The sequence below is a fragment of the Sorex araneus genome, chromosome 2 (assembly GCF_027595985.1).
Source record: "Sorex araneus isolate mSorAra2 chromosome 2, mSorAra2.pri, whole genome shotgun sequence".
NCBI lineage: Eukaryota > Metazoa > Chordata > Mammalia > Eulipotyphla > Soricidae > Sorex > Sorex araneus.
In genome coordinates this window covers 282,875,315-282,936,262 of record NC_073303.1, presented here as the reverse complement: position 1 = coordinate 282,936,262, position 60,948 = coordinate 282,875,315, and the positions used below count along the sequence as shown (strand labels likewise).

Genomic DNA, 60,948 nt, shown 5'->3' with positions numbered 1-60,948 from the left:
TGTAACACACCAAATTTAAGCCTGAATATGCACCATAGTTTTTGTTATTTTTTTTTTTGTTTTGTATTTGTCTCCACGAGACAAAAAGTACCTTCATCACTGGAAATGTTTTGTTATTTTATATGTGGGGTTCGATTCCTCCATCCCTCTCAGAGAACCTGTCAAACTACCCGTGGTGTATTCGATATGCCAAAAACAATAACAACAAGTCTCACAATGGAGACATTACTGGTGCCTAATGAACAACGGAATGACAGTGCTACAGTGCTACAGTAATTTTATATGTGGGTGGAAAATAACCAAAGTTAAAAAACTCAGACAAGCAATCAAACTATCTTTCTCTACTTATTTTTGTTCAAGTGACTTCATTCTCTCTGGACTTGCCTTTCTCCATTCTCAAAGCGAACATGCACAAGGAGGGGACATACTCCAAGGTCAAGTTGCGGGAACAGGGTGGAAACGACACACCGAAGCTCTTCACTGCCTACAGTGAGGGGGTATGATGGTTGGACACGCACAGGTTCCACTTTCAGTTCCAGGAATGATTCTGGGACAGAGACAGATACTCAGCCTCTGAGTTCATTCATTCCTTCATTCCTTCCTTCACACATTTGTTTGATAAAAATATATTGTGTGTCCATGTCTTTGCTGAATTTGGGGAGAAAATGAGTGTCTATTGTCTGTCTGGCACTATTCAAAACTCTGAAGAAACAAGCATAAAAAATGGGGGGAAAGGTTCCTAGTCAGAGCGAGGAGGACAAATACCAATGTTCTCACTCATCTGTGGTATGGAGAGAAACAAGACAGGGGAATGGAGGGAATCAAATGATGGCAGACTATTTTTTATTTCTTTTTTTTCCTTTTTTGGGTCACACCCGGTGATGCACAGGGGTTACTCCTGGCTCTACACTCAGGAATTATTCCTGGTGGTGCTCACGAGACCATATGGGATGCTGGGAATTGAACCCGGGTCAGCCATGTGCAAGACAAGTGCCCTACCCGATGTGCTATAGCTCTAGCCCCATGATAGCAAGCTCTTGGTCATTGATTAAAGAACTGAGAATGCCAAGAAACGGAGGGGTGGTAGTGAGGGGGACTGGAGGTAACCTAAGGACACTGGACAAGGGCTTTGGACACCTTGGTGTAGAGGTGGAGCAAGTGTGTACATCAACATCGGAAGAAGGGTCAGAGTGATAGCAACATGCTAAGGCACTGGCCTTGCACACGGCCTGCCTATGTTCTATCTCCAGCCCTGAATAAGATCCTTCAAGCACTGCCGGGAGTGATTCCCTAAGCACAGAGTCAGGAGTAAACCCGAGGACCACCAGGTGTGCCCTTCCTCTCCCCAAAAAAGCCAACAAAAACAAGCCAAACCCCTTAATTGTCAATGGTATTGTAAGCAAATGACCTAAACTATAATTAACTATAATAAAAAAATTTTTAAGGAGTTTGCCAAGGAGGTGGGTGAAGGCTGTGAGGGAAGCTTGAGGCCTCAGCAGAGGGATGCTGACACTGGCAGAGGGTGGGGAGTCGGAACATTGTCAGCCTGAAACTCTAATATTAATAGTATTATGAATCATGGTACCTAAATAAAAATGGGATGGGAGGGAGGGAGGTCCTATGGCAAAGAGATACTTTGGTAGTTTTGTGAGAGAAAACTTTGCTGAGATCTACTGTATGTATACATATATATATATTGCTTTTTGGGTTACACCTGGCGATGCACAAGGGTTACTCCTGGCTCATGTACTTAGGAATTATTTCTGGTAGTGCTTGGGCGATCATATGGGATGCTGGGAATTAAACCCGGGTCGGCCACATGCAAGGCAAATGCCTTACCTGCTATGCTATCACTCCAGCCCCTGCTGTATATTTTCCATTGAAGGTAACAGAAAAATAACCCAAAGGATGGTTGAGGAGAAATAAAACAGTCAACAAGATTTGCATCTTCAGAATGCCGACATTCTAGTGCCATGTTTCCTAGAGTGGGGATATTGTCACTTTCCCCTACCCCAGCATGGAAAGGATGCAGGGGGTCAGTAGGAGATTTGGGTGCAATAGGGGCTGGGAGTTTGATTTCTTCTTGTTTGTCTAAAGAAGGTATATTTTCATGAGGCCACTGAGTGACTCTTTTTTTTTTTCTGAAGATGGGGTGAAGTTAGTTTGGGAACAATTAGTCTAGAAGGAAAGATGAGCAAATTATACAGAAGCCAACAAGTAACCAAGATAATTGCAGACTGTGAACGTTGTACAAAGAGAGTAAGGGGAATGGGGATGATCTTTTGTAGGTAAATGTTTGTCAAGATGTCCTCCGAAGTGGCAATTTTGGCAAATGGAATGCCAGAGACTTACTTCTTCACCTGTCAATGTTCCCAGGAATGAGCCATAGGTGGGAAATGACTATTTCAGAGTTCTCCCTGCGCCGTGATTCACTTGCTTGACCAAAGGCCGGGATGCCACAGATGTCAGCTTCACTTTGTAGGTTTCCATAGCATCCTCCGGTAGGACCAGTTCTGGCCATTCCCAACCTCTCCCTTAATTGGGAAGGGAGGTGCCAGGAGCCCTTTGATGCTGCTGTGTATGTCCAGGACTCATCAGTCCTGCTCAGAGCAGGCTGCAGGCCATGGAGGAGCCCTTGAGTCACTGCTGAGCTGTGCTGACAAAGGAGAGGCCACCCCACCCCCATTTTCCTCCTGCCCTGCCCAGGCATTCAGGGAGATCCTGAGCCCGTTTGTCATCTCCCGGGGACAGCGCTGACTCACAGGGTACACGGAACACATGAGTTGAAGAAAAGACTTGAATGAAAAGTAGGCAGAGCTGGTGGCTGCTTATGTCATGGGACTGGAATTTTTCTCTGACCTGCCTCAGTCCTTCAAATTCTTCTGCTAGAATTTAGTGCCCAGGACACTCAAAGATAAGTTTTGAAAGATCTTTCTTTGTGTTTGGGACTTCCTGTCAATCATTTTGGAGGAGAAGCCACTCTAAAATAGTGCAATTTAAAATCTTAAAAAGAATTCACAAAAATTACAGCAATGATGAGTCAGGCTAATGGTATCATGCCCTAATTCTTATCTTATCAAAAATTTCTCCATCTCTAAAATAATAAATCCATGTAATTTTAAAGGATGACTTCTTCTCTGGCAGAGCCTGGAAAGCTGCCCGTGGCGTTTTCGGTATAACAAAAACAGTAACGCTAGGTCTCATTCTCCTGACCCTGAAAGAGCCTCTAATCATTGGGAAAGACAAGTAAGGAGAGGCTGCTAAAATCTCAGGGCTGAGAGGAATAGAGATGTTACTGGTGCCTGCTCGAGTAATTCAATGAACAACGGGATGACAGTGATACAGTGACAGTGACTTCTGCTCTACTCTGCCCACCGAGTCATTCCTATTGCACTGTTTTCTAGCTTTCTGGTTTCCTTTTGGCCAGGAGAGCTCCTGAGACTGGTTCTGATGTAAGACACATGCACAGACAGAGCTGTAACTCAAGGCGGAGAGTCATAAGTTTGTGTGCCTTCTCATTCATTCGAATTAAGAAATAAAGAACGAGAGAGATGTAGTACAGGGATTAAGGCATTTTCCTTGCATGCAGTTGACTTAGGTTCAATCTTTGGTATCACACATGATCCCCTGAACACCATGCCAGGAGTGATCCCTGAGCACAGAGCTAGGAGTAAGTCCTGAGCACTGCCAGGGATAGCCCAACACTTTAAAATTTTAAATGAGAAAGAAATACAGTATTGCTATAATAGATGTTGGTCCTTATTCTCAAAGAAATCTAGTTCTGAAGTCTGTGAATTTGAAGGAAAGATCTGTGGAGATCTAATAACTGTGAGATGGAGAGATTATTCTGTATTATTTAGAAGGGTCTAAAATGCCATTGGCAGCACTCATAATAGAGAGGACAAGGGAAGCTACACACACACACACACACACACACACACACTGTAAGGGTACAACAGAACGATATTTGAATACCGGAGTAGTGTAACCACAAGCCAGCATCCATTAGCTCTGGGAGAGCAACGAGCATATTCTCTCCTACAGCCTTCACTTCATTCTGCCCCGTTGGTATACCTGACAATGCAAAAGAATAAATTTCTGTTGTTAAAAAACCACAAACTTTATGGTACTTAAAAAAATTATTTTTGGTTGTTGTTGTTGGTCTGGAGCGATAGCACAGCAGGTAGGGCATTTGCCTTGCACGCGGCCGACCCGGGTTCGATTCCTCCACCCCTCTCGGAGAGCCCGGCAAGCTACTGAGAGTATCTCACCCGCAAGCTCCCCATGGCATGTTCGATATGCCAAAAACAATAACAAACAAGTCTCACAATGGAGATATTACTGGTGCCCGCTAGAGCAAATTGATGAGCAATGGGATGACAGTGACAGTGACAATGACAGTTGTTTGGGGGGCTATGCACAATGGAACTCAGGTATTACTCCTGGATCAGTGCTTGGGGGTTCTCCTAATGGCTAGGGGACAATGCAAAGGATGTGTTCTAGCCCACTGAGCACTCTCTAGCACTTTGTTCCAGGAGCCATGGGTAGCAAATACAATTATCAGTGCAATGTGAGCCCCTTGTGCTCCCTCTACCTCTGGAGGAAACCAGGACCTTGAAACAGGAGTTTGGGATCTCTGAATTTCATCAAGCTTTCATTGTCCATGTGTGTATTCTGAAATATTGTCATTTTTAGACTACATATGAAATGCATAGGAAATAGTATATTGGATATAGCCTGCTGTATCATGCACCCACATTTCATTTGTGCATATTTTATTTTCATAGGTATAAATCTGTAATACGTATTATATAGCTGTGGTTCATTTTCACTTTTAGGTTCCCTTTCTCTAAGTGTATGTGTGTACCATAAAATTAGGAACTGATTCTCTTGTTGAAGTTGCCTGGTCTTTCAATGATGCAATGAACTTTTCCTCCAAGGCTGTTGAGTTCTGAGTTCAGAAATTGTGTCCTTCTCAACTTTTCTAGATATTGCCAAGTGCTCTGCAAAATAATCTCAATGTACACTTCGTGGGTTGGATTTTTTTTTTTGATGGCCGCTCACTTTATTATCAAATACACAAATTTTTTTTGGTGAGAAGCAAAATTGGTTTTATTTATTTTCATTAATGTACTGGTGGGCAATATGTTAGTACATAATTTATCATCATCATCATCATCATTCCATTGATCATTGATTTTCTTTTTTAAAATTTATTAATTTTTAAAAATTTATTAATTTTTTTAATTGAGTCACCATGAGAACAGTTACAGGGCTTTTAGGATTGAGTCTCAGTCATACTATGCTCAAACACCCATCCCTTGACCAGTGCACATATTCCACCACCAATCACCCCAGCATACCCCCACTCTCACTCCCCCTCTGCCTGTGTGGCAGATGATTTTCACTTTACTCTTTCCTTACTTTGATTACATTCAATTTTTGACAGGAAAGTCACTATCATTATTTGGAGTTTTTCCCCCAACAGTCAGACCTGTCGGAGTGGCATTATTAGATTGTATGTTTTCTATTGTTGGTAACAAAGAGCATATGCTGTTGCACGGTCATGAAAGCAGCTGCCCAGGTTTGGAATTCTGGTATTAAGTCCAGAGGTGTTTCTGCCAGCAGCCACTACATTCCGAGATTGGTTTCTGTGGCGCTGGGTTCATGGCTGTTCAGGAGCGGAGGACTGGGCGACTGCTCGGGGTCTCATTTGGGCAGGAGGCAGGGCCGGTTCTGCCTCCCCCATCGCAACATTCCCCATGCATCCCGTCCCACACTGCAAACACCTACCTCTCTGTCCAGTTGGTTCTGAACAGTGGCGGTCGCCATGCTGTCCAGGGGGGAAAAGGCCAAGGGACAGAAACCCTTCCCCTCCCGGGGCTGCACGGGGCCATAGCTTAGTTCAGAGTCCAGGAGTATATCTGCCAGCAGCCGCTGCGTTTCTGAGACTGGTTTCTGTGCCTCTGGGATGGACGCTCAGGGGTGGCGGAGCCATTCCTGAGCATATAGTTTGTATATCAAGAAAGGTTTGGAGATGTCCCAGTCCTGCATACCGGAATGATGTTAGTAGAAGCTCAGTGTCGCCGGGGCTCCATCTGGAGAAGGCGTGCTGACTGTACTTTCTCCGTCTGGCACCCCGGTGTTGTTGGCCCGGTCTGGGGTCCGGAGCAATCTCCGGCTTGCAGTGCTGCCAAAACAGCCTGGATGCTTCTCTGCTGGTTGTGGCAAGATGGCGCCGAGTGTGGGGTGGGTTGGATTTTGAGAGCAGGAGAATTTTGGTAAGGGGATTAATTTGCACCACAGGCATAGAGATGGGAGGCGTGGGGCATGGTAAGGAGATCTCTGTCACAAGACCAGGATTTGGGGGTGGGGGTGGGGGTGGTGTGCTTTGTGTTGTTTGCAATCTTGCCCTCTTTTGCCCACTCTGTTTCCCCTCTGGATGTATCTTCCAGGAACGGTGAAATCTTTCAGCCAACTGTGAGCGTGAGGAGACTGAATGCCCAAAGGAGCAAAGGGAGAAAGGCAGGAAGGCTGAGCTGGCAAGAGCAGCGGGGAGGGGCGGGGTTCTAAGGCGCAAGGCAGTGGTCTGCGTATCCGTTAAGTCCCTAGACACCCTGAGCAGAAGCCTGGGGCCGTCACCAGCCTCCAGAACTCATGTTAAGAGATTCATCCACGTCTTTCAAGTTTTGGCCTCTGATAGCACTCCTCCCAGGCCCGCCGAGACCCTTCCTCACAGAGTCATTCATAATTCAAGAGCAGTTATGCTCTCTGAGTCTCCGGGTGCACTGATAATGCAGAAGGGTTGGTAGAAGCTTGACTTGTTTGTACTTTATTCATGTTTAATTTTGTGAGGCCCATTCGTGGCCATATCCAGGGCTATTCCTGGCCCTGCACTCAGGAGTGATCCCTGGCAGTGCTCAGGTGATGCCAGGGATTCAAACCGAACCAGTGTTGGCAGGATGTAATGCAAACACCTTAATTCCTGTCCTAAAATGCAATCTTTTGCATTTTAATCACAATTAGCAGCCTAAGAATATTCAAAAGAATTAAATGTAATACTTGGACGCATGGAACAGTGTAACATGTTCTGAGTACATTGTATATATCCTATGGGGAAAAAAAGTACACCTCCAGATGGTGCACAGAATAAAAAAGCCATATATGTTGAAATGAGTGGTGTGTGTTTGCGTGTACATTTGCCTGTGTCTTCACTGATAAGGAGACAGAAATCAATGTAAATAGATGGCCTTTGAAGTTTATGACTTCTTTTCCCTAGAAGGGTACAGACACTCCTTGGCAAACACAGTGCTTTGCACATGTGCAGAATGGAAAAGACATGGATGTTTGACCCGGAAGGGTCACCAGGTTGTGCCCAAGGACCTGCAGGAAAGGAGGCAGGCCTGCAGAGAAGTTGGCTGCTGGGGGACAGCTAAATGTCCGGGGCGAGGGCTGGCACGGGGCTCCCATTCCTGTGTACTTTCCACCCCAGCACCCAGCTTCATCCACTGGTTCACATCACTTCCTTCTGCTGAAAAATGTTTCTAACTCTTCAAAAGCCTGTTTCAGTTTTATGTTTGGTATTTAGTCAAAATGCCTATTTCATATTAAACTGACCCTCATCAACAAATATGAAAAATGCTTAGGGAGCCAGGTAGATAGCTTGAGGAGCGAGAGCACATGTCTTTCATGCAAGAACCCCTGGTGAATCCCTGGTCCCACATGGTTCTCCCAAGTACTGCCAGGTTTGGCCTCAAACCTAAATAAATAAATAAATACATTTTTAAAAAGTCATTTCTATTTGCAAAGTCACTGCGATTTCTATCTTGGGAAATCTTTTTATAAAATAACACAACTGAATCTGGAACAATAGTATAGCAGGTAAGGCATTACAAGCATGCTGCTAACAGGGATTTGAAGTTCTGGTACCCTATATGGTGACTGAGCACACCAGGAGTGATCTCTGAACACAGAGCCAAGAGTAAGCCTTAAGCATTACTAGGTGTGGCCCAAAAATCAATAAAATAAAATAAGATAAACGCCACAACTGTGATAGCAAAAACTTCATAATTACTTGATGTCTTCCTTCATGTCTCCTAGAAGTGTGCAGAGGAGCCCGTAGGCAGTTGATGGTTTCAGTAACACATTCTTTATTCACAAATCAAACTGTCATTTCACATGGAGTGGGAGTGTGGTGGGAGGGAAAGATGCTCCAGAAATGCTTCAAAGTTTGAGGTAATTTTTGGAAATAGAAGTGTGTGTGTGTGTGTGTGTGTGTGTGTGTGTGTGTGTGTGTGTGTGCGCGAGAGCGCTCAGGATGGGGTTGGGGTGGGGTTTCAGGAGTTCAGGGACCCCTGGGAAAACTCCTGGACATTCCTGGCCATTGGAAGTAGAATTTGTTTTTGCTTGGCACTAGATTTGCTGAGAACTAGAGGTAAATTTTAAGGTGTAGAGTCTAATTTTAAATATTAGACAAGAGTAGCAGAATCATTTTGTAATTCGGCATTCCTTGACTTTGCTATTATTTTCATTCTTAGTCCTTAGTTTTGTGGACTAACATACAACACCATTAAAACGTTGCCTTTCTTGTTCTTTCTTTCCTTCTCTCTTTCTATCTCTCCTTCCTTTCCTTCCTTCTTTCTTTCTTTCTTTCTTTCTTTCTTTCTTTCTTTCTTTCTTTCTTTCTTTCTTTCTTTCTTTCTTTCTTTCTTTCTTTCCTTTCTTTCTTTCTTTCTTTCTTTCTTTCTTTCTTTCTTTCTTTCTTTCTTTCTTTCTTTCTTTCTTTCTCTCTCTCTCTCTCTCTCTTTCTTTCTTTCTTTCTTTCTTTCTTTCTTTCTTTCTTTCTTTCTTTCTTTCTTTCTTTCTTTCTTTCTTTCTTTCTTTCTTTCTTTCTTTCTTTCTTTCTTTCTTTCTTTCTTTCTTTCTTTCTTCCTTTCTCTCCCCTCCTTCCCTCCCATCTTCCTTCCTCCCATCTTCCTTCCTTCCTTCCTTCCTTCCTTCCTTCCTTCCTTCCTTCCTTCCTTCCTTCCTTCCTTCCTTCCTTCCTTCCTTCCTTCCTCCTTTCCCCCTCCCTCCCTCCCTGTCCTCCCTCCCTCCTTCCTTCCCTTCATTTCTTCCTTCCTTTCTTTCTCAGGGATTGGGCCCAGGTTTGCATACACGTAAAGCATGTGCCCTACCATATTTCTTGTCCCTACAATATTTTTGCCTTTTTGGGGAGAGGCACACCCAGATTGTTCAGGAATTACTCCTAGCTCTGTACTCCAGGATCACTCAGGATGAAACCTGGGCCAACTGTGTTCATGGCAAGCAAGCACCTAACCCATTCCAGCATCCCTGCATTTCATTATTTTCACCCAGTGTCATATTCTGAACACTTTTGTGTTAGGATTCATTGGGTGCAGGAGTACTCACTTGGTCAAATTAAACTGCTTCAGAAAAACAAAAACAAAAATGTGTGTGTGTGTGTGTGTGTGTACGTGTGCATGTGTGTGTGTGTAATCTTAAGAAACAAAAGGACAGGAACCTCAGGCAGTGGTGCTAGACTGGAACTGGCCCTGGGTCTGCACAGCTGCCAGCTGCTGCGGCTGCCTGTGGGTGGTCTTGGTGGGGCTTCAGGATCTGAGTCTGCTCCGCTCCCCCGGACATCAGCTATGCATTGCTGCTTCTGGCCAGCCCACACCACAAGACCTTACAGGTTCTGGAATTGCATCTCTGTGCTTGTCAAGCAGAATCTTGATGCGGTTAGCCTAAGTTATCTTTTCCACCCAGATAAGCCAGACTCACAAAAAATTCAGAGGTTCCTATTAAGCCTGTGGATGGGCTGTCCCTAGCTCAAGCGGGCACATCTTGGTCCTGTTGGGTGTGGCTAGAAAAGCAAAGCTCCTGCTCCAGACTCAGCAAAGCCACACATGGGCTCCAAGTGGTGTGGGGATAGGCATGGCTGCCCCTCTGTGTGGCTACCTCGCCTTCAGAACTGCATTTTTAATGACCACACAGCCTTACATCAATGGCTTTTCCATAATTTATGACCTCCTTCATCTGCTGTTAGTTTTACTTTAGTTCCTTTCAGCGTGGGGGCTGCTACAAGTGAATCAATTTGTATATACAGATGCTCATGCCATTGCACCAAATGATCTTTCCATGGCACATGTATTATTGGTGGCACCTTCAGGATCTGAAACATAATCCTGAGGGGCCGGAGATAACACAGTGGGTCTTGCACATACGTGGCTGACCTGGGATTGATCCCGAACACCTCTCAGGGAGACCCAAACCAGTCAGGAGTGGTGACTGAGTGCAGGGCCAGGAGTAAGCCCTGAACACAGGTGGGAGTGGCTCCCCCAACACACACACACACACACACACACACACACACACACACCATAACATTGATTTAAAAGAATTCCTTTCATTGTTGCTGACGTGGCTGTGATGACCGGGGCAGGAGGGGAGGTCCGCACAGATGCAGGGTGAAGCTCACACGGTTTCAGCTGTGCCCACCCAGGGTCACACACCAGGTGGGCCAGAGGTCACTGCGGTGCTTACCAAGGCTTGTGCTCCTTAGCTAAGGCACACAGGTGATGGCGTGTTCACCAGGAGCCACTGCACCCCTTTTGATGGTGCTTACACACACCTGGTTGTGATGTGACAGGAAGTCACCTGTGGCATAGGGGATGGCATCAGCAGAAGTGACAAGCTCGAACAGAGCTGCCAGGTTGGTGCCCGGTGCATTGTGCGACACCAGAATGAATCATGACCAGATGCTTGTAAGGCAGGTGCTCTAACCCCCTGCACGCCTCCCCTGAGACAACCTTTTTTGGTGTGTGTATGTTTGGAGAGCGTATTTGCTAGAGGCTTAAGGGGGCAAGAATTGGGGTGATAGCTGGCATTTGCTTCATATACTAGAGAAAAAGAATTGGGGTAGTTGATAGTAAGGCAATTTCAATTGTTAGAAATGAAGAAAGAAAGGCGAGGTCTGTCATATACTACTGCCTCTGTTTTTGTTTGTTTTGTTGTTGTGGGGCATGTCTGACTGTGCCCAGGGCTTACTCCTGGCTCTGTGCTCGGGACCACATGTAGTATTGAGTACCAAAAGCAAGTCCGCTGTGTCTTCCCTGCTGCGCCACCCCTCTGGCTCCTGCTGTCTGTGTAATAGTTCATTCCACTTTTCCTCTCCTTTTCTCCCCTCTGGATTTCCTGTTATTTCCTCTCATTATTTCCGGCCCCTGCTTGGAAACCCCGAGTTGCCCTCTGGATGCTCCCCAGTTTTTCTCAGTTTCCCTCCTTGCTGATACCTTTGTCAAAGTTTCCTTTTCCTGTACAGGAAAACTCAAGTCATGCATGGAGCCACACATTCATTAATTCATTCACATACAACATTTGAGCCTTCGAAAGGGCAGGCTCTTGTGAAAGGTGCAAAATGTATCCACTCTCGCCTTCTGGGAGGTTCAGAGGGGCACAAGAACAATTCTCTATTCTCTCTCTCCCAGAAGGTCGAAAGCTTCTGCATGGCTCTGGGGCGGGGGGGGGGGGGGGGGGGGGGGGCTGCATTTCCCAGAGTGCATGGGTAGTGCCAGAGATGGGGGGCAGAGGGGAGCTTAGGAGAGAGGCTCTGCTGTCCTCTCTGCTCCCTCCCTCCCTCCCTCCCTCCCTCCCTCCCTCCCCTTCCTTCCTTCCTTCCTTCCTTCCTTCCTTCCTCCCTCCCTCCCTCCCTCCCTCCCTCCCTCCCTCCCTCCTTCCTTCCTTCCTTCCTTCCTTCCTTCCTTCCTTCCTTCCTTCCTTCCTTCCTTCCTTCCTTCCTTCCTTCCTTCCATTACAAAGCTGTCTTGATGGTCTTTTTTGCTTACCTGTTTTCAACCTTTCAAATTGCCAAATGAGGTTTCCAAATTTCAAAATTGAGGTCATATTTATTTAATAAAATGGAAACTGCCCCTATGATATCCTTGGACCTTTTATAACCTTTCAAGATAAAGCATTAAAGAACTTCAGTAGTCAAGGAAATAAATATTTGATTTAGCTATTTTGTTTGTTTGGCTACACCCAGCGGTGCCTAGGGCTTACTCCTGGCTCTGTGCTCAGGAATCACTCCCAGTGGTGCTTGGGGGACCATAGAGGGTGCCAGAATGCAACTCAGGTCAGCCTCGTGCAAGGCAAACACCTTAATCCTTGTACTCTCTCCCGCTCCAGATCAATATATATTTTTTTATTTTTAAAAATTTATTATTTTTTATTTATTAATCAGTGTGAGGGTACAGTTACAGATTTATGTATTTTCATGCTTGTGTTTCAGTCATACAATGCTCGAGTACCCATTCCTCCACCAGTGTCCATTCTCCACCCAGATCAATATTTTTTGTTCAAGCTCAAAAAGTGAAAATCAGATCAAATGGCTTAATTTTTCATTCATTTTTTAAAAAAATGTTACAAATACTAAACAGAAATCACAGGGGAAAGAATTCTGAGGTCTTTCTGATATAAAATGTTCATAATGTAAAACAAAAAATCAAAGTCAAGGCATTTCTTGACTGAGTCTGGGAAAGGGAGGTGCCTGCCCGCCCCGGCGGATCCAGTGTATGTGGGGGCTAGGTGGGTGTGGGGGTGCCCCGAGGTCCTGGGACCTCCATAGCATCTTGCACAGGCTTCGATTCTGCCCCTTTACCTGTCACTCTCCTGTCCTGTGTGGGAGATTCTTTTTTTTTTTTTTTTTTGCTTTTTGGGTCACACCCGGTGATACTCAGGGGTTACTTCTGGCTCTGCACTCTCAGGAATTACTCCTGGCGGTGCTCAGGGGACCATATGAGATGCTGGGAATCGAACCCGGGTCGGCCACGTGCAAGGCAAACAAGACACAATTGGGCCTCAGTTAATGTCAGTTGAATGAAAGACCAAAAAAAGATGATTTTCTTTTTTTACACGTCCTGTCCCTGCCCCCCCACTCCTACTCTCTTTTTTTTTTTTGCTTTTTGGGTCACACCCAGCAGCGCACAGGGGTTACTCCTGGCTCTGCACTCAGGAATTACTCCTGGCAGAGCTGGGGGACCATATGGGATGCTGGGAATCGAACCCGAGTCGGCCGCATGCAAGGCAAACGCCCTACCCGCTGTGTTATCGCTCCCGCCCCCCCACTCCTACTCTTTTGATCACTTCTCTTCTTTCCGTACCAGCCCAAGATGGCCCCACCTTCAGCCTCATTCTGAAGATGTCCTGAAGAACAGTGTATTATTTCCAGGAAACGGAGTCAGAGACTCCAAATCCTGAAAGGTATTGCCCTACAGGAGGGTCAATGCAGGGTGAGGACCCTGGTTTCCAGGTTGCTCAGCATAGACCTGGCCCACTGCCTTCACTTGTCAGAAGCTGGAGGGTTGCCAGTATACTTCAACTGTTGGGCGCTAGGCTTTCTCCAACACGATGCTTAAGGACCCCCAAACATAAGCTTGGACATGAATACCCATGATGAGGCCAGAGCCTTAGTACAGAGGGTAGGGCTCTTGCCTTGCATGTGGTGGTCCTGGATTTGATCCCCAGTATCCTATATGGTCCCCTGAGCACTGCTAGGAGTGATCCCTGAGGACAGAGCCAGGTGGAGCCCTTGAGCATCACCAGGTATGGCCCAAGACCAAATAAAAACCCACAATAATTAATCCAATTCAGAATCTGCTCTGAGCACTGCAGGTTAGCAACACATTTATTATTAGGCTTGGAAGGAATGGCAGGGTTGTGTGCCTAAGGGTCTGAGAGAACCTTTCTTGACTTCCTTTCCACTGTGTCCTGTTTTCATAATTTCCGTCTGATATATACTATGCTCTACCAAAAAGATCCAGGTTATCTTCGGCATAAGAGCTTAAGTGTATGGGGTGCAGTGGCATGAATGAAGTTAGGAATAAATGGTGCGGCCTTTGTGAGCCCGGCTACCGGAAGTACGGGCACTTTACCTGATCTGTTTTGGTCATTTTCTGGATGTTAATGTCATAATCAGTCAGAATAGCTTTGAGTTGATTGATTGTTTTTGGAGAGAGGTAAGGGTTTCTTCCCAAGATCCAGGCATAATCCGTATGGAACAGCCACATGTTGGTACAGGAATACACGAGGGAGTAGCTCTCATAGTCGGTGGCCAGGACCCAGTACGGAGACCACGGCATCACTGATGAACCAGAAGAGGCAGAATTAGGAGGACTCAGGAGCCATCTCACTCATAGACGCCAGATCCTGGGGTACAGGGAAGGCCATGGAGGTACCCATGGTGTTGGATTCCATGTGGGAATCATATGGAAACATTGGATAAGTCTTGCCTCCCTCCAACTCACCCCTCCCTAGATTCTAAGCAAGTAGTAGAGACTTTTGTCAAAGCTCCCCAGTAATTTTAAGTTTCTGCCAAGTTCAGAGGCGACATCAATCTCAGTCCTCCTTTCCTGGCAGCAAGGAGTTCTTCCGAAGCCTTGAACTGACAATCTGTACTTAGCACTTAGTAAGTATGGAGGCCCACTTGGCTCGGTGGAGCTAGGAGCTAGGTGCTTCACTCCTGGTGTTGCATCCCCTGGCCCCACTCAGCACCTGGAGCCATGGGATGTACCCTTTTGGCAGCCCTCCTCACCCCCAAACCTAAACAAAGTTAGGTAAGAGGCATTCAGGGTTTCTACACTCATCTTTCTCTCAGACCTGTCTAGAGGGAGGAGGTGGCGGGTGTCACGTTTCTATCTCATCGGGGTGTCCTCAAAAATCGCTCCATGCTTTACAACTATGGTAAAACGACTATATTTTACAGCCACAAGGTGATGGATTCTAGACGCCCTGGTAAATGGCCTATCGAGATTCATCGACTGACATCTGCATAGTTTAAAAGCTGATCCTTCAAGGGGTCTTTGAGAAGAGACAGAATTTTCTGTGAACTTGACCTCCATGGCCAAGGTCCGAGCCAAGGTAAACTCATTGCCCAGCGTGCTGAAATGAAGTAAGTGGGCGCTCAATGCCAAAGAGAGAAGTTGGTGCGCTGATCCCATAGCAAAAAAGAGATTCTGGACATAGGCAGCCCTGGCGAGCTGCTTTCCTGGTTTGAGCTTCCCCTCTCCCTCACGCAAGAATAATCCCTCCAGGGGCTGGAAAGTTGGCTAAATGGTAGAGTGTGCTCTTGTCATGGCTGAGGCCCTGGGTTCAATCTCCAGCACCCACACTCCCACCCCCAGTATATGCTCTGTTTGCCATGTCAAACTCGGGCCCAGCCCTTGTGAACAACCCCAAGAAAGGGCACAGACAGTGCGGGGTAGAGAGAGTGTGTCTGCGTGGGCAGGATCTTGCTGGCGCTGCATGTAGAGGGCTACCCAGATGACCACCCCCAGCTCCCTACCTCCCTATTCTTGCTCTTTATACCCCGAAGACACAAGGACTGGTGGAGGACAGGGGGGCAGAAGCCTGCAGGCCTGGGGGGAGCACTGCTTCTGTGGGTTTCTAGTCCGATGGTTCTCTTGCGAGAGTAGATATTTATTCCATTTGCTCTCTCTGCATTTCAATTGCTTCGTGCACTCCAGCTAGGCTGCAGGCTCTTGGGAGCACTGTCGGCAGACTGCAGGGGCCAGCTCTTCAAGAGCACTGTCAGCAGACTGCAGGGGCCACCTCTTCTAGGGGATGCCCTGACTGCTCACGCACACACCCTCTGTCTCCTCCTCCCAGGGCCTTGCTCTCGGGTGTGCATGGATCCAGGTGCTTCCTTGCAATGAAAATCACTTCTGCATCTCTTTATCAGACACCGCAGCCTCTCCCACTGCTCCTGGAGGCCCTTCAGCCTCCCTCACGGCACTGGAGACCCTCACGTGGCTCCGTCCTGCTCTTCTCCCCCTGCTCCTGCACATGGGGCAGCCCTTCCTCTGACCTCAAGCACACATCTCACCCCTCCAACCAGACCCAGTCTCCTCCTCTTCGACTTGCTCAGCGTCCAGCTCCTGCCTCTCTTCAAACCCCATGGGGGTGGAGGGGGGGGAGCACCTCACCATGGACCTTCCCTTCCGCCCCCCTCAACTTTGCCTCTGCTGGGCCCCAGGACCTCTCCCCCCTCACCTTGCTTTTCTGCACCTGGAACTTCTTATTTGTATAAAGACTGGGAGAAGCGGACCGTGTGAAGCCCTGTACCAGCCACAGCACGCGTGCTTCCTGGTTTCCTGTCCCGGCACTGGGCCCAAGGGAAGTCAGTTACCCCTGGGACTGGATCTCTGGGGCAGGAGGCACTGTGTGCCCCTCTGGCTGTCATCCTCTCTCTGTCAAAGAAGACCTTCTGCTCTGTCACTCTCTCTCGGCGGGGTGTGGGCAGGGAAACGGGGTTCCTCTCACAGATGGTGACTCTAACATCTACCCACCCCCCAAATGGGGAAAAGACGCCCCAAGCATCTTCTTGAGCTGAGCGTTCACAATCTCTCCCAGCACTGACAGGAGTGTTCGCTGCTTTCTCCACTGCCAGCTTTCACTCCCCAGGGAACCCAGAACCCAGGGAGCAAGTTCCTGGGGTGACTGACACCTCTCTCAGGGAGTCCGCAGGTGACTAGTCAGGAGCAGATAAAAACAGGATATGAACTGACCTTCATCCCTGTCTCCTCTGTCTCCCAAGTGTTTGTACATCTGAATAGCTGTGCTAATAATGCCTCAGGTTTTGTCCGACCTAAGTTTCTTATGGCTCACGAGGCTGAATTGGGATTTACTGCTCACAACCTGCGCGTTCTAAGCTGAGCTTCCTCGGTTGCAGCACACCCTGTAGTTGATGGTATGTCCTTTGGTCTGTTGCTGTCTCTACGGAGACACTTACCCCTCAGAGACAAGGACCCCTGTGGCTCTGGCATCCCTAACGCTACTGCATGTCATGGTGCAGACGCCCAATGAACAAGCATGTGCTGAATCACTCCAGGTGATTCTTGGGTGTGGAAGGGCTATTCCAGGTCTCTTGTCTTCCGTTGACACTTTCCTGTCCCTGAGGATTCTGGCAAGAAACAGATACTTACACCAGAAAAACCTCACTCCCAGCTTAGCAGGCTCCACGACGTTGCTCTGCGCAGCTTCTCCTTCGATGTAATTCAGGGTTCCATCGGACCTATAATTGTTTGCTTGGTTTTAGTTCAGTTTTTAAATCTCAGAACTCACCAAATTCCAAAAAACAGGGAAAGCTGAAACTTGTGACATGAAGACCACAGTGAACAACGTCATGAGTTCCATTAGAGCTCCACTCCTTACAATTCATGCCACTTTCCTCTGCCACTGGTTCTGATACCAAGCTTTGGGGTCATCAGAGAATAATGATCCACTGCAATGCACTGGATTCTCTATCAGGAACCAGCATGCCAGTGGAGTTTCAGGGATTGTTTACAGTGGACCCATGAGGGCGTTTCTTTACTCCCAGGCTTCAAAGAGATGAAGGGAAACAGAAGCAAACAAGACAACCCCACAGTCTTGTTAAAAAATGGGAATGGGGTGAAAGAAAAAAGAAAAAACAAGCCCTACCTTGATGGTGCAAGATAATGTAAGTTATGGGCTCTAGAGATTTATGAACTTCCTCCCCGCTTTGGGTCTCAGTGATGTTACGTGACATCATCTGTCCCATAAAAGGGCCAAGCTGTGATCCCTGCCAGTCCAGCCAGCTTCTGATCAAGTGTGGACATAGGCCAGGTCAGTGCAGTCAGGGAGGAAATGTGACATAATTTCTGTGATTCTTTGGGGCATCAGATTTCAATAATGTTACCAGGGGAAAGATTTATGTGTTATAATTAGTACTGCCTGACACTAGAATGGGCAATGTCGTTTTATTCTTCGGGACATATAACAGGGTGCTGAGACATACAGCACCCTGTCATAAACTCCTGTCATATACCACTTTCTTCGTCTTACCACTAAGAAAGCAGTGTTCTTAGATTGGTGGGATACTTGCACGCTTTTGACTCGAGCTGGCCCCGTTTCCCATTCTCTATGGCCCCATGAGCCCTGGAGGAGGAGAGGAGAATGGCCTGGGGTGCAGGCAGAGGAGGGAGGGAACTCATGAGGATGCTCTTCTGTTTGGGCAATGGGTGGGGTTGGGCCACGCCTGGCTGTGTTCAGGATTTACTCCTGGCTCTGTGCCCAGGGATCACTCGAGGTGGAGTTCAGGAGACCATTTGGGGTCCTGGGGATGGAACCAGGGTCAATCGCAAGTAAGGCAACTGCCTTAACCCTGTACACTCTCTCTGGCTCTAACAACTGGGTTCCATCTGTGACCTCCACCCCATATGGTCCCCTGAGCCCTGTCAAAAGCGAGCCCTGAGCACAGAGCCCTGAGCACCTCTGGGTGTGGCCCCCAAACAAACAAAACCAACAAACAAGGAAGTGGACACAAGGTCAATCCTGAAGAGGCCAACAAATTGAAACAAGAGCAAAGGGAATGCGTTAGGATGTCAGCAGGCCACAGTGAGTATTTATGGGTATCCTTGAAAGCAGACCAGACACCAAGCAAAGATACAGGGGTCCGGGATCCAGCACACGCTGATGCTCCCAAAGGCACTGTCTGCTTAGTAGAAGGACAGGGGACCCTGCTCTAATCTTTCCCTTCAAACTCAGTCAGGAAGCAGGTCAGGCCAGCTTCTATCTGTACACAGTTTCTTGACAGGAAACCAATCCCTTCCCCAAAGACTCTTCTTCCTCATATACTCTATGTTTTCTTCCAGACTGGTGCTTTCAAAACACCACTAGTCTCTGATCATAAACTCTAAAACTATTTATGGGAAAAATGCATTTGTGTTTTCAAGACTGCAGCAGACTAATGAATAGGTGCTATTAAATGATGCCTGCCTACAAACACTGTCCTTAGAACTTTATGGGGGTTTGCTCATTGAATGCTCACACTGCCCTAAGGGAAGAAGCCTAGAGAATTATTATAACCAATTTAAGATCATGTGGTTAGGAAGTGGCAAAACCAGGATTTGAAACCTAGCAACCCAATTCCAAAGCTGGAGTCCTTCAGGTTCCAGTCCTGAGTCAACTGCTCTTCCCTGATCATTCTCTGGCTAAGAGCACTCTGTTCAGATTCCTGGCCATGCCTTCTCCTCCTTCTTTCATTATTTTGTTTTGCTTGTTTGTTTGTTTTTTGGGGGGCTACCCCCAGCAGTGCTTAGGGCTTACTCCTGACTCTATGCTCAGGGATCACTTCTGACAGTGTCAAGATCAAACCTGGGTTGGATGCATGCTGTGCAATCTCTCTAGTCCCTTCTTCCCTTCTTTCATGCTTTTATTTCATAGTTTTCTTTTTTTCTTTCTCTCTCTCCCTCCCTCCCTCCCTCCCTCCCTCCCTCCCTCCCTCCCTCCCTCCCTCCCTCCCTCCCTTCCTTCCTTCCTTCCTTCCTTCCTTCCTTCCTTCCTTCCTCTTCCTTCTCTTCCTCCTCCTCCTTCTCCTTCTTCTGCCACACCTGGTGATGCTCAGGGGTTACTCCTAACAGTGCTTGGAGGACATATGGGATGCTGGGGATCAAATTTGGGTCAGTTGCGTGCAAGGCAAATGCCCTACCCACTGTGCTACCACACAGGCCCTTTATTATTGCTGTTGTTGTTATTGTCATGCCAGGGATAAAGCCAGGTTCCATCCCTGGCATTGATGGGAATAGCCCTTGAGCATTCTACTGGGAGTGGCTCTAAAACAATTAAGCAAAATAAAACATTTTTAAAGATCATATTTGAGACCCTCCGGAATATAAAAGTACACTCATTAGACTATTCGATTGACAAAGCTTAGCATGGGGCAGTATTTGTATTTAATTCTTGCTTGGCAAAGTCATCTAGAAGAGTTAAAGATTCGGAGATGGGACAGACAGAGAAGACAATGTCATGAACCCTCTGGGGTCCTGAAAGGAGTCAAGAAAAACCGATGACTTCTGCCTGGATATAAGATGAAGAGGGGGTTGGGGGGCCAGACCATGAGGGCCCCTGCTGTCCTCTCTTCTAAGAGACCCCCCTCACAATGAGAGAAGGAGCCTACACTGTTTCTCTTGGGCATCTCCCAATAAAGTACTCAGCAGGTATCGTGAAAATGAATGAGTGACTTCAAGTCCCCACCATTCCGCTGACCTAAAGCTTTCCTCTTGGGATGGGTTTGTGCGGGCCACCCAGAGTGGCTGTGTCCTCCCTGAACTCGACGACAAGGACACGCAGTCACCCGGGGACAGCTCTCCGCAGGGACTGGCTCCAGGACCTGCACTCTGAAACCGCACCACTCACCTCAGCTCCTGGTTTATCACTTTGATGTTTCCGTTTCTCTTTAGGGAGTAGCTGGCTTGGATGCAACTTCCCCTCTCGAAGTTCGTGGGAATCTTCTCAATTTCATACCATGTTCCAAGATACTGCAGAGACAACAACAAACAGAGCAAAACCCGTGGCTCTCGGGAGACCTGCAAACTCTTCCCCATTGTCGCCTCGGAGCTGAGCCTTTGCAGGGGGAAACCAAGGCAGAATGGGCTGCATTGTTCCCCGCACTCTCAAGCAAGAGATTGATTCAAAGGGGATCGAGGGAATCGGATGTGCAGGCACTGGTTGAATGCCACGTTCTCGTCGGAAAGTGTCCTTTATTTAGCTGTGTTGGCACTGTCCCCTTCAGCTAAAATCTGTGTGAAACTCTAAACGCTGTTAAAAAAAGAAAAGGTTTTGGGCTCAGGGATGTAAGGTGACTTTCCTCTCGGGTGTTTTGTGACTCTACAAGGCATCTTTGAATTGTGTAGGAAATCAGATAGGCTCACTGGAGTGGGGACTCCAGAGCAGTTCCAGTCCCCTCATGTGACCCCGCGCTGATCACAATCTTTGGATTTCAAAGACCTGTATCAACCTGCCTGGGTGAGGTTGACTCTCACTTCCTAACTTCAGCATACAATGTCAACTTGATTTTTTGAGGGGTTCGCACCTCGCAGTGCTCAGGGCTTACACATAGATCTTTCCTAGCAGTGCTGAGGAGAACATATGTGATGCCAAAGATTGAACCGGGATGGACGAGTTGCAAGGCAAGTGAGTGACTAAACTCCTGTACTCTCTCTCCAGTTTTCCAATTTCATTTTTAAAGGGCAGCCACACGCGAGGCTGAGGGAAAGTGGAATCAGGTGTTCTCATGCTCTGTACGTTGCTCTGTGCAGAAGCTGCTCCAGTTGGCAACCTTCATGGAGGGCAATTTGGCAATGTCTAACAAAGCTAAAAATACGTCGACTCTAGCCCAGCAAACTCACTTCATTTCTGGGAACTGTATCCTCCTGATAATAAGTGATGAGGTATGTATAAGGTTATTCATTGCAGCACTGTTTGTAATAATAAAAGGCAGGAAGCAGCCCACGTAAGCATTTGGAGGGGAGTGGATAAATCAATGACGTTATGCCCATACACGTTATATACTTGCTCTTAAGAGCGATGTGCAATTATCTCCAAGATACTGGCGATGGGAAAAGAGCCAGGTGCCAGGCATATGTAGTTAGTTATCTTTTATGTTCGAAGGGGGAAAATTTTTTTATGCAGGTTTTTTATTGCTGCACTGACATATCACCTCAGCTTAAAACAACACAAATTTTCTTATACTCTTATAGTTCAGAAGACGAAATAGGGCTTGTTGTGCTCAACTCAAGGTAGGGTAGTTCCTTACTACTCGGGTTTTTTCCAGAGCCTCTACAGGAATCTGTCTTCTTGCCTTTGCCAGGTTTTCAAAGTCACCTACATTTATTTTTCTGTTTTTGTTTTGGGGCTTCACCATACAATGCTCAATGGTTACTCCTGGCGGTGCTCAGGGGGCCATATGGGATGTCATGTGCAAGACAAGCACCCTACCTGTTGTACTATTTCTCCGGCCTGCATTTCTTAAGCAGTGGTTTTCAACGGCCAGTCAAAAATCTGTGCTGGTCCACAGTTGTAAGTGTTGAAAAGTACATTTCTTAGATGGTGAATTCAAAGCACCAGTTCCCAGTGCATGGGTGAGTACTGGTCCAGAGATATAAAATACTTGAAAATCTCTGCCTTAGTGTTTGACTCTTTTCTTCATCTTCAAAATCAGCCAAAAACCAAATCCTTTTTCCACTGCATTTCTGACCCCTGTTCTAACATTAATCCTCTCTAACCATTGCTAAGAAAGGTTCTCTGCTCTTAATGGACCCATGTGGATAAGCCAGGATTTGCTTGCCGTCTCAAGTTTCATAACCTTAATCACATCTGCAAATGGTACTTTTTCCATGTCAAGTAACATATTCACATTTTCTGGAGATTAGGCTGTGAATATAATTCTGCTTGCTGTAGACACAAACATGTTCATTTGCATACACTATCTCTCAAGATACACATAAAAATGAAGAAGGTGATTAGATGGGCGGCGGCGGGGGGTGTGTGTTGTCCCATGGCAATGAATCTCAGGAAGATGTAGCCAAATTCAAAGCAAGAAATTCTTGGAGAGAGAGAAAATGATCTCAAAGGAGTTATCTCCTGAGCAGGAGGCTTGAGATGCTAGAGACTTAGACTCAAGACTCCAGCTTAATCCCAAAGCCAAGGGCAGACAACTCAGCAGAAACAAAGGCTTTGATATGATTGCCAATGAAGAGACCACCAGAGTTCAAAGTCCCTTTCCTTGATGAATCCAGCGACAACTATAATGAGCATAGAGTCTCAAGCTAAGGCAGTTTGGAAATAGATGATAAATAATCAACTCCCAGGGGCTGAAGCAATAGTATAGCAGGTAGGGCATTTGCCTTGCATATGACTGTCTGGGGTTGGATCTCAGCATCCCGTATGGGTCCCAGAGCACTGCCAAGAGTAATTCCTGAGTGCGGAGCCAGGAGTAAACCCTGAGCACTGCTGGGTGTGAGTGAAAAATAAAATAAAATAAAATAAAATAAAATAACCAACTTCCCAAAACAACTTGGAGCACTCCATTTCGTCCACATTTTATTTTTTTTGGTGGGTGTTAAATCCTCCTTTACTTTATAGGGTTATTTCTTCTCTCATGTCCCCCTTAATAAGGTTTTTTTTTTCTCCAGTGTCTTCTAATATTCTGTTTTACATGTATGACATAAAAAAAAACAACAACCTGGCACTCAGCTAGAGGTTGGGACTGATTTCTCCTTTCCGAGGATAATCTTGTCTCAGCCTGAGCATCACAGCTCTGTGAGGCCGGGGTGGTCGGGACCAGCTCGCATGCTCTATATGCCAAGTGAGTCTCAGAGGCTGCTTGACAGCTGCGTTTGTGGCACTAGCAGGACCTAACATCCCAATTGTGTAGGAGCGCGTGCAGTGTTTACCGCTCCTGACTTCCTGGGCTGCTCATCCCACTGATCCCAACATTGTGAGCCAGCCATGAGTGAAGTAACTATTCTTTTCTTAGTATCCTCTTGCCCCTTTCACCCGTGCCTTCCCTGATGAAGCTGAGGCGGGGCACATAGGTGGGAAGACAACTTTTCATTGTGTCTTTTGGACACTTTGCATCATTAGCATATTACACCATGCAAATATATTTACCTGGGAAATAGGTTAGTTGAAAAGATTTTTTTTTGGTAAATTTCAAACTATTACTCAACAAAACCATATCAGAGATGCACTCACGTTTGAACTGTCAGAATTTAAACAGAGGTATACTGCAAGCAGGTGCTTCAGTTATGGGGTTCGACTTAAATATCTGTCCACCGTAATGACATACAATTTCGACTTGTTTATTAAAATATCACTGTCACTGTCATCCCGTTGCTCATCAATTTGTTCGAGTGGGTACCAGTAACGTCTCTCACTAACAGACTTATTGTTACTGTTTTTGGCATATCCAATACGCATGGGTAGCTTGCCCTGCAGGCTCTGCCGTGCGGGCTCGATACTCTCGGTAGCTTTGCCGGGCTCTCCTACATTTTGAAGAAAAACACTGAGCTTAATATTAACTTATCAAAGAGTTAGGTGAGAGATCAACTGGCTTTGGGGCCGGAATGATAGTGCAGTGGCTGGAGTACTTGTTCTATCATGCTCGACCGGATTTGATCCCTGAAACCCTACATGGTCTCCTGAGCTCTCCAGAGGTAAGCCCTGAGCGATGTTCCTCACCCCCACCCCACAGATCAGCTGACTTCCTAGGCATCTTCAGAAAAAGGTCCAGTTTGTTAACTCTCTTTGTGTGCTCCTGATGGAATTCACCATAGCCTTACAGCTTTCCTCAGAAGGTGACTTGTTAGAAGAGAAGTGGCATCTGCGTGTCCCAGAATCTGAACCTGGACAGTATATAAAGCATAAAAACCTGGAACTTGATTTTAGTTCACCACGTTCAAGGATCCAGGATGCCAAAAATATGTGTGAACATTTGAAACATTTTTCATTTGCTGCTTTTCTCCCTTTGATCTAGTTAAAAGAATGTATTGTCAATTGGCATACAGTACTGCCTTTAATAGAAAATATAAATACTGGGACACATTTCACATATTGACTACCTGAGAAATTGTTTTGTGTCCCACTGTTATTAAAGCAAAAAGTATAATGTTCTTCACTTGAACTAATCAAATACAATAGATTATAAATTGTGCATTGTAAATAAAAGTTCACTCTGTGAGTACAAAAAAAAAGAAAAAGGTCCAGTTTGTTTAGTGCAATTAATGAGTTGTTTTAAAGATTGTTTAGTGATGACAATTACAATCAAGGGAAAGAGAAAACTCAGAAATGCCTTTGTGTCATGCTTCCTCATCATTTCACGTGATTTTTGTGAAGATTTTCCATTTAGGGAGTGGGGTGTTCAGGAAATACTCGGGCTCTGAGCTCAGGGTTGCTCCTAGCAGTGCTCAGGGAACTATGTGATGTCGGGTATTGAACCTGGGCCTCCTATATGCAAAGTATATACTCTAACCTATGCTCTTTTCATCTTTTGGGATCTTGATTTCCTTATATACATGAAGAGAACATATTATCAAAAAAATTGGAAAGAAAAGTAAAACTGTATTTGCAGATGACATGATTTTTGTATGCAGAAAAGATCCTAAAGAATCCAGAATTCAGCATAGATCAACCTGTGGAAATCAAATGCATTTTTATACTTAAAATGAATAATCTGCCAATGAAATAGAGAAAATTCTATCAATAATTAAATACAATAATAAAATATAAATAAATTTAATACATTTATTAAATGCGTAACTTGTACTTGAAGGTTATAAAACTTTGAAATAAATGCAAGAAGACCAAAGTAGATGGAAAAACATCCTGTGCTCATAGATTGAAAATCAAAGTTAAGATGACCATACTCACCAAATTTATTTACAGACACAATGCAGTATCTATCAAAACCTCAACTGACTTTACAGACATTGACAAATTGATCCTCAAGCTCACATGGAAATGTCAGAAGAGTCAAGAGAAAAACCTGGAGAACTCAAATATTTTTATTTTACAACTACAAGACTGTAGTAATCAAGACTGTATGGTCCTGGCAAAAGGATAGATAGAAAGATTAGCAGAATAAAATTGAGAGTTCAAAAATAAACTAACAGTATGGTAAATTGGTTATTGATAAAGAATGGAGAGAGAACCATCTTCTCAACAAATGGGTCTGGGACAATTGAATAGCTACAAGTGAAAGAATTACATTAGTCTTCTATAGCACACAATATACAAAATTTCACTACAATGGTTTAGAGTTTTTTGTTTTTTGTTCACTTTTTTTGGGCCACACCCCGCGATGCATAGGGGTTACTTCTGGCTCATGCACTCAGGAATTACTCCTGGCGGTGCTCAGGGGACCATATGGGATGCTGGGGATTGAATCCAGGTCGGCCATGTGCAAGGCAAACGCCCTACCTGCTGAGCTATAGCTCCAGCCCATGGTTTAGAGTTTAATGTAAAACTGAAAGTACAAAAATGTATTGGAGAAAATATGGGAGTAAATCTTCATAATCTTGGGGAAATGAAGTTTTTATTTTACATGCATCACTGAGACCACAAACAGCAACAGAAAAATAAATAAATTTTATTTCATCTATATAAAATACCTTCAGACTTCAAAAGACACATCAAGGGCCAGAGAAATATCTCAAAATCTTGAGCTCCTGCTTTTAATGGAGGAAGCCTAGATTCTGTCCCTGGCTCTGCTTGGCTTCTCTGAGAACTGACGGGAGGAACACCTGAGCACAGAACCAGGAGTAGAGCCTGAGTACCGCCAGGTGTGACCCACAAAGCAAGACAAAAAACAAAGGACACATCAATAGAGTGAAAAGACAATCCACAAAATTAGAGGAAATAGATGCAAATTGATATCTAATAAAGAAATTTTATCCAAACATCAAAATAATTATATATTTTGATAATAAAAAGGAAAATAACCTAATTAAGAAGTCATCAAAGAACTTGGGTTAACGGTTTCTACAAATCTACAGCAAATATTTCTACATCTCTTCAGATGACCAGCAGGCACATGAAAATAAGCTCAGCATAATTCACCATTAGGACAATGCAGATCAATACCTCACTGAGATGCCATGTGAGGTCTTCGAAAAATGGCTACGACAGAACAAATGAATGACAAGTGTGGGCAAAGAAAAGAAGAAATTGGAATTATTTGATGATGGAAAAAATATAAAACAGTGCATGACTTGTAGAAGATAGTCTAACAATTCTTCAAAAGTTGAAAAAGGGAGTTATGCTATAATAATTCTATGTTTTGGTATAAACCCAATCGAATTCAAAATTAATACTCGTGTGTACATGTGCACCCCTCCTCCAACATACACACACATACACAGCACAGGGGTTGGAGAAATAGCTTAATATGCTGGCATTCATACTTTGAATACTGGACGCCTGGGTTCAATCTTTGGCACCTCACGGGCCCCTGAGCACAGAGCATGAAGTGGCCACCAAAGCAAAATTTTAACCAAGTAAAACAAAAGCTCATGAAACACACCTAAACCTGGTACAGGAGTAGTCCGCATAGCACTATTCTTAATAGTCATAAAGCATAAACAGCCAACATAATAAACAAATATAACACTGCATAATCTATAGTGTGAACGATTCTTTGACAATGAAAAAGAATAAACAATCGATGCTACAACATAAATGATTCTTCCCTGAAACTGTCACCGAAGGTCACATAGTCTATGATTTCATTCCTATGGAATGTCCAGCACATGCAAATTGAGATAGTGTTCCCTGCAGAAGCAAGGGTAGGGGAAGTGTGAGAGGGGGTGTCGTCCCAGGCCATGCTCAGGGGCTGGAGGCCACTCCCAGGGAGCCCTGCCCAGCTGTGTGGCCCTGACGATGTAGAACTACCCTGGGCATGCAGCTGTGCTCAGCCAAAGTGCTGGCGGCCACCATGACTTCACCCCTGGGCTGGGGGTCATGAGACTTCTTTGCAGGGAGGGGGAGGAGTGATGAAATATTCTCAATTTTATTGTGATGATTGACTTCACAACTCTATGACTATACTAAAAACCAATGGAAATGAAAACCATTGAACCTAAGTATTGATTTGGGTCCCACGATTCTCTACCCTGTGGTGTGAACCTGGGTTAGCAGCACAGTCCCCAAAGCTGGAAGCTTAGGGCCCACCAGGGCCACAGCTGGTGGTGCTCAGGGGACTGCGTGGTGGCCAGGATTGAACTCAGGGTCTCACATACGCTAGACATGCACTCTGCTGCTTCAGCCATCTTCCCGGCCCCAGAAGCCTCATTCAACATGTGAATCATCTACACAATGAAATACCTCTCAGTAAACTATTATTGTACACATCTTACTTTACTCTTGAAACAATTTCTATAAAATTCAGATCAATGATAATCTCCAAAGCACCTTGGAGTTTTCCCCCCAAACTGAAATATAACAAGTTCCCTGGATCGCTCTGTCCGTGGACGAAGGGATGGTCCTGCCAGGTGGCGTGAGTGAGAGTGGACGGCTCACCCTTCCCTGCCCACCTGCCCAGTGTGAGGCCATTGGCGAGGCTCCTCCCGGCTCCCCTAGCCTGGGTTAAACCTCTGACCTCATGCCTCGCAGGAAAATCTCCATTGTGACTCATAACTCACATTGTTACCTAGAGAGAATCGGGCCTCTGGTAAGCAGGAAAGATCTTAAAAGTGGGGTGGGGTGGGGGTACTCATCAGGAGTTAGCAGCTAGGGACCCCACAAAGCCATGGTTTCAATGCTGCTTCCTTCTGCTCTTGCCTCTCTCCCTGGCCGGGTCAGGAGGGGGAACTGGAGACAATGAAACCTTTTTGAGCAAAAATGTCTCTGAAGTGTCCCCTGCTGGCCCCGGGAGATCCCGGAAATCCCCTACACTCCCACTTTGAACCTCACTTTGCAGGCACAAACTCTGACAGATTCTTCTCAGCCATGTCCTTTGAGTACCTCGGGGCTCACCTTAGCCCCTGCCAGCTCCCCACCCTCATGCCCGAGTGCAGTCTCCGCTGGGCAACCATGTCCGCGCAGGGGAGGGCCCATAGTCCCCTGGCATCTGCCCGCAGGACAACCTGAGGTGAATCCCTCATGCTTCCTCACAGGTCCCCCAGGAGCACTGCATGCCTGGTAAGCTGTCACAGAACGCCCTCCTCTATGGCCTGGTCTGCCTTCTCTGCCTCAGTTTCCCCACAGACCCATGTGTGCTCCCTGACCCCCAAATTCTCAGCTCCCTAATTCTTGTCTCAGAGACTGAAGGAACCCCAAATCAGATTAAGCACCACCCCCAGGGCTGCCAGGGGCCATCAGAGCAATGTCTTAAAACAAGCTGACGCTTATGCAGCCGGGAGACTGCAAAACCCAGGGCAGGTTACCTTGGTCACGTTAAAATGATTCTGCACGGGCGGAGCCGGGCACTGCCCCAAGCGGAAATCCTGCGCTTCGGAGGCTCGGAAGAGGCCGGCCAGCGTGGGGAGCAGGAGCAGCAGCACCGTTGCCATCTTGGTCAGTGAACCTGGAGTTGAGAAGCAAAGTGACCCCTGGGAACGGGCGGTCCCCAGAGGCACACTTCCGGGCTAGCTGGTTCGGTTGTAGTTCAGGCCTAAGGCACTGCCTGAATGAGCAGCTGCGGGCACCGCTGAGGCTACCCCCTGTTTACCTCCAGGTTCTGCCTCCCTGAGGGCGCCCCTACCTGGGTCAGGGCTAGGCAGGGTGTGTGTTGAGGCTTTCGCCCCTCCCCCCCCACCCCTGCCCCCGCATCATGCATGTTTCAAGGACAGGGACACAGTGGCTAAGAATATGCAATGTTGCTCAGTGTAGAATGTTCTGGAACAAGGTGAGAACAAAAGGAAGGTGAGGGAGGGATGTAAGCACCCAATGAAGTGAGAAAGAGGACAGAGAGAGAGAGGAAAAAGCACTGTAGCCCTGTAGCACTGGTGTCCCATTGTTCATTGATTTGCTCGAGCAGGCACCAGTCACCAATCTCCATTGTGAGATTTGTTGCTACTGTTTTTGGCATATCAAATACGCCAGGGGTAGCTTGCCAGGCTCTGCCTTGTGGGCAGGATACTTTCAGTAGCTTGCCAGGCTCTCCGAGAGGGACAGAGGAATCGAACCCAGGTCGGCCACGTGCGAGGCAAACACCCTACCCGCTGTGCTATTGCTCTAGTGAGAGAAAAAGAGAGAACAAAAATCAATTAGCACTATATTTGGGTTATTTTGATTAGTTTTTATTTATTTATTTATTTATTTTGGTTTTGAGGTAAACCTGGTGATGCTTGGGGACCCTTTGCAATGTCTGCAATCAAACTGGGGTCAGGTCAGCTATATACAGGTAAGTACCTCGCTTAGCCCCTGTCCTATCTCTCAGCCCAACATTTAGAGTCTTATAAGATGCCTAAGAGAACACAGACAGCAAAGACACCCGGGAAGAAAACAGACTGAAAGTGGGTCTAGGGAAGAAGAGGGAGTCCCAGGGTGCTTAGAACAGCCAACAGCTCTGCAGCCTCACCCCTGCCCTCCTTTGCAGCCTCACCCCTGCGGGCCCATGAGTGCAGGCCACCTACCACCCAGGGGTAGCTGACGAAGCTCAGGCGGGGCCTTGCTCTGAGCCAGTTTGAATTCGGGCTCTGCGGTGTCCTGCACGCAGCCCGTCCCATTGATGCGTCTGTGTCTTTGTAAGTGGGGACAAGAATCAAACCTACCTTGGGATGCTGACGCGGAGTCAGTGGGATGCTGTGGAGCCAAAGTGCTTCTCAGACTTTGACCTTGCTTCTTCCCTGTGCCCCCCTCCCCGTCTTACGGGTTGGTCCTCAGTCCCACGCCATGGCCCCTTCATTGAGGTGGTTTTCACAGGCGGCCCCCCTGGAATGTATTGAGGACCCTCAGAGCGGGCAGCATTTAACCCTGAGAAATGCTCGATAAATGCTAGCTCTTCTTGTTATCGTAAGCAGCAGAGACAAAGAGTTGTTTCCTGGACTCACGATTGTATTTTCAGACACAGTGTTGGGGCTATTTTTGAACAGATGATTATGCCCTTAACCTCAAGCAGGACCAGTCATTGGCATGTAACTATGCGAAGGGCAGCTTAGCCACGCTCATGGGCACGCAGGGGCGAGGCTGCAGAGCAGGGCAGGGGTGAGGCTGCAGAGCTGTTGGCTGCTCTCAGCATCCCCTGGAGCTCCCTCGTCTTTCACGGCCTCCCTCTCAGGCTGCTCTCCTCCTGTGCGTCCTTGCCTGTGTCTGCACGAGAGCTATTTCCAGCCCTTGCCTTTCCCCTGTGATGAAGAGGATGGGAGCGAGGCAAGCACAATGTTCTCAGCCCGAGCGTTTAAGAGGATGTGTCATGACAAGAATAATTATAACCACTTTCTTATGAGTCGCTAAACCTCCAAATAACCTTTAGTAATCAATAGCTTTTCTTCTGAAGGTTTCGTTGCCTGGTTTTCAGAAGAACAATTATGTAACGAGCAAAGGCTGCTGTCAGGGGCACAGAGGGGAAGGCTTGGAGGGGCTGGGGAGGGCGCAGGCGCCCCCCTGGCTTATGTCTGTGCTGGGACCACCTGCCTTAGACTCGGAGGCTCCCTTGCTGCTCAGCGCCTGAGGCCAGGGCAGCAACAGCTGCAATTTAACCTTTTGTGGGATGGACCAAACGCTACACATCCTCCCATCTGTTTTCAAGAGGTTTCCAGAATCAGAATCCAGAGGCTTCCCGCGGGCCCAGAGAGACCGTACAGGGCTTAAAGCACTTGCTTTGCTGTGCTCCGGTTTGATCCCAACACCACATAGCGTGAGCATTGTATGACTGAAACACGAGCATGAAGGTATATAAATCTGTAACTGTACCTCACGGTGATTCACTAATAATAATAAAAAAATACTGCATAATGTCCCCTGAGTCCCACCAGGAGGGCTCTCTGAGCACTGCCCCTTATCCCCTCAGCCCCCCAAACAGAGGTTCCCAGAATGAGGGACACCCCCCCCCCACTTCCTTCCAAGGCTCAAACCTTGCTCTGAAAGAAAGCCCGAAGGATGGCTACTCACTGTGCGAATTCTTCAGGATGCCCAGCCTGGAGGCCGCTTTGCCGCCTTCTCTCCCAGCAGTAAAGAAGGGGAAGTTGAGGCACTCAGAGGTAGAGGTCTAGAGCCCGGCTAGGGGCCTCAGGCTTGGGCCCATCTCCTGAGTTCCGTCCTGCCCCTGAGGCGAACTTTCTCCAGGCCACCTTTGGCGGCTTTTGTGGAGGGGATCTAACTCTGATTTCCTGTCTAATAAGAATGCTTATTCAGATGGGTCGGGAGGCCAGAGACTGCATGTGACAGAGTGCAGTGTGTGTGTGTGTGTGTGTGTGTGTGTGTGTGTGTGTGTTTCCAGTGCCGGGGTCCCTGGGCCCCACATCCCATTTTCTTAGCAGGCCTACGAGCTCAGGCCTGACAATGGGGGGAGCGAGATGGGCATGTGTGCCGGGATCCAAGTCCAAGTCTGGCACATCCTAGGCACGTGCTCTGCCACTTTGCTTTTGTGTTGTTTGTGAATACCCTCTCTCCTTGGCGACCCTCTGACTGCTTCCTGGGGTTGCGGCAGCACTTCCAAAGAACGGTTTACTCTGACCTGACGAGTCCTGTTTCACCACGTGGCAGCAGGGTCCAAAGCCAACTCCCCCTCCTCGCCTGACAAATGTCTTATTACACAATGTTCTATTGTGGGCTGGAACCGTTCTTTAGCTCCGTAGGAGGATTGCAGAGTGAGGCTGGTTCGCTTTGATTGCATCTCTCCCTGAGATGCCTCTTTGTTGTAGTCGTTTTAATCCTGGAACTAAAACTTTTTCTGAGAGTGAAGTGTTGAAAGCATCCATCGTTTCCCTGCCAGGAACCTTCCAGTCTCATTGTGTTGGCACTCAGCAGCACCAGGGGTGAGGCACATTCTAATATCCCACTGTCATCATCATCACTGCCATCCCGTTGTTCATTGATTTACTCAAGCGGGCACAAGTAACGTCTCTATTCCTCCCAGCCCTGAGATTTTAGCAGCCTCTCCTTACTTGTCTTTCCCAAAGATTGGAGGCTCTTTCAGGGTCAGGGGAATAAGACCTATGGTTGCTGATTTTGGCATATCGAATACGCCACAGGGAGCTTGCCAGGCTCTGCCCGTGTAATATCCCACTGAGTTGAGCAAATGTATCATATTTTTGCATCCTCTAAAACTAATGAGAAGACTGTCTTGGCAAGGAGAGTTTGCATACTTTTGAGGGTGGGGGAGGCTTCCCCAGCATGCTTAACGTCTTCTCCAGGTAATTATTGGCCAACCAGGCCAGAGGTTCAGTGCAAGGGCCTGAGGATGTGTTTCTCCTTGGACCCTGAGTGCTGGGGATTACCCGGGCCACGTTGGCAGTGCTCCGGGGCCTCTACACCTGTACCTGGTGATGTTCTAGGGAATGCATGATGGTAGGGACCAAACTGGGTTGGCCGCATGCAAGATATGACCATAACACTGTACTATTTCTCTGGAACCAAATTTATATATTCAAAAAATGCAATTTAGGGGCTGGAGAGATAGTACAGAGTGAGTAGGGTGGTGGCTGTGCATGTAGCTGAACCCTGTTTGATCCCTGGCACCCTATATGATCCCCCATGGCCCCCCCAAGAGTGATCCCTGAATAGAGAGAGTCAGGAGTAAGCCACCGGGTGTGACTCCCAAACACACAAGTGACTTAAATATTATTTTACTGAGATACTAATTTAAACATATTATACTAGAGGGCTGATGAGATAGTCCAGTGGGTAGGATACTTCCCTTGCATGCAGCCAACCGGGATTTGATCCCTGGCACCCTATATATGGTCCCTCAGGCCTTACCAGGAGTGATATCTGGACATAGAGCCAGGAATAAGCCCTGAGAAACATAACATATGGCCTCCAAACACAAAACAGATTAAATTAAAAAAAAAGTATGATAATAAGGGGCTATAGATAGCCAAGTGGCTAAGTAATGTGCTTTGCATGTGGGAGGCTTGGGTTTGATCCCCAGAACCCTGCTCTTCCCATATGCCTGGGAATAATCCATGAGCTCCAAGCTTGGAGTAGCCCCCAATACTACCTATTGGTGTGGCCCCCAAAATAACAACAGCAAAATAATTCTACCAAGATGATGGAGCCTCCACTCCGCACCAGTCATGTGAGCCTATCTGCCCGAAGAGAAGAGCTGGCGTCACTGGTTTGCTTGAACCCCACACTGAGACCCCCACTGCACACTCTGGAAGGGGCCTACACAGACACCTTGTTTGTTCTCCTCCAGGTTAGCTTTCTCCGGGCTCTTTCCGGTATGGTGTAAACCAGATGTGCAGCCTGGTCTCCTCCAAGGTCAGAACCGCCCCTCACACCTGCCTATTAGTGTGACCCCGTCCCCATCACAGGGACAAGATTCAGGATTTGATTTTTAAGATTTCACCTGAGAAAAATAAGACATGTTTTTCCACAAGGAAATGGGTCTTTAAACAAAAACCTCATTGAGTTATTATTCATCCTATTTTACAATAGGATGAATTTTACTGGCAAGCTCCCTGTGGCATATTCGATATGCCAAAAAGAGTAACAACAAGTCTCACAATGGAGACGTTATTGGTGTCCGCTCGAGCAAATCGATGAACAACGGGATGACAGTGATACAGTGATTTTACAAAATCAGGTTTTCTGAAGAAAATATTTGGGTGTCCTATTGCAAAAAGCATGCTCTGTCCATTTTGCTTTGGGGTTAGTTTTACCAGGATGTGCCATTGGGTGACTGTCTTCTGAGAGTTCACTGAACCGTCGATGTTGGTGTGAGCAGAACTTCTCAGCATCTTTTGGAGTCTAGAGGCAGGCGCACAGTGCAAGACAAAGGTCACCACTGCACTGTCACCCCACCTCTAGCATTTGTTGGTGATCTTAGCGTAGACCCCGTGACTTAGGATATTTGACCCTCGGGCTCCTCATCTGAAAAGTGGCATGAATACTATCTCCTTGCAGGGTTGAGGAACCCTGAGGCCGAATCTACGACGCTATTGACACAAGCCTTCAGTCGTGTTATTATTGTTAGCAGAAAAAGGGATCATCAAAAGCCAAGCCTGCCTCTATTTAAAAGCATCATTTATCATAAATGAAAATTACAGCACTTACCTTTAATTTTTAAACTTTTGGTCAAGATGAAGTTAGTGTTCACATGCAAAATCATCAACATGAGATGCCTCGTCTAGATGACTAGCTTCTCCCAAGCTGTTTTATAGGCTTCTCCAGGCTGTTGGTGTTTAATTTTAATGCTCGCCACACCCCCCGGAGCTCCGGAGCTCAGGAAGGCTGGTCCAAAAGCTGAGCTCTGGATGATGCACAAAGATGGGATATCATGTCCGTCTCCCTTTCCCAATTTCCTCCACAGCTGCTCCCTGAAGAAGAAACGATGAGATACTCTTTGTGTGTGTGTGTGAGAGACAGAGTGCGTTTCATTCAAACCATCTTTTATCTATTTTTTTTTTGCTACTTGCACGTTCTAATTTAATTTTTTTCTTTTCAGTCAGAACGCACTTCAAAGTTCCAGTCAGATGAATTGCTCCCTGTTTTTTCAGGCATCTGGTGTTTATTTTTCGTTTTTGTGTAAATGAAAAATCAACAATCCTGTTTCCTGCCATGGAGCATGACTTCTACCCCTTCGTGGCCGCTGGCCTGGAATGCCGCTGGAGCCAAGGTGTGGGTCAGCTTTCCACGTGAGCCTCGGCCAGTCACCCTCTTCTCTGTGCTCCAGCCTCCCTGCTGGCAAGCAGACTCTCATTTCTGTGTGCACCAGGGTTGGGCATCCAGCAGAGATGCCAGTTCTCAGCAGCTGGAAGTAAGAAGGGAGCCTGCCAACGGTGCTGGCTCATCTGCGCCCTTGATGGTCCCTCTTGCAGTGCTCTCTAGTAGCCCGTTTTGCTGGAGGATGGAGTGAGGGGTGAGAATTTTAGCCCAGGTGCACTTTGGGTTGCGCCTCATCTCTCTCCGGAACGAATAGCAGACTCTTAAGAAACGGAGTCTGGGGGCCGAAGAGAGTATGGCGAGTAGGCTGCTGGCCTTGCATGCGGCCAACCCGGGTTCTGCCTCCGGCACCCCATACATTCCCCTGATCCCTGAGCACAGAGCCAGGAGTAAGCCCTGAGCACTGCTGGGTGTGACCCAAAAGAAATAAAAGAATTCAATTTTGCCTTTGTGATGGAAAGGGGGGATATTTTTAGCGTCATATAGACAGTCCCTTCATAGATGACTTTGATTCCTAGATGAACTGAAATACCGAACTTCGTAAGCATCTAAGAGAAACGGATAATTAAAAAAACAGGAAGGGGGAAATCACATGTGGAGAGCTCTTTCTTTGGGATGCCCTTTACCTTCTCAGGAAAAGAAGGATTTTTTATTCCTGCTCCGGGCACTGGCTCTTATTCTCCTCCTGTAGGGCTTTGTCCTTAGAACTCTGCACAACCCTTTCCCTTCCTGTCTGGGCTCCTGTGTCACTTTCTCCCACAGGGCTTCTTGATCTTTTAAATATAGTTCTCGGGGACAGGGGTGTGGTTCAGTGCTTGAGCCCCTGCTTTGCATCTGTGAGGCTGAGAGTTCGCTCCCTAGCACTGTCCAGGTCTGTGGGTCTCCAGGGAGGATCCTCAGTCCCACAATAAAGGGGGACCATGGCACATCACAACCAATTTAACTCCTGGACAGAGCAACAGGTGTGACCTCAGTCACCATCCACAAAACAGATGCATATCAAAAAAACTTCAAAAACTGTACTTACCACTGTGGCTTGACTTGCTCATTAGATCTTCTTTTTTTTTTTTTCTTTATGGGTCACACCCGGCAATGCACAGGGGTTACTCCTGGCTCTACACTCAGGAATTATTCCTAGTGGTGCTTGGGGAACCAAATGGGATGCTGAGAATCAAACCTGGGTTGGCTATATGCAAGGCAGATGCCCTACCAGCTGTGCTATCACTCCAGCCTCTCATTTTATCTTGACTATACCTTTACCCAAAATGGTATATTTTATGTACATATTTTCTTGCTGATGTGTTTCCCCACTAGGATATACCATCACGGAGTGTAGAGAATATATCCTATTGACTTACTGCTAAATACCCAGTGGCTAGGACATAAATTAAGCACTAAATAGACTTGTAAATTGGGAGAAGGAAGATGGCATAATGGCTAAAACACCTACCTTGCCAGCATGAGCTTGCAAGCAAAGGTCAGATACGTGTAGAGCCTGATTATGGTGGCGAAGAGGCACACCTTGCAGTGCTCAAGGCTTTCTCCTGGTTCTGTGCTCAGGGATCGCTCTGACGATGTTCAGGGACCATATGCAGTAAAGGGACAAACTGGGGTTGGCTGTGCAGAAATCAAGAGCCTTAACCCTTCTACTATATCTTTGCCTACCAGAGGTAATGCTAGAAAGGTTTCTATTTGAATCGTCTGCGTGGAAAAGTAGTAACCTGTAGTCTGCATCTACACTTAGAGTTTGTCTTTGTATAAATACACAATTAGCCTCTTATAAACCTCCTAAGAAAGCAGCATTTTCCTCGAATTTAAACACGGTAACATTGCTGAAGTTCCTGGTGTCCATACTAGAGAGCCATTTTGCATTTTATTCTTGATCAATATTGAACCAAGACCCGTAGTGCTTAACTTAAGAATTGCAGCAGGAGAAAAATCACATTGCCTTCCTGGGTCTTGGTTAATTTTTTTCCCATAAATGTTGACAACTGAGATCATTTAGGGGAATCCTATCTCACCTGTTTCTGGAATTTAGTGCCAAAGCCAAGTTCTTAAGAACAGGGACCAGAAACATCACTATCAGGGGTGAGACACTTGCCTTGCATGTGGCAGAGCCAAAGTTAATCCCCGGCACTGCACATGGTCCCCCTGGCCCTGGGGGAAGAATTCCCCAGCACAGAGATCAGGAGTAGGTACGGCTCCCAAATGAAACAAAATAAAAAACACACACAAAAAAGAATCATTAAAAACAAAATCAGGCCCATGTTCGAGGAATATCTTTAATTTTTTTATTCTAAAATTGTATACACGTTTGTTGTAAATAATGAAAATCATCATCATCTCGTTGATCATTGAATTTCTTGAGCAGTCTCAGTAACAGCTCCATTCGTCCTAGCCCTGAGATTTTAGAAGCCTCTCTCTACTCGTCCTTCCCAACGATGCCCCATTGGAGGCTCTTTCAGGGTCAGGGGAATGAGACCCAGCATTGCTACTGTTTTTGGCATATGAACACACCATGGGGAGTTTGCGAGGCTCTCCCATGTGGGCAGGAAACTCTCGGTAGCTTGCCAGTTCTCCCAGAGAAGGAAGATGTTTGGGAGCTTGGTTTTAAGTCTCTGAATATTGGCCGTTGGCCGTCCTTGGGTGTGACTGCCTAGCTACTGGAAAATGGGGAATCTGTGTGGAAGAGGCCCAGTCCTGATCTGAGCAGGTTTGGAGGTCTCAGCCCTGGGTGAAAATAGAGCCAAAACATAGGCCTTATCAAGCATAAGTGCCTCACTGAAGAGGTAAGTATAGACTGCGTTTACTCTTTTGTTATTCCGAGGTGGGTCCTAAGAGAGTAGCAGGAACAACAGACAATAGACAGTGCTCCTCCCCCCCCACTCCCCACTTGTTTTCCTGCGTGGGAGAGATCTGGTGCTTTGCCTTGCAGGTAGCCAGCCCAGGTTCAATCACCAGCACCAAATATTGTTTCCCTGAGCCAGGAGGAAATCCTGGGCACCAGCAGGTGTAGCTCATAAACCAACCAAACAAATGACAAAAAAAAAAAAAAAAAAACACCCAAAGCCCAACGACCTACTCCAACGTGCTTGTTTTCCTGTGATGAGGCATCTCTGTCAACACACGTGGAGGCGCCTCATTCCTTCACCTGCAGCCTGTTCACCCAGCCTGCTTATCGATCAGAGGGCTTGCCGACCAGCACAGCCATCCCCAGCCCCTTCTGAAGGGATTTTTGTTTAATCGGCGAAAATAAAGGGAAGGCCCTGGGCAAGAGCTCAGGCTTAGAGCACGTGCCTTGCAGGTGCCCGGCCCTGGTTCCATTCCCTGGCTCCTCGTGGCCCCTGAGCACCAGCGGGTATGGTCCCTATTAAGAACAAAATCAATACAACGGAAACAGTTTTACGTATTTTGCTCTTATTTTGTTCTTAGCTCTCTGGCCCACACCAGTGGTGCTCTTGAGATCAGTGCCACTCCCTGGGAGGGCTGAAGGGCCACTTCCGGCGGTGCTCACAGTCCCCACGGTGCCCGGGGGCCACCAGGCCCACCAGGGCTGACCTTGGTGGATGCTGAGGGGCAGAGGGGTGCCAGGGATCAAACCCAGGAACTGGGAGGTGAGGACTCTGCCTCTCGAGCCACATCCTTCACACTGGACTCTTCATATGGGAAGCCATCTAGATGCTTTCCTGGGCCTGTCTTCCTTCTTTGGACTCAACTCAAACGTGGCTCCCTCTGACATTTCCTGAACTCTCCCGTCGCTTCTAGCAGCTTTCTCTCTGCTTTGTGTTTCTGCACCACGTGTTCCTTTATCCTCAGACCGTTCCCGCTGTGTTAGACAGCACCCTGAGACACCCCACCCCCACCCCTGTGACCTTTGAGACACAGTCAAATCCATAATCAGATTGATCTTTTTAACAGCCCCCCAAGCCCCCTCCCCACACACAAAGTGCATAACACTGCAGATGTCTGAAGAAATAGCAGATGTTCTAAGTTATCAAATGTTTGAAAAAAATAGCAGAATGTTTCATTTTCGTTACTGCTGGGGGTTGTTCGGTGGGTTCGTGATTGATTCTGGTGCCTCTTTTTTTACTTCCTTTGCAACCCCTTGGGGCTATTTCTTTTGCCTCTAGTGGCTCGAACCTGCCGGGAACCTGTAGCATCCGGAACAGCAACCGGGCCATCACATCTGTGAAAAAGTGCAGCTCAGCTCATGGTGGCACTGGGGTGGGAGCAATACAGAGGAAATCAGGAAGCCTGGGGTCAGGTCCACGCTCATCTGTCCGCTTGTCCCTTGGCTCTGAATATGAAGCACTACCATGTTCAAACACGGGATTCTGCAGATAGAGTAGACAGTGCTGCAGGCTCGCTCTCTCGGAAAGTCAGACAGAGCCAGGAAAGCCGATACAAAAATATACCCGAGAGGGAGTATACTGGGGAGTGGCTCCTAATGTTTGGCGGACCAGAAGGCTTTTTCTCTGAGTCCTGGCATTTCAGTTGAGGCAGGAATAAGAAGCCAGTCTTGGAAGGACCAAGCAGAAAAGCACCAGCAAGAAGAGACGGGCAAGGGGATGGAGGGCTGCTTCTAGCTCGCTGCGTAGGGGTCAGGCTCATAAGCTGGAGGCTGAAGGCAGGTCTCCTGCATGCAACGCCTGTGCTCAATCCCTTGGGCCGTCTCTTCCACCCCAGAAAATCTCTTTCCAAGTTGAAGGAAAGGAGAGCAATGCATTGGGTGGAAAGAGATCCCGGAGTGAAGGGAATGCATATGGGGATGATTCAGTAAAAGAGAAATCATTGATGATGTGGGAGAGGGCTGCAGACCATCTGAGCCACCTTGGGTAGGAGGGCGGGGACAGAATCCAGAGATGTGGAGGAGGCGTTGGCTTCTGAGAGGAGCAGGGGCCTGGGAAGGAAGAAGGGAGACACCCAGATATCAGCTGCCTGTAGATTTGGTGGTGAGAGATAGTACAGTGGGGAGGCTGTTTGCCTTGCATGTGACTGACCCAGGTTTGATCCCCAGCACCCCATATTGTTCCCTGAGCACTGCTATGAGTGATCCCTGAGCACAGAATCCAGAAGCAAAATCTGGACACTGTCAGGTGTGGCCCCTAAACAAACAAACAAACAAACACATAACAGTAACATTTGTTTTCTTAATGTAGGGGTTACTCCAGGCTTTGCACTCAGGAATTACTCCTGGTGGTGCTCCGGGGACCATATGGGATGCTGGGAATCGAACCCAGGTCGTCCACGTGCAAGGCAAACGCCCTACCTGCTGTACCCTGTTTTCTTAATTTTTAAAAAATGAATGAATTAGTGGAAAGAGCATAGTCTGGGAGCCAGGTTTGGGGGAATGCTGGCTTCCTGCCTGGCCGATGGATCTTAAGGAGAGTCCTTAGGATTTCAGAGAGGAATTTGCCTAGCAGATGTCTCTAACATCAGCCTCTGTGGGAAGGACAAAGAATTGTGTTTCAATATAATTGAATTCCTCTGAATTCCTCTGTGCTCCTATATCTTTGGTCTTATGCCTCCATGGATAATTTTAATAAACTGCCAAAGAAGTCCAAAGCACATGAAGCAGATGGCATGGCTCCCTGCTTGCCCTGACACAACTGCCGTCAGCATACCTCTCGGGAGCTAAGCGCTTTTGAACAAAACCTGACTGAGTGCCAGGGAAGGAGGCGCTTCCAATGAGGCAGCAGACAGATCAATACCGGGGAGCTGATGGCTTTCTGTGTTTCCTCCAAGTCTCCAAGAAAACTCACATCTTATTTATTATTTATAAGTTTATTATTTATTATTGACAAATAGGCCAAGTTTTATTGATTAATTTATGGTTTATTTTGCCAAATGGGGTATTGTACTATGTCTGGAGTTCTATGTTTGGCCTGGAAACCTTCTTTTGAGTTTTGCGAAATTCGTATTTACAAGTAGGGGCCCGTGGGTCCAGCCAGGTGAGGTTAGCAGACGGGGGACGCTCAACACACTGCATTGAGGGCTTGCATGGGCTCCACCCCCTGGGCAGCACAGGGTGGGCACACAAGGGGGTGTGAGGCAGGGGAGGAGGTGACTAACAACTCCAGATTCCTCTCCAAATTTCGGAGGGGGCTGTGTTAAATACCTGTGTCAGATGCCAACCTAGACCATCTATTTTCTTTTTAAAAAATTTATTATTACTTTTTAGGGCATTAAAACCATTCATGATTGAATTTCAGTCATATAGTATTCCAACACCCATCCCTCCGCCAGTGCACACCTCCCAGCACCAGTGTCTCCCTCCCATCATCCAATCCCCCTACCCCTTGCCTGCCTCTATGGCAGGTGCTTTTCCTCTCTCTCTCTCTCTCTCTCTCTCTCTCTCTCTCTCTCTCTCTCTCTCTCTCTCTCCTTCTAGGCATTGTGGCCTGCACTATTGATACTGAAAGGTTATCAAGAATATCCCGTTATCAAGAATATCCCTTACCTACTTTTAACCCTCAGATCTTGTCAAGCGTGATCATTCCCAGCTATTATTGTCATACAGGTCTCTTCTATATCTTACTTACCCTCAGCCTCCCCAGACACTTGTGGTTTGTTCTAACCATTGGCCAGTACTCCTAACCCCTGTTTACACTGGCCATGGATATTATTCTTTTACTATATATATTTATATACCACAAATGAATGTAGTCATAGACTATCTATTTTTAGGCTTTGCCCAAGAACCAATGTTTCTGAATGAAATGGTAATATGAGCTACTGAAGCCATGCTTATATTTTATTTTTGCAAAGCTCTTGAATTGTCAGATTTTTCTCTGACCCATAGCCCTTAACTCCAGCTACATAACCTGGGGAACTTTCAATACCTCCAAGGGTTTTGAGTGATAAATCTAAAGGAAGGTAGGGGCTTCAGTGATAGGTGGAAAGCCACTACTGGAAATGTGTCCCCTAGTAAACTTTTTTTTTTAAAAAAAAGAACCTGCCAGGACCAGAAAAAAATCCACTTTTATGCTCACAATAGGATTTTATTTCTAGTATTTATTTGTGTTTTATTCCCCTTTCCCTTTCACTATTATTGTTGCAATGACCAGGGTTTCCACACATGACCCAGGAGCTGGCCATAGACTCAGAAGATAGCACCTTCCCTCATGATGCTGGGATCAGTCACCCAGGCCAAGGCCACTGGACTGCACTCAGCTTTCAGGGTGCTGCTGGGGATCAACTCTGTCTCAAGCTTGCAAGGCAGAGCCCGACTCCTAGAGAATCAAACTTTTTTTGGTTTGGTGGCACGAATGGGAAGAAGACAGGAGAACTTGTGGAGTCAGACGGGGAATGTAGCTTGGGAAGGAGGACCCCCCTCCACGCTTAAGTAACTTCTGGCAGCTTGAAATGTGTCAAGTCCACTCACTGACTGTGTCATCCTACCAAACTCTCAGCACTCTGTTACCTCTGGGCTTCCTGTGGGCCTCCCGGACACACTCAGGTCCTTTCATTGTTCTTTCCCCTGCAGACCGTGGGGCCGAGGGAGACTGCGGGGTGGAGGGTGCAGCTGGGATAAGCTCTTCAGTGTGGCACTGTTCGATGTGGGATTTCTACTCTCTGCGCCAGGAGAGGTCTCTAGTCACCGGGAACCAGCTCTTCTACTCTCATGAGAGGATTTGACCTTTAAAAATTGTTTCAGAGGTTGTGGGTGTGGGCGAGTGGGTTGTAGCCTTATCTGTCAACACTCAGGAATTGCTCAAGTTCAGGGATCACTCCTAGTGGTCCTTGAGGGATCCGTATGGGGGGCTAGGGACTGAAACCTGGTTGGCTCAACATGCTGAACTGTCTCTCTGGGCCTCATTCTGATGCTTATTATTTGTAGCTTAGTCAATGGGGTTATAATAGTAGGGTTTTGATGTCTAAGGTGACGTCACCTTCATCCCCACCAAAAGGCCCTCCGCTACTGCCCTATGTCACTTCAAGCCCACCTCTCTCCCTCCTCTTTCCTCCTGCTTGGGATTCTCGGCTTTGCAACCCAAGGTCAAGGGTTTGTTCTTCTTTGATAGCACTTCAGATAAAATCTTTGATCTGCAGTGGGAACTGCAAAACGCAGATTCTATTTTTCTGATCTCTGCTCCTGGGACGGGAATAATAACAGTTGTGCAACAATGTGACTATTAGACATATTTTTATGGTCACAAAGGAGCTGTAAGGAAGTCAAGATCCACAGACTTTCCAAGATGGGGCTTAGAAACTTTGCAGATTCCAAACAAATTTCCTGATGAACCCTAGTAACCCTCCACAGACAAGAGGGACGAGATAGCATCTGACTCCAAATTGCATCCTGTCCTCCTAGGGCCTGTTTGGATATCAGAAGAGTTTCGTCTGTGTGTTGTTCTCACAGTCTCGCCCATCTACCTGCTCAACACTTATTCTAGTTGGCAGAAATGGGGGGACTTCCAAAGGCCATTGCTCTTGCACAGAACAGTTGCCTGAGATTGGGAACATTCATGACTCCTGGCGTTAGTTTATTTGCAGGACGCAAATGCTCTTTCACCAAATTGCAGAGCTCACTCTATTTTTTTCTTTTTTTTTTTTTTTTTGCTTTTTGGGTCGAACCTGCCGGTGCACAGGGTTAATCCTGGCTCATGCACTCAGGAATTACTCCTGGTGGTGCTCGGGGGACCATATGGGAGGCTGGGAATCGAACTCGGGTCAGCCGAGTGCTATAGCTGACAGTACAGGGGTTAAAGCACTTACCTCACTTGCCTTGCACACAGCCAACCCTAGTTTGCTCCCAGTACCACATACGGTCTCCCCAGTGCTACCAGAAGTGATTCCACTGAGCACAGAGCCAGGAGTAAGCCCTGAGCACTACAGGCTGTGATGTAGCTCCCCTCCCCCTGGTGAAAAACTAAAACAGCTTTGGGATTAGAGTAAGACCCCAATGTGGAGATGACAGAAGAAATCGATTTCATAACAGGCTGTGTGTGTGCATGCACGTGTACATGTCTGTTTTGGGAGGGTGGGGGTACAGGAAGGGAAGGTCACTTTTTCTTGAGAATAAGTCAAACTCGGAACTTAGTCATACATGCAACATGGAGCTATTCCAAGATGGTTTGTTATTCATAGCCTTTCCTCCTCCACACTTCTGGAACCATGGGGGGCCCTTTCCTGACTTCCCCTCTGCTTCTACCCTCCCCCCTCCCCACGATTGCCCTGTGCTCCTTTCGCTGCTCTGCCTGGATGCAAGGCACAGAAGAGGGGCAGAGCCCCTATCTACCCTTCACCTGTGCAGTGCCTGGGTCCTTGCTGGACTGAACCAGACAGGCTTGGGTGGGGATCAAATAAGGAAGAAGCCTGGAAAACAGAGGAGAAGCGGGGCGTGGGGTAATGGAGGACTTCCCAAGAATTAGGACAGGAGGAAACACACATGTGAAATGCAACCTAGAGGCTGGAAAGATAGAACAGCAGATAAGGGCTTGCTTTGCATGTAGCTGACTCAGGTTCGATCCCCAGCACCTCAGCTGATCCCCCTAGCCCTGAGTGCAGTCAGAAGTAAGTCCTGAGCACCTCTGGATGTAGCCTCCAAACAACACCACCAATAATAAAAAAAAATTATGCACTGCACTGCCATCCCGTTGTTCATTGATTTGCTCGAGCAGGCACCAGTAACGTCTCCATTGTGAGACTTGTTACTGTTTTTGGCATATCGAATACGCCATGGGGAGCTTGCCAGACTCTGCAATAAAATAATAAGTAAGTAAATGCTATTTAGCACTTCAAAAGTCTAGAATGCTCTTCATCGTTTATACCTACTTGATTGAGAAACCCTTTAGTGATTTGCTTATGGAGATTTGGATGAAGGAAATTTGAACCCTCTCATAGGCAATAGATTTTAAGCAACCAGAGAAACAAGGGTGAATTTAAAACTTGGTTCTCAAGTACACCCAGGTTTTCATTTAAAATATTTGTTTCATGCTTTATACTGGTTATGAGATCAATGACAATGATAATTGCATTTTCGTGTCCACTGAAACTGTTGCTTGTTAACCTCGTCTTTAAACTTTAGTCATGCGTTTCTGCGATATCACACACAATAAGTGGAAAGTTATCTCTTCTTGTGTCATTGTATTTTTTAGGAAACATATAGACTTTTATTTTATATAGGCTTTCAAGGCCAAGAATGTGGTCCAGTGGGAGAGTAATTGTATTGCATGTATTTAATTCCTGTCACTACAGGAGGGGAAAAGAAAAGTCTAATTCAAGATGAAAACCAACAACAAATTGCAGACAATCAGCTTTCCCAGAGTTCTTTCTTCTTTGTTTAGACAAGAAGTTAACACCACATTCTATTATCTTGCTATACTATAGACTTCTCACAAACCAAGGATACTGTGCTTAAAAGTTATATCTATAGAGCTTCAGTGCATCAGGCTGAAATGAAAAATACGGTGGCATATTTATTTTTAAAATATTCGAGACTGGAGAGAGAGCTCAGACTGGAGTGCACGCTTTGCATGTAGGAGGACGGGTTCAATGCCTGCTAGGTGTGCCTCCAAAACAAAACCCAGAATAAAAAGAAATAAAAACAGACCAACAACACTTCTCTTTTTCACTGTTCTAGGCACCCATAGTTCTCATCTATGAAACCATTTTAGGTAACTGCCTTTTCTGAAATTTAAAGATGCAATTCGTATTTACTTCAAGAAAGGGGGAAAACACTGAAAAGTACAAAAGAAGAGAGACTGAGACAATAAGATAGCTGATAGGGTGCTCGCCTTGCATGCAGCCCACCCAGATTCAATCCTTGGCATCTTATATCAACGCCCCCATATGTGATCCCTGACCACAGAGCCAGTAATAAGCCCTGAGCAAGCCGGGTGAGGCCACCAGAGAAAAATAAAGTACAAAGAAGAAATGCACAGACGAGCCAGTAAGCCAGCAAAGAGAATCACGGCTGGCGTGTGGTGATTTCTGAACGACAGGCGGGTCAGAGAGGCAGAGGGGTGCGTATCTGTTCAAACGAATGAGAGCATGTACGGGGGTGGAGGGACCAAACCTGAAAGAGAGGATGTGATTGTTTCAGAACTCAGATGAGACTTTCAGATTAAAAAGGCTAAAAACGGAAACTCTCTCAACCCTGAGCCTTCTTCGGAGAAAGAAGAAGCCTCCTGCGGGGCCTCAGAGGACAGCATGGTTTTTAATGACTGGTCTTTCGGTCCCAGGGTATCTGTGGGTTTTCCCACAGACCGGGAATTTCGGGAACTTTCTCTGCTCTGTAGTTCACATCTGACCCTGAAGAAGGTCGTAGGCAAAATGATTCTAACTCCCTGCCCTCTTCCCCTGTAACCAGGATTCTTGGATCTCAGCAGCCACACTTCTCTGTAATAGATCTTTTTTACTTATTGTATTTTCTCTGATTTTGCTGCAATAGTCTTCCATGTTGCTTCCTTTTGAGGTGAGAGCAGGAAATAAGGTTCTTCAAGGTTGCTTTCATAGTTTTTTATGTTAAAATAGAAAAAAAATGCCTCCTCCTCACAGCGTTTCCAAACCCTACACCAAAGAAGTTTTCATTCGGTTTTGTCTTCCAGTGTCTCCACACAGACTCTTTGATCTTAGGCCAACTCTGTTCATTATTCACAAAATTTTGCTCAGTACCTACATGGATCAAGCACCCGTCTAGGGAAACAGCAATGAAGGAAACATGAAAATCTCATCTCTCCTGGAGTGCTCATTCTAGTGAGACTACGTGGTCAAGCTCCCTCCCTTCCTTCCTTCCTTCCTTCCTTCCTTCCTTCCTTCCTTCCTTCCTTCCTTCCTTCCTTCCTTCCTTCCTTCCTTCCTTCCTTCCTTCCTTCCTTCCTTCCTTCCTTCCTTCTTTTTCTTTTGTAGTGACTTGGTCACTACAAGAAGTCGTCATGTGACGACTGGAATGGGAAGGAATGGGAGTAAAAATTGACGGTCTGCAACTATACCACCTCCGCTTCACTGATGACATTGTTCTAATAACACCAAACATTAGCCAAGCGGCACAAATGCTGGCCGACTTAGACTGGAGTGTGGAAAGGTGGACTACAGCTGAATCTCACCAAGACAATGTTCATGAAAAACAAACTAGTCCCTGGCGTTCCATTTGCTCTCAATGGAATGAACATCTCCAAATGCAGCAGCTATGTGTACCTGGATCGAGAACTCAACATGAGGAACGACTTGGCGCCAGAACTGCATAGGAGGAAGAGAGCAGCGTGGAACGCCTTCAAGAGTGTTGAATAAGTGGTTAAGAGGATGAAGGAACCTTCAGCTCTGGGCACATCTTTTCGACTCCACCATTCTTCCTGCACTAACATACGCCTCAGAGACCTGGGCCCTATGAAAACAGGATGAGAACGCTTTTTGGGTATCCCAAAGAGGAATCGAAAAAGCTATGCTTAGCTTTTTATCACATTTCACTGAAGTGAGAGAAGGAATCAGGAGTTCTGATCTCTGTCAACCATCAAGAATCAGGGACACTGTCTCATTTGCCAAGGCGTCGAAAATCAGATAGGCTGGACATGTAATGCGATTTAGAGACCACCACTGGACTAGAGCTGTTACGGACTGGATTCCACGAGATGCCAAAAGACCTCGTGGCCACCCACCTACGAGATGGTCAGAATTCTTTGTCAAAACCCTGAATGAACGGTTTGAGGCTCTTCCTGTTCCTGGAGCGAGCAGATACCACTGGGCTACACTAGCACATGTCAGGGATGAATGGAGACATTAGTGGCGCCCGCTCAAGCAAATCGAAGATAATGGGATGACAAGTGATACAAATGACTTGGTAATGTCATCTGAGCTCCATTGATGGTATTTTCTAGAATCTCCTTTCCTGTGTACTTTAGAGGAAGTATCTTATAAGACGTGGAGGGTGGATGCAGCAGTCATTTGTAGGCTCATAATTGTCACTTCTCTGCACGCCCACCTGGCTTGTGTGAAGCAGGAACAGGCCTACGAGCAGACCTGCAACCATCTGTCTTGAGCTCTTGATTACCCCTATGAAGAAAGCTCCCTTTACCTCCTATTTCAGCCTCTTTGCTTCTTTGCATAGTGCCCCATGCCTCCAAATCCCCATTCTGACCTACCTGGCATCATTTCTCCTCCACTCTGCTATGCCCTGATTTTTACTTTTAATTAGCTAATGAAACTAGGACATAACACTTATTATAAACATCCTACTTATTTATTCATTCCATAAAATTTACTTTTTAATTTTCTATTTGTATTGAGGTATCATGATTTATAATTGTACCAATATTAATGTCTTAGAAATGCAGTGTTACTCACCACACCTGCCACCCAGTGCCAATATCTCCCTATCGCTGTATGAAATAACTATTTTGGAGCCAGTGAGATAACTCAAAGGGCAAGACTGTCTTCTGTGTTTGTAGGCAGCCAGGGTTTGGTCCCTGGCACCACTTGGTCTTCCTGCTTGGGGCAACCCCTGAAAACTGAGCCAGAACTAGCTCCCTAGCATGGCCAGGTGGGGTCTAAAAACCAAACTATGCATCGGTATTAACATGATTCTTTTATGTGGCAAATGTCCTGTACGGTGCTGAGAGCATTGTATCTGGGATACAAACCAGTTTCTGTCTTCGTGGAATTTGTACCTAACTAGGGAGGTCAGATCATGAAAATCAAATAAATAAATAAATGGGATTTAATAATGGAATGGGGCTGTGTACAGAGCCGAGGATGACAGGAAGACGGGAGCCCGGTGGATAAGAAAAAGAAAGAGGTTGAGGAGGTTGAAGCGATAATATAAGGCTAAGGCACTTGCCTTGCACGTGACCAGTCAGGATTCAACTCCCAGCACCATGAATGGTCCCCTGAGAACTGCCTGAGTGATCCCTGAGCACAGAGCCAAGAGTAAACCCTGAGCACTGTTGGGTAAGGCCCATCCCTCCCCTTTCATCCAACTACCTATTTTGTTATTAGAGTTGAAAGGAGAGGGACCAATTCAGGGAGCAACTCTCGTTAGTAGAGTTTATCCACTTGAAAACTACTCCCTAGAGGCCACATGTAGTGATTTGGTTGGCTTTGAGGCCACACCCAGCAGTTCTCATATGCTATTTTTAGTTCAGTGCTCTTCACGGGTGACAGGGCTTTGCTTCTGGTGGTGCTCAGGGGACCGTGTGGAGCTGGGGACTGAACACAGGGTTCTCACATGCACCGTATGCACTTATATCCTTCAAACCTTTCCCCAGGTTCTTCATCAGTTTCCCCAAATTTTCTTTAAGCTTTCTTAGCTAGCAGCCTTGCTGATAGGTAATAGAAGGAAAAAACAAAACCAAACCAGAAAATCAGGTTAAAACTTTCTCTCCATGGGCCCAGCACCTGGAGTTCATTTACCTCAGGAGACAAAACACCAGACTTGACAAAAATTTCTGTGACAAAGGTTTTTTCCCAGCATGGACACATGCAAAAGGTTCAACTATTACCTAGAAAAGTAATGATCCTTGTGCGATTGTAACCCAAACATGAAACCTTGTAACTAGCTCATGGTGATTCAATAAAATTAAAAATAAAATGAGATGAGATAAGAAAAAAACAAAGAATGAAAAGCAATGATCCCAGAGCACAGAGGCAGGAGTGTTCTGGGTGTGGACCCCCTCCTTCACCTGCCCTCCACGCCTACCTGTTGCCCATCATCACCCCACCAAAAAATAAAAGGTGGAGGGGGAAGCATAAAAACCCAAAGAAAAGCAATGGTAAGCCCAGCTTCACAGAGAGAACTTATTAGCAGGAACGAAAATGTCACAGCCTCCCCTGCATAATTCATTCACTGTAGCTATTATCCATGGCCTTTATAGAAATTTGGGGCATAAAGCAAATTACCTGTTATGGATCGGGTGGGGGAAAAATCATAATAATTTAAGCAAAAATGCAGGGGAAAAAAATGTGCACGCACATAAAGGTTTGACCCAAGATCACCCTGTCTAATAATTCTCTCAGCCAGAAAAATAAGCCACATGCTTTCCTCCCGTGAGGCCTTGCTGGGTCGCTGGATGGGAAAGACACAAAGTCTCAGCGGCAGCCTGTGTCCAGATGTGGCCCTCACGTGGCTGCTGAGACGCTGCCTCAGCCCAGCCACAGATCGTGGGTTCACTACCCAGCACTGTCTTGGGACCCCACAGGCTGGGCCTTCAGTCCCCAGTTTACGAGCCGTGCACAAGTCACTCAGCTGTGGCCTGTGGACTGAGCACAGCCTCAACCCTCTGAGCCCTGGGGTCCCCCTCCCGGGAGCCCAGGGCCGTCAGCCTGCAGCGGTGGGAAGGCGGGCGTTTTCCTCTGAAAGTATAAGCGTTGTTTAGAAATGTTCAAATATGAGAGGAAGTTTATCTCATTTTTCCAATTCAACTTGTTCCTGAGAGGTACCTGGGCGGAGTACTAGTTCCATATTGAACTTCTGAGCCAAGCTCTTCCACGGTTCAGGTCTGACCCTCCTTGGAGAATGACGGACACGTTCAAGGCCCAGCCTGAGACAGTGTCAGCCCGTCTGTGCAGCCACGTTACCCCCCTGGGAAAGGCTGACTTTGAATTATCATGAAGGAGCAGCAAACAGCTTAAGAGAGGAATGATTTCTGTATTTTAATTTTGGATGTTAATTTTTTTAATTGTGTAAAATGAATTTTACACAAAGTAAAATTCATTCATAAACCCAAACATTCTATATTCATGATTTTGAGAAAATTAAAACACTGGACAGATAAGGAGACAATATTACAGATACTGTAAGAGTAAAAGATGTAGATTTACTCGTTTCCCTCATTTAACTCTGTTCTTATTGACAATACTGAGAGGAATGATTAATAATTCGACTCACTTGGTAGATGCAGACCCTTTTCTAAATTCCTCACATAACTTACTTTATTTACTGCCTTTGACCATCCAAGAAGGTCAGACCAGGACCAGAGAGATAGCACAGCGGGTAGGGCGTTTGCCTTGCATGCGGCTGACCCGGGTTCAATCCTGGGAATCCCATATGGTCCCCAAGCACCGCCAGAAGTAATTTCTGAGTGCAGAGCCAGGAGTAACCCCTGAGCATCACAGGGTGTGACCCAAAAAGCAAAAAAAAAAAAAAAGTTCAGGCCAATATTAATGCGCCTCCAATTTACTAAGGATGAAATAGGCATCAAGAATAACAGAGTTGGAGATGACATTTGATTCAAAGCAGGTTATCCCTTCCTGAGGACAGAACCCCAAAATGTTGTGATGAAAAATCTTGCTGCTTAATAATTTCTTAAAAAACAAAAATAGTAAATGAAGCAACCGCCTGAAATGCAGGTGCCTGCGGGCTCCACACAGGGAAGCCGCTGTGCCTGCAGAGAAGGGCGCCTCCTGTCCCATCTCATTGTTGCTGGTGAGGACAGGACACAAAGCAGAGAGACCAAATGATACTTGTGGGAAGCTCCGGAGAGGGCTGTCGCCACCACAACAGAGAAAAGGGAGGAAAGAGAAGAAAGCAAAAACAGCCAAACAAAAAAGACCAAAGAATGAGAGTGAGAAAGCCATCGGGAGATGACAAAGAAAAACTAAATCAGGGCTGAAGCGACAGTACAGCGGGGAGGGCGTTTGCCTTGTTCACGGCTGACCCGGGTTCCATCCCCGGCATCTCATATGGTCCCCCAAGCGCCACCAGGAGTGATTCCTGAGTGCAGAGCCAGGAGGAAATCCAGAGCATCGCCAGGTGTGACCCAAAAAGAAAAGAAAGAAAAGAAAAAAACACACTTGTCAGGTACCTTGGAATCAAACTGATGAAAAATGGAAATTATAGAGAAAAGCAAAGATACCAAAGAAAAGAAACACACATTCAACAAACATAGAACAAATACGGAAGCAGCATCAGGAACTACAAAAGCAGAGGACAACCAAGCAATATGTTTGCAATTATTGTTGCAGTGTTAGGGGACCTCACACCATAGTACTCACACACAGTGCTCTCTGGGATGTACACTGGGTTCCATTGCTTGTGTATATTTGACAGTGGGGATCACAGTAGCTGAGCTACCAGGATTAAATCTGTGCATGCAAGGCAAATGCTTTATTGCTGTGTTATCTCCCTGGAACCCCAGAAGGCATATCTTCATATTGCTGGTATTTATTTGGGGAGGACTCCCAAAGCAGTGCTCACAGAGCCTGGAGGCCACTTTGGTGATTCTTGGCCCACTGAGCCAGGGGGCTGAGAGCAAAGACACAGGATTCCATGAGGCTGGGACCCTACATTGCCTGGGGCTGCCAGGGCCACGTGGTGCCAGAGACTGAGCCAGCATCTTCCATGGGGCCTGACCCCAGTCCTTCTATCGCTTGACCTCTGTATTGTTTTTGCTAAGGGTCCACTTCCAGTGGAGCCCCATTAGCACTCTGGCTGGGCAGTGGTGTTTCCACCGGGGCCACAATCTAGTGTTGGAACAGGGGATCGAGTTCAAACTCTTGCACAAACTAGCCTTACGCTTGACCACTGGCACTACCTTTTAAGGAACATCTTTTGAGTGCTACTTGGGGGCACCAGGTGGGGCTGGGGGACAGCAACCCAGAAGTGCTCATGAGTGACCCATGGTCGTGCTTAGGAAACCATGTGGTACCAGGAATTTAAACGAGAATTGGCCACAGACTAAGCATGTGTCCTAACGCCGGTGTTATTTCTCTAGCCCAAAATGCCCTATTGCCTAAAAAATTCTGTCTACCAAAACTTATTTGTCTAGTGATGTTGGTCACTTAAAATTATATTTACGAACTTAATGTTTAAATTGTTATTTTCCCTCATTTTCCTATCTTCTTTTACATTCACTGTCACTGTCATCCCATTGCTCATCAATTTGCATGAGCGGGCACCAGTAATGTCTCCGTTGTGAGACTTGTTACTGTTTTTGGCATATTGAATACACCCCCTGGTGTATCAAGGGATAGCTTGCCAGGCTCTGCCGTGCAGGCGAGATACTCTTGGTAGCTTGCCGGGCTCTCTGAGAGGGACAGAGGAATTGAACCCAGGTTGGCTACATGCAAGGCGAATGCCCTACCCGCTGTGCTATCGCTCTAGCCCTCTTTCACATTGAGTAGTTTTAATGATTCCACTATTTTTCCTAGTATTGGCCTGTTTCATTGAAAACTAGATTAAGTATAAGTGATTTAAACATTTTAATCAAAATGCAAAGATTGTCATATTGTATTTAACAAGTAAAAATATGCTACCCACAAAAATATGTCTCCAAATATAAAGGTATAGATGATTTAAAATAGAATAGAAATAGATATACCACACTAACAATTACTAAAGGTTCATTTAGATGTCAGTTCTTCCCAATCTGATCTATAAATCCAATATAATCTCAATCAAAATCCCAACATATTTAATTATTAAAATTGATAGGAAATTTTAAAAAATGTATGTGAAATTACAAAGATTCAAGAACTATGGAAAACAACTTTGAAAATAAAAACTAAGTTAGAGAGCTCAAGTTATCTAATTTCTGCATTTATTAGAGGGCTGTGACGATCAAGAGGGCAAAATAGGGGCAGGAGGGATGCAACAGTGGGGAGGGCACTTGCCTGCTATTTCCAAGCTGGGTTTCGTTCCCCCACCGTCTGTGGTCTCCCCACACCCTCCAGCAGAGACCCCTGAGCCAGGAACAGCTCTGAGCACCACCAGGTCCGGCCCTAAAACAAACAAACAAGGAAAGAGGGCATAATAGTAGAATAAAAGTACAACTCATAGATCAAGAAAAAACACAATCCTAAAACAGACATGTGCTTGGAGGGTGGAGGGCTGATTTTTATTTTAAAGGTAATTTAATGGAGACTAGAGCGATTGTACAGTGGATAGGCTGTTTGCCTTATATGTGGTTGACCTGGGTTTGATCCTTGGCATCCCGTATGGTTCCCTGAGCACCACCAGGAGTAATTCCTGAGTGCAGAGCCAGGAGTAACCCCTGAGCATTGCTGAGTGTGACCCAAAAAGATAAAAAAAAAAAAGAGATAATTTAATGTGGGAAAGGGCAGTCCTCTTTTAAAATTATTATTATTTTTTTAATTTATTAATTTTTTTAATTAGTGAGTCACCGTGAGGGTACAGTTACAAATTTACCCATTTTCGTGCTTGTGTTTCCCTCATACAATGTTCAAGAACCCATCCCTTCACCAGTGTCCATTCTCCACCACCAATGAACCCAGTATCCCTCCCACCCTCCAATCCCGTCTCCCCCCACCACTCCACCCCACCTCTGTGGCAGGGTATTCCATTTTGTTCTCTCTCTCCAATTGGGTGTTGTGGTTTGCAATAGGGGTATTGAGTGGCCATCGTGTGCAATCTCTAGTCTACTTTCAGCAAGCATCTCCCTTCCCGCTCGGGATCTCCAACCACATTTTACTTGATGTTCCCTTCTCTGTCCGGGCTGGAAAGGGCAGTCCTTTTAACAGATAATGCTAGAGCAACTTGATATCTGTTTGGGAAATAAAAAAAGAAACAACTTCACCTTTACCTTAAACCAATTAAAAAAAGATACTGGAAGTAGGTCATATGCACAAGAGCGGAAACTTGAAAAATTCTAGGAGAAAATCTGGGCCAAAATATTTGTGAATTAATGAGTTAGGCAAAATTTTCTTAGGACACAAAACACATGAACCATAAAAGAGAAATTACAGATTGGACTTCTTTAAATTAAAAAATAATTGCTCTTCAAAAGACACTATGGAGAAAATTAAAGGACAAATCATAGCATGGAAGATATTTGCAAATACAGCTAATCCAAATATTGTATCCTAAATAACAAAAACTCTTGCAGTGGAATCAGAAGAAGATAAACAACTCAAATAAATTGGCAGAGATTTAAACACTTCATCAAAGAAGATATGAGTGACTAATTAATACATAAAAAATACTCTCAACATCATTAGTTGGAAAATACAAACAAAAAAACTGCGATGAGGTTGGAATGCAAAATAGTACAGCCGCTTTGCAAAGCTCTGTGGCAGTTATTTGTTGGCTGTGTGGAGGCCATACCCTTCTGTGCTGGGGAGCTACTCCTGGCTGTGTGCTCAGGGGTCACTCCTGGTGGTCCTTAGAGAGCATGCAGTGCTCAGATAGAACCAGGCTGGCCATATGCAAAACAAGCACCTTAACTCTTTTGACAGTTTCTAATAAAATTAATCAGGCACATACATCACGAAGCAGTTTTACTCCTAGATATTTTACCCAAGAGGGAAAATAAAAAAACATGTCTACATAAAGACCTATTTGATATGTCCATTATTTGTTTGGTTTTTTCTTTTTTTTTTTTTGCTTTTTGGGTCACACCTGGTGATGCACAGGGGTCACTCCTGGCTCTGCACTCAGGAACTACCCCTGGCGGTGCTCAGGGGACCATATGGGATGCTGGGAATCGAACCCGGGTCAGCCGCGTGCAAAGCAAACGCCCTACCCACTGTGCTATCACTCCAGCCCCTGATATGTCCATTATTTGGGAGGGAAACTGGGGACATTGGTGGTAGGAAATGTACACTGGCGAAGGGACATGTTGGAACATTGTGTGACTGAAACCAATCATGAACAACTTTGTAACTGTGTACCTCAAGGTGATTCAACTTTAAAAAAAGGGAGGGGGGATGAAATGTCCATTTTGGCTTTATTCTTATTGACCCAAAATTGAAACGACCCTAATATTCATCAGGGGATAAATACATAGGTAGTGAATATTGTGTAATACAAGTACTTTGTATGTTGAATTAATATATCTCACTTGTCTCTATGATTCTTTGATTGCTTATTTCTGCTCTGCAGAAGTGCATGTTCTCTCTTCAACGTGTATGTCTCTCTCTGCCCTCACATCTTTCTAAGGAAGTTTTAATTAAAATACTATTTAAAAATCACCATCAACAACAAGATGAGGCTTGCTTCTTCGCCACGATGCCACCAAAAGTCAAGAGAGACGCTCCTGAAGCTGAAGCCAAAGGCAGAGATTTGAAGACCAAGATAGCAGTGAAGGGTGTCCACTGCTCCACAGACAGACAGACACACACACAAGCACACACACACACAAGCACACACACACACACATACACACACAAGATATCCTTTTTACCTACCTCCCCAAGACCCAAAGTGCTGCAGCTGATAAGGCCGTCCAGACTTTCTCAGAAGACCTTCCCCGGGAGAAACCAGCTTGACCCTGATGCCATCAAGTTCCCTCTGAGCACTGAGTCAGCCTTGAAGACAGAAGACAAATGTGTGCTGTGTTCACTCTGCATGTCAAGGCCAGCAAGGGCCAGGTTAAGCAGGCTAGGAAGGAGCTCGATGGTTCGCCCTGGCGGACAGAAAAGGCCAGTCGGCTCCTGAGCCTGATGCCCTGGGTATTGCCAACAAAATTGGGATGATGTAAACAGTCCAGATGGCTAATTCTAATACATTTTTTTGACCATATATTTGGGAAAAGAAAAAACACAAACAGATGCGTCTCCAAAGCGTTATGTTAAGTGAAAGAAGGCAAGTACAAACATTGCATCACAACGTTTATCTGACATTCCAGGAAGGGCAAAATGAGAGTGACGGAGAGTGATTCAGGGGCTGCCACGTTCTGAGAGGGGACCGGGAGGGGGATATAAGAGCTGACTTGGGGCGCTGGCGGCTTCCATAGAGAATTTGATTGTCAAGACACATGGAACTCTCCCTTCAGAATTAGTGGGTTTTGTTTCATGTGAATCAGCAAGCAGTAGATCTGCATAAAATGCTGCTCTTGGAAAAAGAGATGAGGCAGATAGAGGGAGTTGAGACGTAGGCGGTGGATGCGGAGAGGAAAGCAGAGAAAATGTGAGAGCAAATGGAGGGAACCAGAAAGGAAAGACAAAGACGGAAGAGGACCTGGAGAGATGGTACAATGGGTAGACTGTGCCCAAGGCTGCTTGTCTTGCTGGTGGCTGACCTTGGTCCCACCACATACGGAAGCGTGATCCTTGTCAGGAGAGATCTCTGAGTGCAGAGCCAGGAGTAAGCTTTGAGCACAGCCGAGTGTGCTCCCCTCCCCAAATAAAAACAAAGCAAAAGGAGTAGGGGCTGGAGTGATAGCACAGCGAATAAGGCGTTTGCCTTGCACGCGGACGACCCGGGTTCGATTCCCAGCATCCCATATGGTCCCCCAGCACTGCCAGGAGTAATTCCTGAGTGCAGAGCCAGGAATAACCCCTGTGCATCGCTGGGTGTGACCTGAAAAGCAAAAAAAAAAAAGGAGTAAATAAGAGGCAGAGAGGGGCCTGTAAACACAGGAGCATCCTGGTGGCACCTATAGACGGGCTGGGAGAAAACTAGGAGAAGGTTGAGAAAGGGAAAGACCCTCTAACGATGAGATGAACAGTGCTAGAATAATATTGAACATTGTTAACTTTGGAGATATCAGCACTAAAAAATGTCTTAGGTGCCAGAGAGATAGCACAGTGAGTAGGGCACTTACCTTGCATGTGGTCAACCAGGGTTTGATTCCTGGCATCCCATATGGTGCCCTGAGCATCCCGTATGGAGTGATTCCTGAGTACAGAGCCAGGAGGAATTCCTAAGCATTACGGCATGTGGCTCCCAAACATAAAACCAAGCAAATATTGTGTTTTATTTTTTTAATTTAAATTTTTTTTTTTTTGCTTTTTTGGGTCACACCTGGCGATGCACAGGAGTTACTCCTGGCTCTGCACTCAGGAATTACTACTGGCGGTGCTCAGGGGACCATATGGGATGCCAGGAATCGAAACCGGATCGGCCGCGTGCAAGGCAAACGCCCTACCCACTATGCTATTGCTCCAGCCCCACAAATGTTGTGTTATGTGTTTTTTTTTTTTTTAGTTTTTATGGCCTCCCAGCAATGCTCTGGGGCCAGCCTTCTGCATGCAAAGTGTGTGCTCCAGCCCTCTGACCCTGCTCCCAGCCCCTGCTCTGTTCAGTTTCACACCCACTCAGCCCTCCAGGCAATTGCTGAAGGCTAGTTTGACTCCCCCTAACCTTAATCACGAATAGTCTGATAGCCCCTGTTGAGCACAAGCTTTATTAATAGCAAAAAGTTGACTGACACATACTCAGTGAACACCCTATACACTGTATTTTTATAATAAAGTCAGAGAAAAGAACAAAATGTTTACTGTGAAATCTCTAGGGCCAGAGAGAAGGACAGCAGATAGGGTACTTGTCTCGGATGCAGCTGACCTGGGTTCATTACCCCCATTTCGTCTCCTGAACCCCATCAAGAGTGAACCTTGAGCACAGAACCAATATATATTCCCAGTATAAAGAAAAAAAAAGAGAAAGAAAAGAAAAAGAGGAGTTGAAGAGATAGCTGAGGAGATAGTGCAGCTCATAGGGTACGTGCCTGGCACGAGGCTGATCTAGGTTTGTTCCCGGCTTTCCATACGGCCCCTAGGCACAGCCAGGAGTGATTCCTGAGTCCAGAGCCTGCACTAAACTCTGACCATCACCAGGTGTGACCCCCAGAAGCAAACAACTACCGTAAAAACTACAATAAAAAGAAGAAATGTATCTATGACTGCACTGTATTTATTGATGCAGTGAGTTTGTATTCTTTGTTTTTAAGAAAGTTCTCCTTTCCGTGGACCTGGGAATTCAGGCCAGCCTGACCAAGGGCCAAAAGTAGATGTGACTCTGTAAGGATCTCCGTGCAGGAAGGGATCTGGTTATCCGGTAGAGATCTGACACCAGGAAAAACTCCTTCCTGATGCTTGGAGAATCAGTTCTTCCTAATGCAGGGCAGACTGGGAGCTCAGTAGCTGCAGGGGTGTGCATGCATTCGTGCGTGTGTGCGTTTGTGTAGGTGTGTGTGTGTGTGTGTGTGTATGTGTGTGTGCGTGCACGCGCACACGTGTCGGGAAGGGTGTGGGGGGTGGCCTCGGAGTTCACACTTGTAACTCAGGGATAAGTTAAATGAGCCTCTGCTCCCAGCATTCCTCCAGTTTCCCACTGTGGGGGTCACACCAAAGACCTCTGCTCCTGTCCCCTTAACCTACTTGAAGGCAGTGGCCATTTGCCCCTTTGAATTCTCTCTTCCAGGAGAAATGTTTCCAATTCCTTCCACTTTCTTCAGGTGGGAATATTCCTGGGCCCTCTTATTGAACCGCTGTGAGATAGACCCTTACAAAGCTGCTCACGATGGGATTTCAGTCCTGCAGTATCCCAACACGCATCCCTCCGCCAGTGCACATTTCTCAGCACCAGTGTCTGATCTTTCTTATCCCAGCCCTCCTACTGGTTTGTAAGAAGTACCCTGGGGATGTGGTGCCACCTTGCGGCAGCTTTGTGACACGGATCCGGCTGTTTTTATTAATGCAGCCCAAGTTTGATCGGCTCCTCACCCTGGAGTTTGAAGGACTTTTTTCTTTATATCTTTTGATGGTGTCAAAGATGAAACCCAGGACCTCACACAGGCAAGGCAAGTACTCTACCACTGAGTCACAGCCCCGGTCACTTGTGAATAGTGAAATACATTAGGCAGATGATACATTTTGAATAAAATCATGACCTAAAGACTGTTGGCCACCTAATAAGGTGCCACATTTGCTCCCCTTGAGTTTGTCATACATTTTATGTTACTCTTTTGCATGAAAGTATTTATATGGCCAAATACCCCAATCAGAAAATAAAAGGAAACACTGTTTTTCATATTTTAAATGTTACTTTTAAAGTGACAGTGTGGCCCCCAAATAATAAATAAATAAATAATAAAGTTATTAAAAGTGGGGTGGTGGGAGATGAGGGAGGGGTCGAGGAGCTAATATTCTGAGCAGAGTAGACCTGGTATGATGGAAAAAAGTATTTCAGGCAACTGTGATCTTTTTGTGCAGCCACAGGCATATTTTGTCAGCTGAAGAAATCTTACTTATGGGGCTGGAGTGATAGCACAGCGGGTAGGGCGTTCGATTCCCAGCATCCCATATGGTCCCCTGAGCACCACCAGGGGCGATTCCTGAGTGCAGAGCCAGGAGTAACCCCTGTGCATCGCCAGGTGTGACCCAAAAAGAAAAAAAAAATCTTACTTATATCCAGCAGCAAGGAAAATGCATAAAGACCTCAGAAATATTTGTGCTTTATTTCCCTAGGCTTTCAAAGAGATTCTCAAATTCAAGAAGAGCTGAACAGCAAACTGTCCTCACAGCTTCCTTTTTTTTTTAATGGCGCAATCCAGCTTTTTAGGGTGAGGCGCTCAAACTTCCTGAAGAAGGCACTTTTGGGGGGAAATGTTGGCATCAAAAGGACAGAAAAAATAGAACATGCTCGTGTCTGTGCCTGGCAGCCCCTCAGAAATGCCGGAGAAGGTTCTTCACATTATAAATAATGTGCTGTGATGAATAGGCAGGTATGTTTTGTTTGTTTATGTTCAGTTTGGTGTTTTTGTTGGGAGTTGCTCTAGGCAGGACTTAGGGGACCATCTGGAGTGCTGGGGATTGAATATGGTTCGGTGTGAGCAAGGCATGTGACCTCTGCCAGTCCCAGTTCCTTGAGTTCCTTAAAAAATAAAATTAAACTGATAAGCCAGAGCAATAGTACAATGAGTACTGCTTTTGCCTTGCACGCGGCTGACCCAGGTTCGATCCCCGGCATCCAGTATAGTCCCCCAAAGCACCGCCAAAGTCATTCCTGAGTGCAGAGCCAGGAGTAACCCCTGAGCATCGTTGACTGTGGCCCCCAAAACAAAACAACAACAACAAAAAAAATATTAAACCAATGCCTCTAAACGATTATTACAGTGTTTCAAAATGTCAGTTTGATAACTCTGTGTTTCGGAAAACCAGAGGAAGGATGCTTACTCCAATCGGGCAGTGAGGTCAGGGAGTGGATTTGATTGG

At 46.3% G+C, this 60,948-nt stretch overlaps 1 protein-coding gene across 3 annotated transcripts; it reads right to left on the bottom strand.

The window, feature by feature from the left end:
- Positions 1-13,061: 13,061 nt before the first annotated feature.
- APOD (apolipoprotein D) lies at positions 13,062-34,647 on the bottom strand. 3 transcript variants are annotated; one of them, XM_004603238.2, is made up of 5 exons: positions 34,513-34,647; positions 28,737-28,876; positions 20,212-20,333; positions 16,980-17,068; positions 13,062-14,140 (listed from the first exon to the last, which is right to left on the bottom strand). In XM_004603238.2, exons 1-5 carry the CDS (start codon positions 34,571-34,573, stop codon positions 13,908-13,910), a joined length of 645 nt encoding a protein of 214 aa, XP_004603295.2. In that variant the 5' UTR covers positions 34,574-34,647; the 3' UTR covers positions 13,062-13,907. The 3 variants fall into 3 exon arrangements, with proteins under 3 accessions (XP_004603295.2, XP_054984242.1, XP_054984243.1); XM_055128267.1 differs by lacking the exon at positions 34,513-34,647 and adding an exon at positions 31,405-31,993; XM_055128268.1 differs by lacking the exon at positions 34,513-34,647 and adding an exon at positions 30,066-30,186.
- Positions 34,648-60,948: the final 26,301 nt, after the last annotated feature.

Coding starts and splice junctions, on each gene's coding strand:
- APOD (XM_004603238.2), bottom strand. CDS start 34,573: ATGTTGATGATTTTGCATGTGAACACTAACTTCATCTTGACCAAAAGT. Junction 28,877..34,512: donor CAAAAGTTTAAAAATTAAAG/GTAAGTGCTGTA, acceptor TCTCAACTCCAG/GTTCACTGACCAAGATGGCA. Junction 17,069..20,211: donor GTGATAAACCAGGAGCTGAG/GTGAGTGGTGCG, acceptor AAACAATTATAG/GTCCGATGGAACCCTGAATT.